Source organism: Drosophila nasuta, unplaced genomic scaffold (genome assembly GCF_023558535.2).
Source record: "Drosophila nasuta strain 15112-1781.00 unplaced genomic scaffold, ASM2355853v1 ctg72_pilon, whole genome shotgun sequence".
Classification (NCBI taxonomy): Eukaryota; Metazoa; Arthropoda; class Insecta; order Diptera; family Drosophilidae; genus Drosophila; species Drosophila nasuta.
This window is the reverse complement of record NW_026869613.1, coordinates 29,347-100,310: the sequence shown is the minus strand read 5'-3', so window position 1 is coordinate 100,310 and position 70,964 is coordinate 29,347. Positions and strand designations below refer to the sequence as shown.

At 42.6% G+C, this 70,964-nt stretch overlaps 7 long non-coding RNA genes across 14 annotated transcripts; all 7 read left to right on the top strand.

The window, feature by feature from the left end:
• Nucleotides 1–37,389: 37,389 nt before the first annotated feature.
• Nucleotides 37,390–38,727, top strand: LOC132798045 (uncharacterized). 2 transcript variants are annotated; one of them, XR_009633879.1, is made up of 5 exons: nucleotides 37,390–37,659; nucleotides 37,725–37,841; nucleotides 37,904–37,983; nucleotides 38,041–38,117; nucleotides 38,192–38,727. It is a non-coding gene; the product is annotated as an uncharacterized LOC132798045 (long non-coding RNA). The 2 variants fall into 2 exon arrangements; XR_009633880.1 differs by having other exon boundaries at nucleotides 37,390–37,663.
• Nucleotides 38,728–45,493: 6,766 nt separating this feature from the next.
• LOC132798048 (uncharacterized) lies at nucleotides 45,494–46,790 on the top strand. Of its 2 annotated transcripts, none has more exons than XR_009633885.1 (5): nucleotides 45,494–45,722; nucleotides 45,788–45,904; nucleotides 45,967–46,046; nucleotides 46,104–46,180; nucleotides 46,255–46,790. It is a non-coding gene; the product is annotated as an uncharacterized LOC132798048 (long non-coding RNA). The 2 variants fall into 2 exon arrangements; XR_009633886.1 differs by having other exon boundaries at nucleotides 45,494–45,726.
• Nucleotides 46,791–46,991: 201 nt separating this feature from the next.
• On the top strand, nucleotides 46,992–48,092 carry LOC132798040 (uncharacterized). Of its 2 annotated transcripts, none has more exons than XR_009633870.1 (6): nucleotides 46,992–47,127; nucleotides 47,223–47,329; nucleotides 47,394–47,676; nucleotides 47,738–47,854; nucleotides 47,917–47,996; nucleotides 48,054–48,092. It is a non-coding gene; the product is annotated as an uncharacterized LOC132798040 (long non-coding RNA). The 2 variants fall into 2 exon arrangements; XR_009633869.1 differs by having other exon boundaries at nucleotides 46,999–47,127; nucleotides 47,394–47,672.
• A 5,398-nt stretch (nucleotides 48,093–53,490) lies between these two features.
• Nucleotides 53,491–54,181, top strand: LOC132798046 (uncharacterized). Of its 2 annotated transcripts, none has more exons than XR_009633881.1 (4): nucleotides 53,491–53,761; nucleotides 53,827–53,943; nucleotides 54,006–54,085; nucleotides 54,143–54,181. It is a non-coding gene; the product is annotated as an uncharacterized LOC132798046 (long non-coding RNA). The 2 variants fall into 2 exon arrangements; XR_009633882.1 differs by having other exon boundaries at nucleotides 53,491–53,765.
• A 3,852-nt stretch (nucleotides 54,182–58,033) lies between these two features.
• LOC132798044 (uncharacterized) lies at nucleotides 58,034–58,724 on the top strand. Of its 2 annotated transcripts, none has more exons than XR_009633877.1 (4): nucleotides 58,034–58,304; nucleotides 58,370–58,486; nucleotides 58,549–58,628; nucleotides 58,686–58,724. It is a non-coding gene; the product is annotated as an uncharacterized LOC132798044 (long non-coding RNA). The 2 variants fall into 2 exon arrangements; XR_009633878.1 differs by having other exon boundaries at nucleotides 58,034–58,308.
• A 3,790-nt stretch (nucleotides 58,725–62,514) lies between these two features.
• Nucleotides 62,515–64,079, top strand: LOC132798039 (uncharacterized). 2 transcript variants are annotated; one of them, XR_009633867.1, is made up of 6 exons: nucleotides 62,515–62,783; nucleotides 62,849–62,965; nucleotides 63,028–63,107; nucleotides 63,165–63,241; nucleotides 63,315–63,861; nucleotides 63,958–64,079. It is a non-coding gene; the product is annotated as an uncharacterized LOC132798039 (long non-coding RNA). The 2 variants fall into 2 exon arrangements; XR_009633868.1 differs by having other exon boundaries at nucleotides 62,515–62,787.
• A 53-nt stretch (nucleotides 64,080–64,132) lies between these two features.
• On the top strand, nucleotides 64,133–65,135 carry LOC132798038 (uncharacterized). 2 transcript variants are annotated; one of them, XR_009633866.1, is made up of 5 exons: nucleotides 64,133–64,366; nucleotides 64,470–64,586; nucleotides 64,649–64,728; nucleotides 64,786–64,861; nucleotides 64,936–65,135. It is a non-coding gene; the product is annotated as an uncharacterized LOC132798038 (long non-coding RNA). The 2 variants fall into 2 exon arrangements; XR_009633865.1 differs by having other exon boundaries at nucleotides 64,133–64,403.
• Nucleotides 65,136–70,964: the final 5,829 nt, after the last annotated feature.

The following is a 70,964-nucleotide window of genomic DNA, read 5'->3' as shown; positions in this document are numbered from 1 at the left end:
GTCAGGCTGCAATAAGATCAATATACTCTGATGTGGTCAAGTCCAAAGTTGTCCTGGACAGCAGAAGAGCAATAGAGTCGCTGAACGCATCTGCGGTCGTGCATATCTATTGGATCCCAAGCCACCAGGGCATCGATGGCAACGAGATCGCAGAGACTCTCGCCAAAGAGGGAGTGGGGCTCGATGTCGGTAACATGTGCAATGTTCCGATATCCCTGCGAACTCTAGGCAGGAAATTGAAGTGAGCTCTAGACTTCAGTGAGACACGAGCTGGCGCAATTTCAACTCGTGCAAAACTGCAAGGCTGATATGTGCCTCTACTAACAAAAACTTAACTATTTCGTCATGCAGCTTTCAAGGAAAGACTGCAGACAAATGCTAGGCATTTTAACTGGTCACTGTCCATGCTGTAAAGCTGGGTATCACGAACAGTGATCAGTGCAGGAAATGCAACGAGCCCGAGTTAAGGAAACACTCGAGCATCTTCTCTGTAGATGCCCAGCGTTATCCCGACTCCGGTTGAAATACCTTAATTCGCGGTGCCACAACGATCTTCGGGACGTTTCACGGCTACCTCCTAGGATGCTACTGGCTTTTGCTAAGAAGGCGTCCATACTGCGCGACTTCTGAGACGTAGATAAGCTACCGGTACAGCTACGGACCTCTACTGGTCTATGCTTTGCCCCGTACAGGGGCAGCCGGTCCCACCTAACCAAACCTAACCTTTTGGACCAAATCCTTAACATAGAAAATGAGGAACACTTTTACAGACTCATCAACTTAGAAACAACTAATGAAGATAATAAAATCATTTTAAAAATATAAGTACCAATATTTGAAAAAGAAGTCTCACTAGGGTCCTTAACCTTTAAATAATACACAATTTGTAATACCTTTTAAGTTTTATTGTTCAACCAGAAACTTAAATTTAACTACTTATAATCTATGGACTCACTTCTCATAGTCAGCTGTTGTGCTCTAAGTCCAGTGTCGCACCCCACAAAACTATATCGGTTCCCAAGCTGGAATTATGTGGTGCTTATCTTCTGGTCAAGCTGCTTCATGAAGTTAGAAAAATGGGTTTTCTTGATGCTACTGCTAGTGCAAATGGTGCATTTGTTAAATTTATGGAGTGATGTGACGGAGATTCACTCGAAAGGCTTCGTCGAGTTCAATCGCTTCCTTGTTGCCTTTCATCGACCAATTTGGACTTCTGCGTGTTGGCGGTAATTCAACTCTTCCTGCGATGCCCATCATCCTATTATATTGCCTCGACGGCATCCCATTACGCTGGCACTCATCGCTCGCCATTGTGATGAACACGTTAAGTGGGCAGCGAACTGGAAGCATACTCTGCCTACATTGTCGACTACAGCTCAGGGAAAGTGGGTGGGTCTTTTGCCACCTAGGAAGCCACAGTGCCACACAGGTAAAAGAAGGTAGACAGAGTTAAGACTGGAACAGACAAGATGGGCTATCAACCGATAGACCTGCTAAGAAGATTATGCATTCAATATATAATTACGAAGACCGAAGATGGTTATGTTCTTCTTCTTTACCCACCTAACCTGTAAAAGCTTCTGGCGATATGTCTTTACCTAAATTAAGCAACAATAAGTAATATCAGGTGCCCATTACTTTACAATTTATTTCAAATTCATGATTATTCGACAATAGTAAGTCCTAAAGACTTCAAAAATAATTTAATGCATGTACAAAACTTCATGTTATGCATTATTGGCCTACTATACTAATTGGCCTAGTATTTTCTATTAGAATGGGTATGAATATAACACTTTATAGCTGTCATATATAATTTACAAACGAATTTTCGGTGCGGCTATGCCGTACTTACACATACCCTTTTACGCTGTTTTCTCTTACTGAATCGATATCGACAGGCCTGTGATGATTGATGAGCTGGGTGAACTTCAAAAGGAATTAGAATATATAACAGCTCTTGTTGGCGCATTTGATTTAGAATATTAAGAGCATGAAGTATCAAATGAAGTCACATGAAGTTGTTAGAATTAGGGCGAAGCGAGAGAGCAATAAAGCTTTCGTTTGTTTCTCTCTGAGCGAATTCGCCTCGCTTCGCCACTCTAGTTGTTAGACTTAATGTAACTTACCATAGAATTATAAAGACAGTTGAAAACAAGAACTCATCAGCGCGTCATGATTCTCTCCGTTTTCGTTTTCGTCGTCCAACAACAACAATTAGGTCCAGTCTTTGTGTTCGCGAATAAAGCGGAATTAACAATCATAAAAACTCTTGTGATTTTTCATGGCGCCCCGGGTGGACACTAATTGGTGTTAAACGCGAGTGATTGATTGAAAATAGAAAACAAAAACAAAACAAATTCGCGCCGGTCGTTTATAAAAATATAATAAAATATAAACAAACTATTGACTGTGCCAGTGCTGTGATTCTACTTGTATTGTGTTGTTATCGCTGGATTCTTCGCATCATCGCTGGAGGATACCCTGCAACTGCAGAAAACACACAGAGGAAAGTGGCTGGGATCATTAAAGATCGCCAATTCCAGGTACTGTGCGAAAAATTGGAAGCGAACAATTGAATTGGTTGCCAAGTTGCAAAATTCTAGTGACGCTTTCAATTCTTGGCACATACGTAATAGTAGAGCATTTGTTTTAAATTTTATATTTTTAATTTGAAAAAGTGAACCGCTTAGGCAGAACATTGTTTTTGTTTTCTAAGTGAAAGTGACTAGGAAAAAGTATTCCGAATTTAAGAATTTCATAAGTTTGTTTGAGACTCTTGTTGACAATGACCATTCAATTCCGCGCATTGAGAAATTCAATCATCTCATTTCTTGTCTCTCTGGTGAGGCTCTTGGAACGGTGAGAGCGTTTCAAGTCACCGAGGACAACTATGAGAAAGCAATGGCGAGTTTGAAAAGAGTATATGACAATGATTGTCTGATATTCAATGAAAATATCACTGCTCTTTTCAATTTGCCAAAGATTTCGCAGCCCTCCGCTTCAGCGTTGCGAAACTTGATTGACACTGTCTCTACGGATCTTTGTTGTCGATAGGTGATGAAGAAGATTGCAAATGCAATCCTTATTCACCTGGTCATGCACAAATTGATGCAATGACAAAGAAGAAGTGGGATGAGCAGCTAGATTACACGAAAATTCCATTATGGAGTGAGTGTGAAACTGTGCTTAATCGTCGATATCAGCACTTGACAAAGTCCGATTCAAGCCGTTTCCGCTAAACAGCTTAATAAAAGCTCGTTTTCGTGTACGACGCTCAAAGATAAGTTTGATCAAAAGACCCAAATATGTGAATATTGCAATTCCGAAGATCATTCCATCGTGAGTTGCTCGACGTTTGCTGCCTTGGCAGTTAAACAGAGATTCGACTACGCGAAAACAACTGCATTATGCATAAATTGTCTTCGGAAGGGTCACACTGTCGCCAAATGTAAGGCAAAAAGTGTCGTGAGTGCAGCCGTTCACATCATACGTTGCTGCACATATATTCTGCGACTACAAACAGTAGAGCGTTACCACCCCGAGTCTCCGCTGTTGAGCCTGATCGTCCATCCACTTCACATGCGATGCATGCGACCGTGTCGGATAAAGTGATCCTGGCCACAGCAGTCATCAAAATAAAGACGAACTCAGGCGATTTCGTCTTAGCCCGAGCTTTGCTGGACTCTGGGTCACAAATTAATTTTGTGACTGAGGAACTAGCTCAGCGGCTGCATTTGCGTAGAGAAGACTCGTGCATCAGCTTGCTTGGCATTGGTGAATCCAATTCTCAAGTTAAGAAAAAGATACACACTGTGGTGAAGTCGCGAGTTGGCTGCAATGAATATGCGATCGATTTATGGATCCTCAAATCGATCTCAGGTTATCAGCCAGATCACACTGTAAATGTCAGTGGCTGGAAGATACCTGACAATATTCAGCTAGCGGATCCCTATTTCTTCAAACCGCAGAAAATTGATCTTCTTATCGACGCTGAATCATTCTTTGACCTATTGTCCGTTGGCCAAATCAAGCAAGGTCCAGAGTGTCCAATCCTCCAAAAGACAAGCCTTGGGTGGATTGTCTCGGGCGGTACACTCCTGGTGAAAAATCTCACCAGAAGATGACTGTCAATCTGAAGAAAGTTGGAGTTCGATTGACAAGACCTTTCTGAATTTTTGACTGTCGAAGATGTGCGCTCTCCCTCCAAAGTCCTTTCCGCTGAACAACAAAGTTGTGAAGATCATTTTACAAATAATGTGAGAAGATTGCCGCTAGATTCGCACCAGCTTGGGTGCTCATTTGAGTTGCAAAACGGCGGTTTTGTCGCTTGAAAAACGCTTAACTTGAGATCCCGAGTTAAAGCGAATGTACTTGGAATTTATGGAAGAATATGTAGAAATGGGCCACATGTCCGAAGTGAGTCACATCCTTCCAAGTACACCACACTATTTTATTCCGCACCAATGTGTATTACGGCCCCAAAGCACTTCGACAAAGCTGAGGGTCGTATTTGATGTTTCGTGTCGCACTTCGATACATAAGGCGTTGAATGACATTCTTATGGTCGGGCCGAACATTCAAGAAGAGCTGTTTTCGACTCTACTTCGTTTTCGATTGCATAAATACGCATTAACGGCCGACATCAAAAAGATGTACCGCCAAGTTATGGTGTACGAGGCAGATCGAAACTATCAGCTCATAGTGTAGAGAAAAGATCCATCAGACTCGTTGAGATTATTCAGATTAAATACTGTAACATATGGCACTGCGCCAGCGCCATTCTTGGCCATACGGTGTTTGATCCAGCTGAGCGAGATTGCGAAATCCTCGCACCCCATGGCAGCTGAGGTTATCAGGCAAGACTTCTACGTTGACGATATGTTGACTGGTGCCGCATGCGTCGAGGACCTGAAGACAATTAAGTCTGAAGTGTCGCAGATACTGCTAGGAGCAGGTTTTGAACTTGCGAAGTGGTTCTCGAATGCTCCTGGGTTCTCCGCATCAGACAGTACACCAAAGCCGATAACGATCTCCGAGACTGACGCAACCAAGACTCTAGGTGTGATTTGGTTGCCAAATGAAGACGTGTTCCAATTCCGGATCGACGATTCATTCATGGGTCTTAAAGCCACAAAACGGAACATTCTCTCGGTGATATCGCGGTTATTCGATCCGCTTGGCCTATTGAGTCCCTTAATTATAAAAGCAAAGATACTGCTTCAAGAGCTCTGGCTTCAAAAGTTGGAGTGGGACGAATCCATACCATTGAGTTTGATACATCGTGGCAGCAATTGAAGTCAAATTTGACACAATTGCAAAACATAAAAGTGCCACGATATTTGTTCACAGAGCCTACGTCACCGATAGAGATTCATGGCTTCGCCGACGCCTCAATAAGAGCGTATGGGGCGTGTATTTACGTTCGTACGCATACTGCAGAAGGTTGTAAAGTATCATTACTAAACTCAAAGTCAAAGTAGCTCCCTCAAGACTAAGACTCTTCCTAGACTTGAGTTGTGTGCAGCTCACCTTCTTGCAGAACTCTGCCACCGCATCCGAAGGCTGATCCGATCACCAATTGAACGGACGGTTTTGGTCGGATTCGGAAGTCACTCTTCCACTCTCGCGACATTCGTGTCGAATCGAGTGGCCGAGATTCAAGAGTGGTCAGAGAGCGTGGAATGGCATCATGTTCCAACTAAGCAGAACCCCGCAGACATTGTATCGAGAGGTTGCGATGTGACTGAACTGTGCGCGTCAATGTGGTTTAGTGGTCCGTCATTCTTGATGGAACACGTCGCATGGCCAGTTAACCACCATTTCGTCTCCGAAGAGACGCGCAATTTGAAGTGCGCAAAACAGCTGTTGGACTGACAGCTATAGTGGTAAAGTCAGATCTAGGGGACTCGGTCGAAAGTTTTTCGTCACACACAAGTCTGTTGAGAGTGTTCGCTTATGTGTTCCGCTTCATTCGAAGATGCAAAGACAAAACAGTTCAATTTGAACTGGTTCCAACGGCATCAGAACTAAAAGAAGCATTCAGCAAAATAGTAGAAGTAATGCAGGATTTCGAATTCAGAGACGATATAGAAAGGGTTCGTAAGAGTACACGTGTGAGCTCGAGTCTACAACGACTCAATCCTTTCATACATGAGTATGAAGGATCTTGGTGTTCGTTTTCGTTGTTGCGAGTCGGGGGCGACTGGTAAATGCTCCTATTTCGTATGATGCCAAGTTTCCACTCCTCTTGTCGAAGCGTTCACTATTTGCTCGTAGCTATGTGAGGTACCTTCACATGACCAACTGTCACGCTGGCCCAAGAGCGCTCGTAAGCATTCTCAGAGAACGACTTTGGTTAGTCAATGCTCAAGAGCTTTGTCGTCAGACAGTACGATCATGCATCCGTTGCTTTAAATGCAAACCTCGGTTGCTTACGCAAATAATGGGAAATTTGCCTGCTGATCGACTCCGAGCGCTCCGCCCATTTTCAATTTGTGGCGTAGATTTTTGTGGCCCGGTTGAGACAACCTATAGGATTCGCGGAAAGCCGCCGTACAAGTCGTACATAGCTTTGTTCGTCTTTTGCGTCAAAAGCGGTTCATTTAGAAATTGTATCCGATCTGTCAACTAATGCATTTCTGATGGCTTTCCAAAGGTTTGTTGGTCGAAGAGGATGCCCGAGCCGAGTCCATTGCGACAACGCGACGAACTTCGTCGGAGCAAGTCGCCATCTGGAGGAGTCGAGGCCGAGGAGAACGCAGTTCGCGACTTCGCATGAAGAAGCGGATGAGAATTTGCGTTCATACCGCCGAGGGCTCCTCACTTCGGAGGACTATGGGAGGCAGGTGTGAAGTCTGCAAAGCACCTACTCCTACGGACGGTGGACAACGCCCTGCTCACGGCCGAGGAGCTGCAGACGGTGGTCGTGGCGGTGCTCAACTCCCGCCCGCTAGAGCCATAAGCCACGACCCAACGACGGCGAGGCGCTAACCCCAGGGCATCTACTGGTGGGCGGTCCACTGGTGGCACCAGCAGCATCGCGGACCCCGGACCAGGAGGGTCTGAGTTGCTTAAGGCGATGGCGAGCTGTCTCGTCGCTCAAGCGAGCGTTCTGGCAGCGATGGTCCTGGGAGTATGTGCTGGGCCTGCAGGCACGGGCCAATTGGGACCGGTTGCAGCCAAATCTGCGAATCGGAGAGCTCGTCGTCGTCGCAGAGGACAATCAGCCGCCGATGCAGTGGATGGTGGGTCGAGTTGAGGCGGTGTATCCAGGGCTATACAAACGGCCAGTACACAAATTGGCGCCTCTGCCAATCGTATGAAGGCACAGCCGTTTATCGGGGCCGGTGTTGGCGCATTTGATTTAGATAATTAAGAGCATGAAGTATCATATGAAGTCACATGAAGTTGTTAGAATTAGGGCGAAGCGAGAGCGCATAAAGCTTTCGTTTGTTGCTCTCTGAGCGAATTCGCCTCGCTTCGCCGCTCTAGTTAAGTTAGACTTAATGTAACTTACCATAGAATTATAAAGACAGTTGAAAACAAGAACTCATCAGCGCGTCATCATTCTCTCCGTTTTCGTCGTCCAACAACAACAATTAGGTCCAGTCTTTGTGTTCGCGAATAAAGCGGAATTAACAATCATAAAACTGTTGTTATTTTTAGCTTTTATATAATTTTATATACATACCATACGCATTGGAAATATGAGGACTTACTCTTCAATTATATCTAACTTAAAATACTAAATATAAAGCTCAAATTTAAATTTAAATAGAAATTACATTTCACTACTAATTTTGATTTGAATTTATGTTACATTATTGTTACATTATTTTTCATTACATAACTTAATGAAAAGTAATATAAGAAAAAGAAAACAACAGCAAAATTTCTACGATGAATAGTAGCAACGAGTCTGCGTCAAAACGCGCAGCCTCAGCGGCGCATGGCGCAGCGATTGGAAACGAAAAGTGGCAACGATTAGCGATTCGACAGCGACAGTGCTCTCTCAAAAGCGGGTTTATCCGACGCTAGTGTTCCTTCTTAGAACTGCCTTAGCAACGCATGGCGTAGCTTCTACAGCCTCCTGCTGTCTTTGGCGTCACTAAGCTGGTGACTAAATTGCTAATATCTGGGCGCTTGATGGCAACTTCCTTTGCAAAGTTATTGCCACGCCTTTTGGCGCGAGGCCCGTGCAGTTGCAGATCAGTTGATGTGTGCTGTACAGTGGTCGTCGCCACGTGATTACACACACAATACCCTACACCAGGAAAAAGGTACTAATGAAAATTATGAAGTTTGGTTTTCTCGCTACGTACCTTGTTAAACCAAAGAGAAGGCCAAAGAATATCAGAAAATGCAATTTGAATGGTGCGCACCCCGAGCAACCCCAAATTTTGATATGTTATATATAATAATATGACGGATGTCGTCAAATTTAATTTATTCTTTTGCTGCGGCTCAACTTTTCTCTTTCCAATTAAAACAGATGGTCTAGCCTAGACTAATCGTGGGTATCGATATTGTTTGAGTAATCTAAGTGTGGTATCGATATTGTTTAATACGTTATGAATGGCAAACTCATCGTGCCAACTCACCTCAAATATTCGATTACTAGATTAAATATTAACATCTGTTGGTGAGTGCATCTATCATCGAATGCAGATGTTATCGCGCGCAGATGTTAGCTTGCAAAACAGCCGCGTCGCAAATATTGATACCACCATGCAATTTAAATTCAAATTGCAAATTAACTGAAAATGCTCACCCCTACACTACAAGTTCAATATGAGTCTTTACGACGAAGATTGAAATTTAAAAAAGGGTGAACGAGAAATTACCAAAGGGGTTTTGTGAGGAATGTGCTATTTCTTTCCCTGTTAGATCTTCCAATAGGCACAAGGAATTGCCAATTTCCTTTTAATGTGAGTGTTGATTCTAACAGTAGCTAGCTTTGCATTAAAATTTGTGATTGCACTGCTTAAGGCGAAATTCCTTTTAACTACTTGCGTCCAACTTTAAAAGAACGTGGTCGCATCGCATCAACCTTAACGCTCGCATATCCAGTTCCCAATTTAAAATCAAAATCTTAACCCATAATTGTTTTCTGCTCCATATTATACATTATTTTAATAAACATTCTTCATTTTGTTTATAAATTTCTCTATTGAATAATAGTGCTTAGTTAATTGTATTTTCGTAATCGGTACGTAACGTTAATTTTCACAAATGTTTTTCTTCATGACTTTATAATAAAAAATATAACCAACACGGACCAACATGGAATCAAGCGCGACACAATCACAACCCCCAATCAGTTAGATTACATACACGGCTATGCCGTACTTACGCACTTTCCATCGATGTTAGCAGGCCTGATAACAGCTGAATCCGTCGTTTATGATTGCTGATGAAAGCTGTGAAAGATGATAAAGTGTTATGATTATCAGGCTATCGAATCCTCAAGTTAGCTGTATAAAAGTAAAAAAATTGAGTTAGTTGATTTGACAAGCACTTATTACAAATTCAATTTCATTTCTTTTCTTTATCAAACCATGTTGGCACTCTTGGTGCAATTAACAAACGAAAACAATCCACGGCAGATGGTGCTGGTGTTTCCAGAGGATCTACGCTCCGTAGAACGTCTCTATTATCGCCTTTGACGAGCCGCTATCGAATACCCTTTATCGGTGATCTGCAGCGAAGTTTCACTGCCTAGATTATTATATTTTCTTCGCTCTAGTTGGCTGTCCGCAACGAGATTCGCTTTCTGCACTAATACCCCATTAACGCCTGCAGGTTAGGTGAATATCCGCCTGTGATTGGCACGTGGCACCTGTTCAAAAAGGGGAGGCGGAGACCGCAATGGGCAACACCTATTCCACTGAATAAAGGGTCTAGCGTCTGCAATTGCCAGCAGTATGACCAATTAGCTGTATAAAATAACATTTTATAGAAAGGTCCATGCAGATCGACACAACTTACCAATCAGTGGCAAAATTATAAAGAAAAATTTAACACCTTAAATTTCTCTAATTGAGACGGCCCTCAAGGTTGGGGACAAAAGGGATCCTTGGATGCCAACAGTTTTTGAATTATTTTCTTATTTAAAGAACAATTTTCTCTTTCTTCTTTTTTCTCCTTTTTTCTGTCTGGTTCAATGCGTTGCGTTCTCAGCGAAAAAGTTGAAAAGTGAAGTTGGCTGCCCTTAATGGGTGCTCAAAGCATCTCTGTATGGATCGGTGAAATTCTCCTCGTTCGATAGAGTCAACAGAGGTCTAACAGTTGTGAGGGTGCAATTTAAATTTTAGATTTGCATTTGCAATATCTGGCCATTTCACGATATGTAAACATATCCAGCTGACTAATATCGATTAATCGCATATTACATATCACTTAGTCGAGTTAGCAGCCCTTGACAGTAATTTACCATTCACACAAATAAATTTCAGAGATTGGTCGAATAGTTGAGATCAACTCTGTGTAAGCTCAATATTCGAATATCGAAGACACATTACAAGAAGAAGAAGAAGAAACTTTCCTTTTCCGTTTCCCATACCAAGGCGCTTGGATCAATTGGCTGGGACAGTTTATAAATATATATATAGAAGTCAGCAATCCAGAGCTGAGCATTGTATTAAAGGAAAATATTTCTCCATCTGCGTGAACATAGCCACCAGAGTATTGTTTGATAATTATAAGGCATTTGCAAGTTAGCGCGGCGTGGATCTATAAACGTTTAGAAAGCGTTTAAACAGTTTGGCCACCGCCATATAGTATTTGTATCTGCGCATTATCGGCGCGCAAAGCTGCTGCTGGAGTTACAGTGGGCATATACATAAGCTGAAAAGCAAAGAAGATTGCCACTGTTCCTACCGGTGCTGCCCAATTGGGCCGCACTAAAATTGTTAGCATCGGCTAACTGGAATATAACTCAGCGAGCGAATTAGTGCCATAGCAGAGGATCGCCTCGACTCATACCCGTGCTGCCTCATTGGGCCGCGCTAAAATTGTTAGCACCGGCTAACTTGGACTAATTCGAAAAGGCAAAAGCAGTCGAGCAGAGAATCGACACGTCTCCTACCGGTGCTGCCCCATAGGGCCGCGCTAAAATTGTTAGCATAGTGCTGCTTCTATGTTCTGAACAGTGATGCCCCTATAGGAGCATCCCAAGTATTGTCGCCATCTATGAGGATTTTCCGCGGCTAATAGCCATAACCTGATTGCCGCTAATTAATTTGTATAATTTAAAAGTACTGGTATTTGCATTAATGTTAAATTAAAATGAATGAATTAACGTAGCTTTCTTATTCTTGTAATACACATATGTGAACAACGGACAAATTAGCCAGTGCTCATAAGTTATTAGTTATCGGTATCAATACTGCATGCAGTATTGGTATCGCGATATTTGCTAAAAATACTTAAATAAATATCGATAATCAATACGAGTAGTTGTAAGCACGCACTCGAGCAAGAAGCAAGTTACCGGAAAATATTATAATTTGAAAATGTTAAAACACATCAACTCAATTATCCAAATAAACCTACAAATACACTCGAAGGCCTATCAATTCCTCTCAACCCCTCTCACAGTTCAGAAGTGGGATTCTTGAGGTTGGATGTGGTGCTGAAAACTCACAAAAAGCAAGAAGAATTGTCGACGTGGAAAGTTTGTAATGGGATGTGTTCCCAAAGGTCTATGTGACGAATTCAAAATATAGAAATCAGGAATCTTAGTAAACCTGTGGAAGCAAGAGACGATTTCAAGAATCTGTGTGAACTTGAAGACATATGTATGTACATACAAAAGGTTTGTGTACGAAAAGTTGTGGTGAAATTCGCAAACAGACGCCAACGTTGTGAAATACTTAGCAGTTGTCTCGCTTGCACACATGCAACGGAATTGCGCAATAAGTAAAAGCAAAGACAGAGAGACGATCGAGTTTGGAAAATGACGAAAATAGATGGACTCAAAGTAGACGAGTTAAGGTACCTGCTACGAGCTAGAAATTTGTCATGCTCAGGCACCCGAGCTGAGTTAATTCTAAGATTAATAGAATTTGAGCAATCGGAAGAAGTAGAGATGCCAGTAACGGCTGGGCTTTCTACGCAGCAAGAAGAAGCGATGACGTCACAATCAACGGCAATTTCTCAATTGCAAAATGAAATGAAAGCATTGACGAATATGATGGGTCAGCTAGTCGCAATGCAAAGGCAAAATGCAGAAGCATCAAGGGCAAACAATCAAGAGCAGCAAATCATTGAAGTGGAACCCGAAAATATCAACAATGATAACAGACATATTGGACAGGTCATGAGACAAGCATCGGTGAAAGAAATTGCAAACACATTGCCGGAGTTTGATCCAAGTGATGAGAACGCCATTTCCGTAAACCAGTTCATTGATCGAGTCAACAAAGTGGTTGATGCTTATCAATGGGACGAGAAATTTGTATTACTCGCAATATACACACGAATAAAGGACCAGCCAAGATGTGGCTCGATTCCTCACCTATTCTCCACACGACATGGAACAGTTTTGCTGAAGCTATACAGGACGAGTTCGAGCAAACCCAGACGAAGCAGAAGTGCATTTTACTATGGCAAATGCAACCAGACGATCAAAGGAGACGGTCAAGGAGTACTGTTTCAGGATGTCCGCCCTTGGGGTGCGGTACCAGCTAAGCGAAGCCGCTATTATAAGATATGTAAGATCAGGACTACAGCACCGAGAACTTCAAAACAGTACTGCAGCGATTCACTTCTCGTCAATGAAGCCACTTCGTGATGCAGCTGAATCTTATTTTGTAAACAGAGGTGGACCGAGCACAACAAAAAGGAATTCTTACCAAAAGGCAGCAACTTCGAGCAAAAGCAGCAAGCGAATACAATGCGTTTAGGAGCCACCAATCCAAACTTTTCATCAGAAAAATCATGATAAATTCACACGAGTATAGCGCCTTCATTGATACAGGTAGCCAGGCTACACGCTGAACGCCACAAATGTTCTATGCAAATAAGAGGCATTTGCGGGGTTCATGTATCCTCACAGAAGCGATCATTGTGGACATGGACATCGAAGGAAAAGTGGTCACAGCCAAAGAATTTCCTATTGGGACAAGATGTTATCATTAGCGCTCATCTCACGCTAAGCTTTGAGCCACATGTAACAGAAGTTAAGCGAGCAGTTCATCAGCAGTTAATTCCAATCGGCAATGCTATAGACAAACTTTTGATCAATTTTCAGAATGATCAGGAAAGAGGCAAAATACGTAATTTGCTGGAAAGGTTCCCCAACGTTTTCTACAGGATTGCAAGACATCGGAAAAACAAATTTAGTCCAAGCCCATATAATTGTTGAGAGCGGTTAGACAGTTTCTCAAGCGCCTTATCGAGTTTCGAGCCAAAGAAGGAAGTTGTTCGCAAAATGGTCGACGAGTTGTTGGAGCAGGATATTATAACGTTATCCACATCAGAGTACGCCAGCCCGATAGTGCTCATCAAAAGCCGAATGGTAGTGATCGAATGTGTGTCGATTACAGACATCGGAACAATTTGATCAAGAAGGAAAATTTCCCAGTACCGAACATTGAAGAGTGCCTGCAGGAGGCAAAACGATATAAGTACTTTTATCCCTGGACCTTAACAGTGACTATTACCAGATAGAAATAGCCCCAGAGAGCAGGAAATTCACAGCATTTATCACCACTGATGGATTATATGAATTCAAACGACTTCCATTTGGATTGAAAAACGCACTTGCTGTTTTAATCGACTTATGGCAGAATTACAGAGGAGAGTGTACAAAGGCGATATGATACACTATATGGATGACATCCTTATTGGTAGCCATACTTTTAGCGAAATGTATGAGAAGCTAGAGCGAGTTCTTAAAGCTTTGCATGAGTGTGGATTGTCTTTAAACATGGATAAATGTGAACTATACAAGCAGTCAATCACATTCCTTGGTCACCAAATACATGCAAACGGCATTAGTCCTGGGGATATTAAGACGAATGCCATTAGAATGTTTCCGAAGCCCACCAATGTAACCGATGTGAGAAAGTTCCTGGTCTCACTGGTTATTTTCGCAAATTCGTAGCTGGATATGCTATCATCTCAGAGCCATTGCGTTTCCTATTGCGCAAGGAACTGAAATTCATGTGGAAGCCAGCACAACAAGATGCATTTGACGAGTTAAAGAGACGCCTGATATATATATATGGTAAAAGCTGAAAGTTGTTACAGATTGTAATGCACTGAAAACGTCAATGGAGAAACGAGAGCTTATACCCCGGATTGCTAGATGGTGGTTGCGCATTCAAGAATTTGACATAGACATTGTCCATCGCGCTGGAACACAGATGAGTCATGTGGATGCACTAAGTCGAGCACCATTCGAAGATCATCATGAGATGGATACAGCATGCTTAAAGATCTCAAAAGCCATAATTGACGAAGCTGATTGGTTATTTTCTATACAATTGCAGGACGAGAAAATCAGAGAAATCGTTGTCGATATGAAATCAGAGAAGAAATCGAAGACCGACGAATATCTTATAGAGCATGACCGCCTCTTCCGAAAGTATAAAAATAAGTTGTTGTGGGTTGTGCCAAAGCTGTTAAGATTTCATATTTTACACGAATGTCATGATAAGGCCGGACATATGAGCACAGACAAGACGATGGCTCGAATTCTGAATTTGTTTTGGTTCCCTCGAATGCGTAATTTTGTTGAGAGCTATATAAAAGCATGCGTAGGCTGCGCACTTTACAAAATACCAGGTGTAAGACAGAAAGGTCAGTACCACTACAATCCCATCAATCCAATTCCCTTTTCCACCATACACATGGATCACCTAGGACCTTTTCCTAAAAGTTCTAAACGGAATGAGCATATTCTTGTAATCGTCGATGCCTTCACAAAATTCACCATAGTACGAGCGGTGAAGAGTACCGTAACTAAACACGTCCTGATATCCTGCAAGATGTAACAAGCTATTTGGGTATGCCAGAGCGAATCGTAACAGATCGTGGAACAGCCTTTACATCGAAAGATTTTGAAAAGTACTGCAAGTCAAACAACGTAAAGCACATACTTAATGGTGTATGACACCACGAGCCAATGGTCATGCAGAGAGAGCAAACCGAATTATATTGTCTATGTTATTGCCTTCAAATGAAAATGAGAAGCGATGGGATGAGAACATGCGAACAATTCAGTGGAGCATTAATACAATGGTAAATAGTCCAACTAAATGTTCCCCATTTCAGCTCCTTTATGATTATGAGTCTCGAGATATTCTCAAAAATTGACGGACGTAATCCAAGGTCATGACCAAACGATGTTATCAGATGCAGAGTTAAACAAACTAAGAAGAGATGCTGCGACTACAGTCAACGATCATCGAGCTGCTGCGAAGAAACGTTACGATGCCAGACATTCCACACCAACAGTATACAAACTAGATGATCTTATTTTGGTCGAGAATGAGCCGTTTAGCACGGGCACCTCCCGCAAATTGGAGCCTTTATTATCACCAAGGTGCTACCTAACGACAGATATCTAGTCGAAGTCTGCCACATGCTCAACATTACAAATCTGTCTATTCGTCCGACAAGATGAAACGCTGGTGCGAGTTGCCACCGGATGAACCAGATGAAGATGAGGATTTGGAGTATGAACCACCCCCGAATCTTGCGAGGACGCGTCGATGTGTCAGGAGAGGCCGACTGTGAACAACGGACAAATTAGCCAGTGTTCATAAGTTATTAGTACTGCATGCAGTATTGGTATCGCGATATTTGCTAAAAATACTTAAATAAATATCGATAATCAATACGAGTAGTTGTAAGCACGCACTCGAGCAAGAAGCAAGTTACCGGAAAATATTATAATTTTAAAATGTTAAAACACATCAACTCAATTATCCAAATAAACCTACAAATACACTCGAAGGCCTATTAATTCCTCTCAACCCCTCTCACACATAGTTTTATAAAGACTTGGTATGGTATGTAGTCGTTATTCAATATTGTTAACATTATTCTAATTCTCTTTTGGAAGTTCACACAGCAAACAAACATCATCTCATCAACAAAATAAAACACCCTACACACATCATTCATCATCAGGCCTGATCATCAGTGAGTTGTGTACATCTATATAAAACTAAAAGTATGTGAGTACGGCTTGTCCGATAATTGAAAATATAATAATGTCAACAGTATAGGGTTTAACTCATGCCATATTTACTATTGTAGTATTGTATATATAGTTGTTTAGTACCATAAATATTAAGAAGAGTTACAGGGTATTGACCGCCCTTGAAAATGAGTCCAATTATAAAGACTTAACGTAATGACATTATTGAAAATGAATTAAATTAAGACTTTCGGGCACCTTAGTATAGTTGTGTGTGTCATAAATTAAACACGAAAAGGGTAAAGACCATAATGGGTAATGGGCTTTACAGGACGGTGGGTGTAGGAGAGGATCCCCGACATATGGGATCTTCGACTTTTAGGCTTGTTCGTATGCCAATTCAGATTTTTGATGTTAAGATATCGATAAACTCTGCTTACCTCTTTTAATAATGTAACCTTAGCTCCTATAGATAACACAAACCCACCCCATTTGCCCTGAGCAACAGTTGGCCCCCGTAAGCAGAGTACGTTATCATAGGCTGTGTATAATCGGTTTGTTACATAATTAAATGGCGCCCAACGTGGGGCGAATTAAGCTCGACATGCTAGAATGAAAATAACATGAAGTACAAGGATTTCCGTCTGAGGCATGTTAGCAGTTTGACCTGCACTGCAATAGTACCTGTTGCACTACTAAGCTTTTCTAGTAGCTTTATTTGCACGTCTATTGTTTGTATTGTTTATTATTGGTACCACCTCTTTAGACAATTTGGCTGTGACTTGAGTAGGTACAAGTTTCGCCACCGACACGATTACAAGCGTTTTACAATTGAATAGTCAAACCAAGATTGAAAGGCAATTAGCCGATCGAACTGCAAGCGATCGCTAACATAGAGCATACAACGCTGCCGGCAGATGCAGCGCTGCTGGCAGACGCTGTCACAGCATTACATTAACATGAGCTGTCTGCTGCTCCCGACATACTCCCGCCGTTGAAAGCCTATCTTTCAACATCATCCTTCAGGGGCAGTAGACATAGTTTATTTATGGCTCTCCGGGTGCTGCCACACGACGTCTTTAACTCGGCAACTCGACACTCGCCGTCCTTGCCAGGGATAAGTGACATGACACGGGCTAGCGGCCACCGAAGAGGAGGCAAATTTTCGTCCTTCATCAAGACCAAGTCGTTGACTTGGAGACGACGATCAGGAATGCGCCACCTGGATCTTTGCTGGAGAAGAGTCAGAGACTCCTCCCGCCATCTAGTCCAGAAGACCTGCTGCAGTTGAGTGACACGCTGTTAGTTAGGTCGGGCTCAAGAATCAAGGTTGGAGGACCACCAAACAGTAGATGAGCGGGAGCCAGCGCATCCAAATCGTCAGGATTCTCTGAAACTGATAGCAATGAACGATTATTAAGTATTGCCGCCATTTGGCAAATCAACGTGCGAAGCTCATCGTAATTGAGAACGAAGCGACCAACGGAGCGATACAGATGGTGCAGCAGAGTGACACGATTGCTCAATCTGCGCTGCTCGTCGTTCTGCAGCTCTGCGTTCTGCTTGACAGCGTCGGGATATCGGCCTGTTTCAGCTTCAGCACACAGCGCAAACTCACCATATCGTTGGTCAGACGGCACAGCTCACCGCTGCTATCGTTGAGACTGTTGCTGTGGTTGCCATTGCTATTGCCGTGGTTGCTGGGACTGCAACGCTGCGACGAAGTGCGCATCGCGCTGACCTCATCCTGGAACGACGCCAGACGATCGCGCAGATCACGCTTCTTCATCTCGGTGCTGGAGCGCAGCGATTGCAGCTCTTTGCCTAGCTCCTTTATCCGCTCCAGCGCTTCCTGATCGCGAATGCGTGTCTGCAGCTGCAGCACTTGCTGCTCGGCGGCATTCAGCTGATCCTGCTTGTGACGCAAATGATGCTCCAACTCCTGCTGACGTTGCGTCCATTCCACATCCCTGTCGTGCAACTGCTGTTGTAGCTCTTCGTAATTGCGCTGCATCTGCTGCAGCACGGCATTTGTCTCGGGAAGCGTTGGCTGTGACTTCTCCTGACAGCTCAACTTGTCCATATGCTTGGACATGCACTGCACAACACTGGTGTGTCCCATCCGTTGGCATTGCTGCTGTTCGTCACTATCATCAGAAACCTTTTCCACTGCCATCAATGCTGTCTGCCGCAACGATCCAACCAAGGCGGGTCTTCTGAAGGATAGGCAATCCATCTCCAAGGTCAATCTGTCCGTCACATAACAAGCCGTAGAATAGACTTGCACCAATCAGCAGGTCCACGCGCTGCGGACGATTGAAGGCTGGATCAGCTAACTGAATGTTAGATGGAATCGTCCAACCGTTGATGTCAATGGCAAAATTCGGATGGCTGTTAGTGATTGTTGACGTCACAACAGCTTGAAGACTGACAGAATAGTCGGATATGCAAGAACGCATACAAACATTGACTGTGCATCCTTCAACAGAAACGTCTGTGTCCCCGAGGCCAGAAACCATATCATTTGATCGTGTCCGTTTTAATTGCAACTGTTGGGCTAAATGGGACGTCATCATGTGGATTTGCGAACCAGAATCCAACAGAGCACGACAATGAATGAACGACCCAGAACGACTCTTAAGCCAAACAACAACAGTACCCAAGAGTGCAGCATCAGAACGAAGACATTGAGCAGCAAGAGAGGTGAACGCTTGAGGCTGTAAAGTGGCAGACGCATCAGCTGACCAGGCTCGTTGCGATGTCTCAAAATGTAAAACGAATGATGCCGCCCACCACAGTTACGGCAAGCGCCAAATGTGCAGGATCGGGTTTGGTGTCCTTTCTTCAAACAGTTAAAGCAGAGAGCGAGCTTCTTCACTTCTCTCTGTCTCAAGAAGGGAGACAAATTTGCGAAGACGGGGCAGGAATATATGCCGTGACCAGGCCCGTCACAAAACACACAAACATTTGCTCTGCTGGGGCTAGTTTGGGCCACAAACGCCTTCCTGCTGCCGTTATGGCTAAAGTTCCTTCCCAACTGTGAGCCTGCTGTGGGACTACCCATAGCGTATTGCAGAGTCTCCAGCTTCCGACATCTTTCGTCCAGAAACGCTGCTATCCTCCCACGCCGCCTGGGTTTCCACATCCAGCTTTTGCAGCAGCACGTAAATACGAATGCTGTTTGCAACATCCTCTGACGGCCCAGAGTCCTTAATGCCCCCATGTGAACATTTACCTTATCGCTAAACTCACGAAGTTTAGTGGCCACGGATGCTCCTGTCTTCACGTTCTTGGTACCCAAAAGATCCTTAATGTGCGACTGGAACACAAGTCGGTTGTTGTTAAACCGATTATCCAAGATATTCAGAGCCACACGATAATTGAGCCTCGATATCTCCAACGATCTAACTGCATCCAACGCTGGACCAGTTAAACACGATAGTAGATGCTGGAACTTCTCAACATCATCTAAGTCATTATCCTTGTCAATGACAGACTCGAACATTGACCAAAACTCGCGTATGCCGTGTAACCTCCACCGAACGTGGGAAGTTTGAGCTCGGGAAGACGACGTCTGTTAGCGCGGCACTGAGGCCATTAGCCGAAGGATCGATGGTCTCATCACGCCGCAATGTGGACGACCGAATCAATTGGCGTTCACGACTGTCAAATTGCGCTCGAACACGCGATTTCACTTCAAGGAAACGCTCATCGAAATTGTCCCGCGTTTCACTACCGATCTCATTATAATCGATCTACTCTAACGCATTCTGAGCCAAGTCAAATGAAGCTTGAGCACGTTCTTATAGCTCCAACCGTACTGCTAATTCAGATGAATTAAACGCAGCTAGCTTAACTTCAGAAAGCGACGGATCGAGTCTTACAAGGCTATCATAGAGCGATAAAACCTTCCGCTTGAAAAACCGCGCGCGATTTTCGACAGTAGTCACTTGCTCATTCATCGAGTTTTCCATTGTTAGGAGTTAACCGCACTTGTGCTAACTGGCAATTGCTCACTTTGTATATTAAACCGCGATTACAAACGCGCGCGGTTTGCTTAAGCATAGCAGTAGCTTAAAGTGAAGCGTACCATGGAAAATGCGTCAAAACCGCGATCACAAACGCGCGCGAGTTGCTTACGCACAGCAGCTGTTCAAAGTTAATCAGTTGATTAGCTGATTTAGATCACACAAACCGAGAGCATAAGAGAGAGCAGCAAGATTGAAGGGCAATGCACGCAGCTGCGACAGCGGAGAGCATAGACAAGCGACGGAGAGCGGAGAAGGTGCGCAAGCCACGGAGCAACGGTGAACATGCGCAATCAACGGAGAATGCAAGAATAGAAATGCTCCGCTTGTTAAATTTATATGCATATGCACATATGTATATACATATATATTTCTTCGCTCTCTCGAGCACATTGCACTTTGTGCGGTAGTTGTCTAAATTAAAGTTGCAAAAAAAAAAATAAACATCTGATTGTCACAAATCAAAAGCATCAGCTGATGCGCCAAAAGCCTTAATTAAGTTGGCAACTCCACTTAGCATAGCTCAACTGTTGAGTCTATCGAACGGGAGTAAGTATTGCATTGATCCACACAGAGATGCTTTGAGCACTCACTAAGGGCAGCCATCTTCACTTTTGCAACTTTTCACTGAGAACATACGTTTACATCAGACCAAAATTTGCAAAGAAAAATTGCAAAAATAAATATAAAATAACACTGCAACCAAGCCAACAATTCTGGCATATAAGGTTTTCTTTTGTCGATTTGTGGATTGGCCGGCTCTATTAGAGAATTTAGAAGTGCTAAATTTTCTCTTTGCCACTGATTGGTAAGTAGTGTCAATCTGATTAGATCTTGCGGTAAAAATGTTATTTTATGCAGCTTATTGGCCATACCACTGGCAATTGCACCCGCTAGACCCTCCATAGAGTGGAATAGGTGTTGCACATTGCGATCCTCGCCTTTGGATTGTTTTCGTTCGTAAAATGCACTAAGAGTGCCAACATGGTTTGGAAAAACTGAAAAATTAAATTTAATTTATATTTAGTTCTTGTCAAAATCGACTAACTCATTTTTTCGACTTTTATACAGCCAACATGGGGTACATAGGATTTGATAACCTGATAACCATAACCCTTTATCATCTTTAACAGCTAACATCAACAAGCATATATGCTACGACGGATTCATCAGTTATCAGGCCTGCTAACATCGATGGAAAGTGCGTAAGTACGGCATAGCCGTGTCTGTATACATAGTTGATTGGGGTTGTGATTGTGAGGTTCTCAATTCCGTGTGTTCCGTGTTGGTTCTCTATCTTTCGTATTATTAAGTCATGAATACAACCGTTTAAGTAAAACAAATTAACGTAACGATAAATAAAACCTCAATAAATCAAGCACTATTGTTAACTAGAGATAATTTTTATAAACAAAATGAAGTATGTTTATTAAATTACTGTATATCATGGAGAAGAAAACAATGATGTGTTAAACTTTTAATTCTAATTGGGCACTGAATATGCGAGCGTTTGAGATAATGCGAAATGAGTACTGAACCTCTCCCCTAGTATTACACTCTGTCTACACTTTAATTTATGATGACTTACTACCCAGTCGAAGCCAAAGACCCACCCCAGCCCTGAACTGAGCCGGCAAGTTAGCTAGACAGAGTAGCCTTAGACGAGTAGAACCTCGTGGTGTTCTTCACATAATTAAATGGCGCCCAACGTGGGGCCTATGGAAAATGTGCCCCAAAATGAAAATTCCCTCATCAAACTATTCATTCTTTTTATTGAAAACATAGATGTATGAATTTTCTGCCTTCTGGATTGGCTGTTTACTGATGAGAAAGTCGGAAGCAGACCAGGCGAAAAGAACATACATAGCGGATTTATTAATTGATATGATGCTCCAACTCCTGCTGACGTTGCGTCCATTCCACATCCCTGTCGTGCAACTGCTGTTGTAGTTTCGTAATTGCGCTGCATCTGCTGCAGCACGGCATTTGTCTCGGGAAGCGTTGGCTGTGACTTCTCCTGACAGCTCAACTTGTCCATATGCTTGGACATGCACTGCACAACACTGGTGTGTCCCATCCGTTGGCATTGCTGCTGTTCGTCACTATCATCAGAAACCTTTTCCACTGCCATCAATGCTGTCTGCCGCAACGATCCAACCAAGGCGGGTCTTCTGAAGGATAGGCAATCCATCTCCAAGGTCAATCTGTCCGTCACATAACAAGCCGTAGAATAGACTTGCACCAATCAGCAGGTCCACGCGCTGCGGACGATTGAAGGCTGGATCAGCTAACTGAATGTTAGATGGAATCGTCCAACCGTTGATGTCAATGGCAAAATTCGGATGGCTGTTAGTGATTGTTGACGTCACAACAGCTTGAAGACTGACAGAATAGTCGGATATGCAAGAACGCATACAAACATTGACTGTGCATCCTTCAACAGAAACGTCTGTGTCCCCGAGGCCAGAAACCATATCATTTGATCGTGTCCGTTTTAATTGCAACTGTTGGGCTAAATGGGACGTCATCATGTGGATTTGCGAACCAGAATCCAACAGAGCACGACAATGAATGAACGACCCAGAACGACTCTTAAGCCAAACAACAACAGTACCCAAGAGTGCAGCATCAGAACGAAGACATTGAGCAGCAAGAGAGGTGAACGCTTGAGGCTGTAAAGTGGCAGACGCATCAGCTGACCAGGCTCGTTGCGATGTCTCAAAATGTAAAACGAATGATGCCGCCCACCACAGTTACGGCAAGCGCCAAATGTGCAGGATCGGGTTTGGTGTCCTTTCTTCAAACAGTTAAAGCAGAGAGCGAGCTTCTTCACTTCTCTCTGTCTCAAGAAGGGAGACAAATTTGCGAAGACGGGGCAGGAATATATGCCGTGACCAGGCCCGTCACAAAACACACAAACATTTGCTCTGCTGGGGCTAGTTTGGGCCACAAACGCCTTCCTGCTGCCGTTATGGCTAAAGTTCCTTCCCAACTGTGAGCCTGCTGTGGACTACCCATAGCGTATTGCAGAGTCTCCAGCTTCCGACATCTTTCGTCCAGAAACGCTGCTATCCTCCCACGCCGCCTGGGTTTCCACATCCAGCTTTTGCAGCAGCACGTAAATACGAATGCTGTTTGCAACATCCTCTGACGGCCCAGAGTCCTTAATGCCCCCATGTGAACATTTACCTTATCGCTAAACTCACGAAGTTTAGTGGCCACGGATGCTCCTGTCTTCACGTTCTTGGTACCCAAAAGATCCTTAATGTGCGACTGGAACACAAGTCGGTTGTTGTTAAACCGATTATCCAAGATATTCAGAGCCACACGATAATTGAGCCTCGATATCTCCAACGATCTAACTGCATCCAACGCTGGACCAGTTAAACACGATAGTAGATGCTGGAACTTCTCAACATCATCTAAGTCATTATCCTTGTCAATGACAGACTCGAACATTGACCAAAAACTCGCGTATGCCGTGTAACCTCCACCGAACGTGGGAAGTTTGAGCTCGGGAAGACGACGTCTGTTAGCGCGGCACTGAGGCCATTAGCCGAAGGATCGATGGTCTCATCACGCCGCAATGTGGACGACCGAATCAATTGGCGTTCACGACTGTCAAATTGCGCTCGAACACGCGATTTCACTTCAAGGAAACGCTCATCGAAATTGTCCCGCGTTTCACTACCGATCTCATTATAATCGATCTACTCTAACGCATTCTGAGCCAAGTCAAATGAAGCTTGAGCACGTTCTTATAGCTCCAACCGTACTGCTAATTCAGATGAATTAAACGCAGCTAGCTTAACTTCAGAAAGCGACGGATCGAGTCTTACAAGGCTATCATAGAGCGATAAAACCTTCCGCTTGAAAAACCGCGCGCGATTTTCGACAGTAGTCACTTGCTCATTCATCGAGTTTTCCATTGTTAGGAGTTAACCGCACTTGTGCTAACTGGCAATTGCTCACTTTGTATATTAAACCGCGATTACAAACGCGCGCGGTTTGCTTAAGCATAGCAGTAGCTTAAAGTGAAGCGTACCATGGAAAATGCGTCAAAACCGCGATCACAAACGCGCGCGAGTTGCTTACGCACAGCAGCTGTTCAAAGTTAATCAGTTGATTAGCTGATTTAGATCACACAAACCGAGAGCATAAGAGAGAGCAGCAAGATTGAAGGGCAATGCACGCAGCTGCGACAGCGGAGAGCATAGACAAGCGACGGAGAGCGGAGAAGGTGCGCAAGCCACGGAGCAACGGTGAACATGCGCAATCAACGGAGAATGCAAGAATAGAAATGCTCCGCTTGTTAAATTTATATGCATATGCACATATGTATATACATATATATTTCTTCGCTCTCTCGAGCACATTGCACTTTGTGCGGTAGTTGTCTAAATTAAAGTTGCAAAAAAAAAAAAAAAAATAAACATCTGATTGTCACAAATCAAAGCATCAGCTGATGCGCCAAAGCCTTAATTAAGTTGGCAACTCCACTTAGCATAGCTCAACTGTTGAGTCTATCGAACGGGGAGTAAGTATTGCATTGATCCACACAGAGATGCTTTGAGCACTCACTAAGGGCAGCCATCTTCACTTTTGCAACTTTTTCACTGAGAACATACGTTTACATCAGACCAAAATTTGCAAAGAAAAATTGCAAAAATAAATATAAAATAACACTGCAACCAAGCCAACAATTCTGGCATATAAGGTTTTCTTTTGTCGATTTGTGGATTGGCCGGCTCTATTAGAGAATTTAGAAGTGCTAAATTTTCTCTTGCCACTGATTGGTAAGTAGTGTCAATCTGATTAGATCTTGCGGTAAAAATGTTATTTTATGCAGCTTATTGGCCATACCACTGGCAATTGCACCCGCTAGACCCTCCATAGAGTGGAATAGGTGTTGCACATTGCGATCCTCGCCTTTGGATTGTTTTCGTTCGTAAAATGCACTAAGAGTGCCAACATGGTTTGGAAAAACTGAAAAATTAAATTTAATTTATATTTAGTTCTTGTCAAAATCGACTAACTCATTTTTTCGACTTTTATACAGCCAACATGGGGTACATAGGATTTGATAACCTGATAACCATAACCCTTTATCATCTTTAACAGCTAACATCAACAAGCATATATGCTACGACGGATTCATCAGTTATCAGGCCTGCTAACATCGATGGAAAGTGCGTAAGTACGGCATAGCCGTGTCTGTATACATAGTTGATTGGGGTTGTGATTGTGAGGTTCTCAATTCCGTGTGTTCCGTGTTGGTTCTCTATCTTTCGTATTATTAAGTCATGAATACAACCGTTTAAGTAAAACAAATTAACGTAACGATAAATAAAACCTCAATAAATCAAGCACTATTGTTAACTAGAGATAATTTTATAAACAAAATGAAGTATGTTTATTAAATTACTGTATATCATGGAGAAGAAAACAATGATGTGTTAAACTTTTAATTCTAATTGGGCACTGAATATGCGAGCGTTTGAGATAATGCGAAATGAGTACTGAACCTCTCCCCTAGTATTACACTCTGTCTACACTTTAATTTATGATGACTTACTACCCAGTCGAAGCCAAAGACCCACCCCAGCCCTGAACTGAGCCGGCAAGTTAGCTAGACAGAGTAGCCTTAGACGAGTAGAACCTCGTGGTGTTCTTCACATAATTAAATGGCGCCCAACGTGGGGCCTATGGAAAATGTGCCCCAAAATGAAAATTCCCTCATCAAACTATTCATTCTTTTTATTGAAAACATAGATGTATGAATTTTCTGCCTTCTGGATTGGCTGTTTACTGATGAGAAAGTCGGAAGCAGACCAGGCGAAAAGAACATACATAGCGGATTTATTAATTGATAGTGTTATCAATGAATTAAACCTGCTAAATACAATTTTCTGGCCAATAATGTGATTAAGGAAATTTTTGTAGTATTGATGAATTTCGATTCTCTACCGAATCATTGTTAAGCCCAGTACACAATATTGTTGTGTGGTATTGAAATCGAGAATTGTTCAGTATTGGTTAATATCGATCTGTTCCTCTTTCAATCACAAACACTCATCAAATACGTTACTAATCAAAGTAGATTCAGCCTTTTAGTACTCACTTCGCATTATCTTAAAATCGCATTGAAGGGTAAGTCCCAAACTTAAAAACTTAAAACTTGAACACTATATTATCGCATATCGTAAACCTATTTTTGTCAATTACCTTGTCAATATCGAATACCGTACTAGTTCACATTCATACTTAAATTCATTATGCCGGTTACTCGCAGCCACGAAAACCTCGCATCAGCTAGTTCATTAATTCTTTGCAAAATTTGCAATGATTTAAAATCGTCTGAATTTGAATTAGTAAAACCCCTTGTAGTCATAACTTTCACTCCGAATGTATATCCAATTGGCTCAATACTAGCGAAACTTGTCCAACTTGCAAAAAGCCGTGCAGGATAGGAGATATTTTTGGCTCAGAACAATCTGAAGGGTTAAGCATGCTTCATACAGTTGCAGCACCCCCAATTTCACGCGATGCCTCGAGCCGCTGGCACTAAACCGCGAGATCGACCAAAAACAAGAGCTAATCAGAGAGAGAATCTCATGAGAAATGCCACACAATCTCCTTCTTGGCAACATAGGGCAAGAACAAAATGTACCTACTTCCAGGCAGCATCAAAATGCTGCGCGAGAAAGTCGCTTACCCCGAGCATCAACAGGAAGTACAACCACACCCGTTCCAGCTGTGTCTGAACAACGAGTTCAAGGACTTATCACTTCTTCACTCGATAACTTTCGAGCGGAACTAGTCGCTACTATCGCTGATCAGGTTGAATTTGCCTTTAGAAACTTAAATATTGCCGCCCAACCGCCAATAGTTCGTTCCGAGGAACCGCAATTGGAATGGGATAACGAAATTCCAGATCAGAATAACGAAGAATTGGGGCAATCAGGAAATATATCTGGTAGTCTCGATCGGCCTGACCGAATTTCTAGTACCATTGTTAATTGGCATCTTAAGTTCAGTGGTACACCAACTGATATACCAATCGATGACTTTATATATCAAATAAATTGCTTGACCTCTCGTTGTTTGAGCGGAAACTTTGATACGTTGTATCAGTTTGCTCACTTACTATTCTCAGGTCCAGCGTTAACCTTCTATTGGAGATTTCATCGTAGCTCTCATCATAGGAATTGGTATAATCTTTGTTCTCGTTTATGCGAAAGATACCAAAATCAAAGAACCGATGAAGACATAAAAGATAGCTTACGACGCAGGAAACAAAAGTTTAATAAACCTTTCGATGAATATCTGGATGCTATGTTGAACATAGCAGATACGCTTAATTCTCGTCTATCCGATACCGAATTGGTCTCTTATGTTAAACAGAATTTGAAACCAGATCTTCGACACGAACTATTACATGTCCCAATTTCAAATTTAGCTATCCTTCGTAGAGAATGTCACAAGCATGAAGAATTCTACTCACAACTGCCTAAACATCAAAATCGATCAAATAACCCCAACCGAGTTATTCATGAGATTGCCTTAGAAAAAGACCTGGAGTTAGGCTCGGAAGATGAAGACTCACAATCAGCAGATGTAAATGCTATGAAGTATTCTGATAATTTCAAATGCTGGAATTGCGATGAAATTGGTCATCGTTACCAGGATTGCCTGAAATCACGTCGTATATTTTGTTATGGCTGTGGAAAACTTGACACATATAAACCAAACTGTACAAAATGTAAAACCAAACAGGAAAACTCGCAGAAGGGTATTCGCTTACCACCAAAAGCGGATATCCGCAATTAAAAATAGAAACAAATTCCTAGAGTATTCTCAACCACCAGCTATATCGAATAACTTACCTGACTTACAAATTCATCGACATTTTATACCTTATCATTTGCGATTATGAAAAATACACCCATCTCCAAAATCGCGTGCTGCTCATCGTATGCATACATTTTGGTCGAAAAAGCGTGTACTAAATTCTTATAGGATATCAGCTATCGTAAATAAAGACAACGATATACGACCCTTTACTTACCTCAACATTCTCGATCAGCGTTGTTTGGCCTTGCTCGATAGCGGAGCAAATAAAAGCGTGATCGGAGGAAACTTAGCAAAGTTTATTCTTGAAAATAATATTAACTATCGTAAATCCAAAGGATTTGTTAAAACTGCTGATGGACAACCTCAAAAGGTCGCTGGTATCATTAATCTTCCGATCGAATATAATTCGACAAAGCAATCGTTTGAGTTCCTAATTGTTAGCGCCATCACGCAAGATGTTATTTGCGGAATTGACTTTTGGAATAAATTTGGAATTTCTGTTAGTTATGTTAGTGCAGTAACTGAATCTGAAATGGAAAATGAAACGATACCCAAATTGTCTCTTACAGTAATGCAAAACGCAGATTACAAGCAGTTGTTGATTTTTTCCGTCATGCGAAAGGGACGGCTTAGGAAAAACAACACTTCTTGAACATACTATAGACACAGGAGATAGAACTCCTATTAAACAAAGATACTATCCCATATCTCCAGCTAAAGAAAAGCGACTTTGTGCCGAGATTGACCGCATGTTAAATTTAGGAGTAATAGAAGAAGCTTCGAACTCTGCATGGTCCTCGCCTGTGGTTTTGATTGTTAAACCTGGCAAAGATCACCTATATCTTGATTCTCGAAAGCTAAGTGCAGTGACGAAGAAGGACGCATATCCCATGCCTAGCTTAGAAGGTCTTCTAAGTCGATTGCCATCTGTTAAGTGCATTTCCAAAATCGATTTAAAAGATGCCTTTTGGCAAATTCCTCTAGACAAAGAAGCGCGACCAAAAACTGCTTTTACGGTACCAAATAGACCCTTGTATCAGTTTACTCAGATGCCATTTGGCTTGTGTAACTCACCTCATACAATGTGTCGTCTTATGGATCAAGTAATTCCCTATGACATGAAGGAACACGTATTCGTATACCTAGATGATCTACTGGTCATGTCCTCTAACTTTGAAGACCACTTACTACATCTGACCGAAGTGGCAAATAGATTACTTTTTAAAGTAATACTGTCCCTTCAGCACGCAGACTGAAGGTTTATTTTATTTTTTTCCTTTATATATTACAATTTTTCTGCAACTTCTAGGAATTATTTGAATTTTGAAGATTGGCGGGCAAACTTAACAGTGAGCAATGTTAAAATGTAGTGGCAACGCTTAATATAAAATACTAAAGTTAACATATAATATTGAGTTACCAATTCTGGTTACATATATACAATACATAGGAAGAGGTAAAACAATGCAATCCTTATACAATTTTTATAAGTTACAAAAATTAAAATAAATGACAAAAATTAAAAGAAATGACAATTAAATATTTACGTTGGTTGAGTGGCAACGCTAGAATATACTAGATTGAAACATGGAATTATTTAGTCACAATTTCTGGTAAATGTAAACAATTACGTTTATACAAGTTTTTAATTGTAAAAGTTAAAGTAAATGTTATTTTTAGCGCTTAATCCCGTCATGGCGAACACGGCGCCCTCTCGCAGCTGCCGCGCTCGTCTCGTCCTGGGGGTGGAAACGGGTTGGAGCATCATCCGTGCTCGCATTGTTGTGTGAATAATGCGAGTACATTGCACTGGCGCCCGTTGGAGGTTGTGAGAAGCGGTGAGTCGTCTGCCTCCAGGGTTAGTTGCTGCGTATAGTGGCGTGTGTGGTGTCAGCGCGAACATGGCTCTGGCGTCCTGTGTGCAAGCTGTATTTATTAACATTGTCAATCTTTTTCTTCCAGGCCGCCGTCTATGAGAGTGGACTGTGCATCGCGCTACGTGTGCCTCGTGGGACAGTGCGAGTGTGTCGGTTTTGTATGTGGACTGTAATGGAGGCAACAGGGGTGAGTAGAAATGATGTATATTTACCAAGCTAGCAACACTAATCCATGTGCTCAATAGGAAAAGTGTTGCTGAAGCATTGTGCCTTGACTGGCAAGTACGTGCGCGACGCGCAAGGTGTGCGTCTGGGCGATCGTCCGTAGCCCCATCGTCCACCATGCGCTCCAGCATTAGGCGAGTTCGCTCCAGGCCGTGGCTTAGCGCAGCTTCGTCGTTTTCGCGTGCATGTGAGGTCTGCAAATCGTCTGCAGTTTGTGGCCGTCGTATGGGCGCAGGTGGCTGGAGTGGGCTGCGTGGCTGTGTGGCAGTACTCGTGACGTTTTCAAACGCTGGCGAAAGCAGTGGCTGGACAGAGTCAGCCGTGAAGTGGGACAATGCTGCGGCTCGTGCAGCCAGTCCTGTTGTGCGGCTTCGTGCGTCTTGCAGTGGCTGTCGTTCGACTGTTGGGGCGTAGTCGGGTATGATCATCTGCTGTATACCTGGGTGCTGGCCCTGGATGAGCTCAATTACGTATTCTCTGGTGAGTCTTCCATCTCTTAATCGATTCTTTAATGTGTTTATCAGCGTGATTCCGAATCTTTCAGGTGGCGGGCGTCTCGTTTGCTGCTGCTCTACTGTTGAGATGTCGGGAACAATAATCTGTTGGATGGCTGGCGGTTGGCCTTGGATGACATCAACAGCTCGATCCCTGGTAAGTTGACCGTCTCGGTAGCGCTTACGCAGAGTGTTGATAAGCATCTCTCCAAATCTTGCAGGCGGGCCTTCATTGAGCTGGCGCATATATCTTTGCGCCTCGTTCTCAGCGAGCCTTATGGATTCTCTGGCATCTAGTTCTTCCTCCTCTAGGCGCAATAGTGTTGGCAGGGATGCCAGGAAACTTTGTCGCTGGAGTTGCGCGGAGTCTCGACTGGTGCTCTGGACTGGCTCGTGGTTGTCGCGTGGTGGATGTCGCTGTAGAGGGTACATATGACGCGCCAATTGATCAACATACCTTGGTCTTATTAAGCGCCGTGGCTCATGTGGATTCATGAGAATGCTTCTCGCCTCCGGGTTGCTGTGACTGGCTAAAGAATTCGCAAAGCGCCCGCTTGCTGCATTGAAAGCTTCCTCTACCGTTTTGATTAGGTATGTTGCTCGAATATTTACATTTCTGGTGAGCCATGGTGCTTTCAGTGCCCTTCGTATTATTTTATTTTGCAGTCTCTGTATACGGAGGACCTGTGTGTTGGATACAAGAGCACCCCAGATCGCTAGGGCGTATTGCCAGATTGGCGTTATCAACTGTTTGATGAGCAGGACCTTGCAGCTTTTGGCCAGCCGGCTGTTACGACCGATTAGCCAGTCCAGTTTTGCCGCTCGTGCTCTAATTTTAACGCAGAGCCGGTTAGTGTGCGAGCAAAGTGTAAGCTTGCGATCTAACACAATTCCCAGGTAAGTATGTGATGTTTTTGAGGGAATAGGTTGGCCATTTAATAATGGTGTTCTGTGTCTTTCTCTACTCTCTAGGCTTTTCAGCGTGTACATGACATGTGCTGTTTTGCTGGTATTGATTGCGATGCCCCATTTGTTGGCCCATCTTTGGAAATGGCGGAGGTAGTTTTCGTTTTCCATAATGGCATATCCCGCATTTGTCGACGCACTCATAATGACTGTGTCGTCTGCATACGTCGAGAGCAATGTGCTTGTTTGATATGGGCTGTAATTACGTCGTATTTGCGCTGGCAAAGGCATGTCTGATGAATATATTGTATATAATATTGGCCCCAGTACGCTGCCCTGTGGCACTCCAGCCGATGCGCGTGCTATTCTGGATTTAACTCCGTCATTGCAGTTTACTACAAATGTACGATCGGTAAGATAGCTATTTATTATCTTAAAAAGATTTGATGGCAGTAACTTTATTAGTTTAAACAGGAGTCCGTCGTGCCATACTCGATCAAACGCCTCAGTGATATCAATATACACTGCAGAGCAGTACTGTCGGTTCTCGTACGCCTCCATTATGAATTGAGTGACTCTTGCTAATTGTTGTTCGGTGCCGTGCTCTTTTCTAAAACCGAACTGGTGGCTGGGTACAGCTTTGGCAAAGGATTCGATTTCGAACAGCCTCTTCATGAGAAGCTTCTCAAAGATTTTGGACAAGCCGGACAGCAGGCTAATGGGACGGTATGAGCGAGCTTCCGAGGGGCATTTTCCAGGCTTCAAAATCATAGAGATGCCAGCATGTTTCCATTTTTTTGGGAAATGGCCGATTCGCAGAATGGAGTTAAAGATAAGTATAATGTATAATAGCGCTTTTTGCGGCAACAATTTAATTAATTTGTTGTCTAATCTATCTTCTCCAGGCGATTTGCGCAGGTCAAGTTCGTCAATTTCCAGTTTCAGTTCATTCAGCGTAATTGGTCGTATAGGATGGTGTTCAGTGCTTGTGAGTTGGAGCTGTTGCTGTAGTAATTGCTTCCACCCGTCCCGTATGTTCGTTCTTTCGCTGTCCGATGTGTGCAGAATAGTCTGGAATCTATCTTCGAGATGTTTGGCAAAAACTTCCGCCTTCTCAAGAGTAGTTTTGGACCAAGAGACTCTACTGGCGCCGCTGTTAGGGACTGGACGATGTGTTTTAAGCGGGTAATTTGCCTGCGGCTGAATTTTGAGTTTGTTTGTAAATTTCCACAGTTTTTGCATCATGTATCGATCATGGGTGTCGATGCCTTCGAATTGCTTATTAATGTTGTTCTCTTTTAGTTTCAGAAGCGCTTTTTTAAGAGAGTTTTGTGCGGCTCTGTATTGTCGTTTTGCCTCCGGAGTGCGTGTTGTCATCAATACTCGTTTACATTGTTGTTTGTAAGCGAGTAGTCGTCTAGTGGGCTCATCCAGATCAATGTCGTGGTCTGAGTTGCTTCGCCTCCATGGATGTTGGCCGCTTGCGCGATTGCAGGCTGCAGTAGCCGCTTCTTTAATATTTCCCATGAGGATATCAAGAGCATCTTCAATGTCAAGACCTGTGTTTATTTCAGTGTTGAGGTGTATGTTTCGCTCGAGAGTCGATTTAAATACGGTCAAGTTGGCGTTTTTGGGAAGCAATCGAGGGTTGTTTTGTGTAGATAAGTAATTGTTTCCGCTGTCTGCAGAGAGGTCAATTCTGAGTGGTAAGTGATCCGAGTCTAAGTCGTTCGTTGAGTGAATTTTAATTTGTCTACTTTTTATTCCAGAGTAAATTGCGAAGTCGATAGCAGATGGCCTTTTTCTGCTGTCGAATGGAAAGTGTGTTGCTCCACCTGTGGCTAGGATGTTGTAATGGGGGCGCGAGTGGACAGCTTGCACTATCGATCTGCCTCTCAGACATGTGCGAGGGTTGCCCCACCAGGAATGTTTCGCATTCCAGTCCCCGCAGAGGAGAAAGTTGCAGATTGTTCTGTCAGTAATGCAGTCAAAATGCTTTAACAGTTTGGTGAAGTGATCGGGAGACCATTTAAATACGGGCGGACAATAAATAGGCGCTATTACAATGATGTCTTTTTTATTATTGTTCGCAGGTAACAGGGCAATCGGAGCTGACTGGAAGAACGTTTCATTGATTGGCTGGAGTGCTGCGTGTTTGATGTCCGCACGTACTAGAATGGCTACGCCACCTTTTCTGTGCGACTGAGGATTGGTTGCAGAGTACGTTATGAATCCTGGCACTTTCAAGGTATTTGCATTGGCTGGCATTCGAGTTTCGATTATCATCATAATCTGGATATTTTCTCTTCTCATATATAGCTCTATCTCAATCATTTTGTTACTTGCGCCGCAGGCATTCCAGAATGCGATTTTAAAAGAGTCGCCATTCTGGCTGCCAAAGCGGGGGGCAATTGTACGACTGATTGGGGCTGGATTTGGATATCTTGCTGGATTGTGCCTATTCATCATGTGCTTCATCATTGGCTGGTGGATTTAGCAGCTCCATGGAGATGTCTGCAATTTCGTTTGGAAGTTTGTGCTGTATGACTGGTGGCCATTGGATTTTTTGTGCAGTTTTATTGTCATTGAGCATTGAGATGAGATTTGACATAACATTAAATAGATTATCTATTCTTCTCTCCATGTTTTTGAACATTATTGCGTTTTGTTCGATGATTTTTGTGAGAGAGCTGTATGTAAAATCCATTTTCTTCACTTCTAGCCGGCTGGCGGCGGAGGCATGTGCTGTTGGCTGCGGTGTTTCAGAACTTAAAGGGACAACAATTGGAGATTGCTGTTGTTCCAGGAGCAGCTTTTGTTGGAACTTTTTCAGGTGCTTTTGTGCAGGATTCCGTGTTTTCCTTTGGCCAGGCATACGAGTTGCGCGCCCGTGCGCAATCTTGTAAGTGACTGATGATGTCTTTTTTGAGTTGCCATCTGTTGTGCTATGTTGTTTTTGTAGCGACATGCTGTGGCCAGATGGATGTGCTTGCTGCTGATGCTGTGATGAAAAAGGTTTCTGCTGCTGTTGGAGTTGTTGTTGTTTTTCCCTGTGTTGTTTGTGGGCGTTTTGTTGGTATATATCAGCTGGACTCTGACAATGGGGATTGCTGTTGCTGCCACGTACAACTTCACTGAAGGTTTTGTTGTTGTTCAGTGAGACTTTCCAGTGAGTATTTGCTTTGGCTGGTGTGCTGAGTTGGCGCCTTGGAGACAGTTTGTGCTGGATTTGTGGGCATGGTTGGGCATCCTGCAAAATTGGCAGCTGTTTCTGCTGTGTGTTGTCACGATTTGCCGTCAACTTCTGCCGTGCTTCCTTGAAAGCTGGGCATCCTTTGTAACTGCTGATGTGTGTTCCATCGCAGTTGATGCATTTGGGAGCTGTTTGCCTGAGTTTAGTGCAAGCAGTAGTGGCATGCAGGCCTGCGCATTTCATGCATTTAAAAGGCCGTCGGCAATAATTTTTGGTATGTCCATAGGCTTGACACCGGTGGCACTGTGCTGGATCGCGGGACTTGGCTTGCTTCTCGACGACTATTGATTGGTTACCCAATTCTTTCATGTCCAGAATTCGCTCGTGGCTGCCGTCGGCAGCGGTGTCAATCTCCGCTTCAAATATATTTAATGGGTTTTGCGTGATTCGATGTTTTAATACTCGTAAATAACGAGTATTGAAGCCAGCCTCAAGTAGCTTCGTTGTCAACCATTCACGCGGAGTGGAGTGGTGTAGTTGTCGAATAATTATTCGAAACCCCCTTTCGCTGCGGGGTTGGTGAGTATGATGTTGACTACCGTCTTCTTCAAGTACCTTCAATGCAGCCTTATATGTTGATAAGTCTTGGCATATGATACGGAGTCCGCTACCTGCAGTTGCCTTTGTTTTAAAATTACCAATTCGTCTTTGTTGGAGTTTTTCTAACAAAGGCATGATTTCTGGGACAAATGGTAGTATTATTGGAGGGATTTTGTGATTTGTTTGCTGTTGTTGATGTATCTTGTCGCATTGTATTTGTTGCATGTGTGGCTCACTGCAATGCTGGTCGACTTGCCGCATGGTTGCTTTAAGGAATCTTTTTGCGAAGTTGCTTTTGAAATCTGGTGTTGTAATTTGTGGGAAGTCTGTGCTGTCGTCCGAATCATGCTCAATCTCAGTGTTTTTCCTTTTGTACGGAGATTGTTGTCCATTGGGTGGGTTGTTTACAAATTTTATTGGGAATGGCAGTTCATGGGGGAGCAGAGGGGGGACGCTGGAGAGCCAATTTTTGACTATCTTCGTATTGCATGGGCTGCTTTTCGCAGGAGACGGAGTCATCTTAACAGTTGCAATCGAAGAGGGGGGGCGGGGCATAGCATTATTTTCCAGTGTAGTGGCAGACTCAGGAGAGCTGATAGTTATTACTTTGGTGTTGCTATCATGCTCATTTATGCGTTGCTGCTTGGCAGAATTGCGCTCGTCAGAGTCATCTGCGCATGTATTGGTGTGCACAGAGACTCTCTCTGCTATTGCCGCTTTCTCTCTGCGCGCTATAGTGAGAGACAGAGACAGCGAGCGCTTTCTGTCATTCGGCATTACAGTTTTTGCATTGGCTGTTTTGTTGTCGGCAGAAGGGGAAATTTTACTTTGTGTGTGTTCGTGAGTGTTTGCGATTGTCTGGTGCTGGTCTGTTTGCAAAAGTGTGAGTGTGTTCGTGTTCAGTTTGTCTGTGTTTGTTTTTGCTTTAATAGCAGCGGCAGCCTTGCTGCGAAGGAGTGGCGGGGAAATATGCACAGTTAAGTTTTCTTTTCTTGCATATTCCCTGATTTTTGGTGCCTTGTATTTTATAGAGGTTGATGATGCTGTTGTTGTGCCAGAAAAGTGCGCCCTTTTTGTGCTGGCGATCCTTTTTTGGGCATGCGCTGCGGAGAGCAGCATAGTATGCTTGTCTCCTTTTGGAGCAGTTGTCTTAATAGGTATATATGGTTTTACCTTATTGGCCGTCGTCCGTGTCTTAGCGGATTTGGAGTCTGCATAGAGGGGGGTGTCCCTTGCGGCGATCGATGACCTTGGAGTTTCGTCATCCCTCGACCTGGCAGTGTCCCCCAGCAGTGGAGTCATCCTGTTGCTGTTGTTGGTGTTGGCGGCGCCCGGCTCAGGTGGCAGAAGCTGGTTCTTGGCTTCGCTGTCTGTGATGTTTAACTCGCCGTCGCCTGGCGAGGTGCAGCACTGGTCATGACCGTAATCAAGTCCGGTTGTAGGAGGAGATCCATTGAAGGAATCTTCGCGTCCAGTAGACATATTATTTTACTTGCACTGACACTGATTTTATTTGTGGCTTTGGTTTTAGTAAGAACACTTTTTTTTTTTTAATGGTAATACTGACCCTTCAGCACGCAGACTGAAGGTTTATTTTTATTTTTCCTTTTTATATTACAATTTTTCTGCAACTTCTAGGAATTATTTGAATATTACAGATTGGCGGGCAAACTTAACAGTGAGCAATTTTAAAATGTAGTGGCAACGCTTATTATAAAATACTGGAGTTAACATAAATATTGAGTTACCAATTCTGGTTGCATACATACAATGCATTTGGAAGAGGTAAAAACAATGTAATCCTTATACAATTTTTAGTTACAAAAATTAGAATAAATATTTTTGTTTTAAAACTCGTTCACATATTGGTAACATAAGTAGAAATGACAATTACGTGGTGACATTATTTGAGTGGCAACGATAGAATATACTAGATTGAACATGGAATTATTTAGTAACAATTTCTGGTAACACTACGTTTGGAAAAGGTAAACAAACAACGCTTATGCAAAATTTTAATTATAAAAGTTAAAATAAATGTTGTTTTTACAGCTTTTTATCATCATGGCAAACATGTGGCCATCGCGCGGCTGCCCCGCTTGTCTCGTCTAGGATCTGCGCCGAATTGGAGCATCGTCTGTGCTTGCATTGTTGAATGAACAATGCAAGCGTATTGCACTTGCCCGTTGGTGATAGTGTGAGGCAGCAAGTCATCTGGCTGCTTGTAGTGGCCACCACTGCAGTGTGTGCAGTGGCATCGTGAAATGTGAGGCAGCGAGTCATCTGCCCCAGTTTGGTTGCTGCATGTGGTGGTGCGTGTAGTGATGTTGTGAGTATGTCGTTTGCGTCTGTGTGTAGGCTGTATTTGCTAACGTTGTCGTTCTTTTCTTCTAGGTCGCCATCTCTGAGAGTGAGCAAGCGTGCTGCACTTGCCCGTTGGTGGATTTGTGAGGCAGCAAGTCATCTGCCCCAGGTTAGTTGCTGCGTGGAGTGGTGCGTGCGGTGAGCATCGTAAGTATAATGTGTGTATCTTGGGAGTGGCTGCATTTTTGACGTTGTTGTTTATGTTCTAGGTCGCCGTCTGTGTGAGTGAGCTGGGCACTGTACCACAAGTGCTTCGTGGGACAGTGTAGATGCATCAGTTATGTTTGTGGTCTGTAATGGAGATTTAATTATTGAGCGAAATTTAATTTGTCTGTTTTTGTTTCAGAGTGAATCGCGGAAACAATTGCCGATGGCCTTTTTGTTGTCGAGCGAGAAGTGTGTTGCTCCATCTGTAGCCAAAATGTGAGAGCATCTAATTACGAGTGCGCATTAAATAGGCGCAATAAAACGATATCTTTTTTTTTTTTTATTTGCAGGTAACAGGACAATCGGAGATGACTGGAGAAATGCTTCTTTGGATGGCTGGAGTATTGGGTGCTAATAACCGCGCATACGAGAGTGGCAGTGCCACATTTTCTGTGCGATTATGGATTGATTGCAGCATACGTCTTGGATTCTGACACTTTTAAGGTAATTGGATTGGCTGTAGTTGTAGTATTGATTATCATCTTAATGTGGTTTTCTTTTCTTTTCATGCATGGATTCTTTTGTTTCATTTTGTTGCTGAGCGTCGCTGGCATTCCAGAATGCGATTTTAAAAGAGTCGCCATTCTGGTTGCCAGTACGAGATGCAATTGTGCAATTGGTTGGGGCTGGATTTGGATATCTTCTTTCTGGATTGCGCCTACTCATATTGTGTTTTGAAATCGTCTAGAAGATTTTGCAGCTCCATAGAGATGTCTGCACTTTCATCTGAGACCTGGTGCTGTACTGGTGATGTTTGTATTTGTTGAACGATTTTGTTTCCTTTGTGCATTGAAATAAAATCGGATATAATATTGAACAAATAATCGATTCTTTTTCCATCTTTCTGCACATCATTGTGTTTTGTTCAATGATTTTTGAAATAGAGCTATTTGCGAAGTCCATTTTTTCGTTTCTGGCGAGTTGGCAACGGTGGCAGGTGATGTTGGCTGTGGATTTGTTGCACATGGAGGATCAACAACTGGAAATTGCTTTTGCTCGAGGCGCAGCTTTTGTTGGAACTTTTAAGGTGCCTTTGTGCAGGATTTCGTGTTCTTTTATGGCCAGGCTTACGAGTTGCGCGCCCGTGCGCAATCTTGTAAGTGACTGTTGGAGCCTTTTTGAGTTGCCATTTGTTGTACTTTGTTGTTTTGTTGCATCATGCTGTGGCCTGTTGGGTGTGCTTGCTGCTGGTGATGTATTGGAACTGTTTTATGTTGCTGTTGGAGTGGTTGTTGCTTTTACTGTTTTGTTTATTGGCTTTTGGTAAGTATTTGTCAGCTGGAATCTGAGTACGGACATTGCTGCTGCTGCCACGTACAACTTCACTGAAGGTTTTATTGTTTTCCAGTGAAGTTTTCCAGTGAGTGGTTGCTTGGGCTGATGTGTTGAATTGTCGCCTTGGAGGCGGTTCATGTGGGTTTTGTGGGCGTGGTTTGTCGTTCTGCAAAATTGGCTGTTGCTTCTGCTCTGTGTTGACTCGGTAGGCCGTCATCTTTTGCCGTGCTTCCTTGAAAGCTGGGCAACCTTTGTAACTGCTGATGTGTGTTCCATCGCAGTTGATGCATTTGGGAGCTGTTTGCCTCAGTTTGGTGCAGGCAGTGGTGGCATGCGCGCCTGCGCATTTCATACATTTGAAAGGGCGTCGGCAATAATTTTGGTGTGTCCATAGGATTGACAACGGTGGCACTGTGCTGGATCGCGGGACTTGGCTTGCTTCTCGATGACTATTGATTGGTTACCCAGTTCTTTCATGTCAAGAATTCGCTCGTGGCTGCCGTCGGCAGCGGTGTCAATCTCCACTTCAAAAATATTTAATGGGTTTTGCGTGATTCGGTGTTTTAATACTCGTAAATAACGAGTATTGAAGCCCGCCTCAAGTAACTTCATTGTCAACCAATCACACGGAGTGGAGTGGTGAAGTTGTCGAATTATTATTCGAAACCCCTTTCGCTGCGGGGTTGGTGAGTGTGATGTTGACTACCGTCTTCTTCAAGTACCTTTAATACAGCCTTATATGTTGATAAGTCTTGGCATGTGATACGGAGTCCGCTACCTGCAGTTGTCTTTGTTTTAAAATTACCAACTCGTCTTTGTTGGAGTTTTTCCATCAGGGGCATAATTTCTGGGACGAATGGTAGTATTATTGGAGGGATTTTATGATTTGTTTGCTGTTGCTGATGTATCTCATCGCATTGTATTTGTTGCATGTGTATTTGTTGTTGCTCACTGTAATGCTGGTCGACTTGTCGCATGCTTGCTTTAAGGAATCTTTTAGCGAAGTTGCTTTTAAAATCTGGTGTTGTGATTTGTGGAAAGTCTATGCTGTCATCAGTATCATGTTCCATGTCATTGTTTTTCCTTTTGTATGGAGATTGTTGTCCATTTGGTGGGTTGTTTATAGTTTTTATTGGGAATGGCAGCTCAAGGAGCAGAGGGGGAACGCTGGTGAGCCAATTTTGACAATCTTCGTATTGCATGGGCTGCTTTTCGCAGGAGACGGAGTCATCTTAATGGTTGCAATCGAAGAGGGGGCGGGGCATAGCATTATTTTCCAGCGTAGTGGCAGACTCAGGAGAGCTGATAGTTATTGCTTTGGTATTGCTGTCATGCTCATTTATGCGTTGCTGCTTGGCAGAATTGCGTTCGTCAGATTCAGCTGCGCATGTATTGGTGTGCACAGAGACTCTCTCTGCTATTGTAATTTCTCTCTGCGCGCTATAGTGAGAGACAGAGACAGCGAGCGCTTTCTGTCCTTGCAGTCGTTCGGCATTACAGTATTTGCATTGGCTGTTTTGTTGTCGGCAGAAGGGGAAATTTTACTTTGTGTGTGTTCGTGAGTGGCAACGTTAGTCTGCTGCTGGTCTGTTTGCAAAATGTGAGTGTGTTCGTGTTCAATTTGTCTGTGTTTGTTTTGCATTAATAGCAGCGGCAGCCTTGCTGCGAAGGAGTGGCGGGGAAATATGCGCAGTTAAGTTTTCTTTTTGCATATTCTCTGATTTTTGGTGCCTTGTATTTTAGAGAAGTTGATGATGCTGTTGCTATGCCAGAAAAGTGCGCCCTTTTGGTGCTGGCGATCCTTTTTGGGCATGCGCTGCGGAGAGCGGCATCGTATGTTTGTCTCCTCTTTGGAGCAGATGTCTTAATAGGTATATATGGTTTTACCTTATTGGCCGTCGTCCGTGGCTTGGCGGATTTGGAGTCTGCATGGAGGGAGTCATTTGCGGCAATCCATGATTTAGGAGCTTCGTCATCCGTCGACTTGGTAGTGTCTCCTTGCGTCTTGGTGTCTTGTTGTTGTTGTTGTTGTTGGCGGGGCGTGGCTCAGGCGGCAGAAGCTGATTTTGGCTTCGTTGTCTGTGGTGTCGCTTGGCGAGATGTAGCACTGGTCATGATAGTAATCAGAGCCGGATGGAGGACGAGATCCATTGAAGGAATCTTCGCGTCCAGTAGACATTTTATTAACTTGCACTGACACTGATTTAATTTTTGTTGCTTTTGCTTTTTGTAATAAGAACACTTTTTTTAAAGTAATACTGTACCTTCAGCACGCAGACTGAAGGTTTATTTTATGTTTGTGGTTTTTATATTACAATTTTTCTGCAACTTCTAGGAATTATTTGAATTCAGAGTGATTGGCGGGCAAACTTAACAGTGAGCAATTTTAAAATGTAGTGGCAACGCTTAATATAAAATACTCCAGTTAACATAAATATTGAGTTACCAATTCTGGTTACATATGCGCAATAAATAGGAAGAGGTAAAACAATGCAATCCTTATACAATTTTTATTTACAAAAATTAGGACAATCGGAAATGACTGGAGAAATGACAATTAAATGGATGGCTGGAGTAGTGGCAACGCTAGAATATACTAGATTGAAACATGGAATTATTTAGCCACATTTTCTGTGCGATTATGGATTGATTGCAGCATACGTCTTGGATTCTGACACTTTTAAGGTAATTGGATTGGCTGTAGTTGTAGTATTGATTATCATCTTAATGTGGTTTTCGTTTCTTTTCATGCATGGATTCTTTTGTTTCATTTTGTTGCTGAGCGTCGCTGGCATTCCAGAATGCGATTTTAAAAGAGTCGCCATTCTGGTTGCCAGTACGAGATCAATTGCCAATTGGTTGGGGCTGGATTTGGATATCTTCTTTCTGGATTGCGCCTACTCATATTGTGTTTTGAAATCGTCTAGAAGATTTTGCAGCTCCATAGAGATGTCTGCACTTTCATCTGAGACCTGGTGCTGTACTGGTGATGTTTGTATTTGTTGAACGATTTTGTTTCCTTTGTGCATTGAAATAAAATCGGATATAATATTGAACAAATAATCGATTCTTTTTCCATCTTTCTGCACATCATTGTGTTTTGTTCAATGATTTTTGAAATAGAGCTATTTGCGAAGTCCATTTTTTCGTTTCTGGCGAGTTGGCAACGGTGGCAGGTGATGTTGGCTGTGGATTTGTTGCACATGGAGGATCAACAACTGGAAATTGCTTTTGCTCGAGGCGCAGCTTTTGTTGGAACTTTTAAGGTGCCTTTGTGCAGGATTTCGTGTTCTTTTATGGCCAGGCTTACGAGTTGCGCGCCCGTGCGCAATCTTGTAAGTGACTGTTGGAGCCTTTTTGAGTTGCCATTTGTTGTACTTTGTTGTTTTGTTGCATCATGCTGTGGCCTGTTGGGTGTGCTTGCTGCTGGTGATGTATTGGAACTGTTTTATGTTGCTGTTGGAGTGGTTGTTGCTTTTACTGTTTTGTTTATTGGCTTTTGGTAAGTATTTGTCAGCTGGAATCTGAGTACGGACATTGCTGCTGCTGCCACGTACAACTTCACTGAAGGTTTTATTGTTTTCCAGTGAAGTTTTCCAGTGAGTGGTTGCTTGGGCTGATGTGTTGAATTGTCGCCTTGGAGGCGGTTCATGTGGGTTTTGTGGGCGTGGTTTGTCGTTCTGCAAAATTGGCTGTTGCTTCTGCTCTGTGTTGACTCGGTAGGCCGTCATCTTTTGCCGTGCTTCCTTGAAAGCTGGGCAACCTTTGTAACTGCTGATGTGTGTTCCATCGCAGTTGATGCATTTGGGAGCTGTTTGCCTCAGTTTGGTGCAGGCAGTGGTGGCATGCGCGCCTGCGCATTTCATACATTTGAAAGGGCGTCGGCAATAATTTTTGGTGTGTCCATAGGATTGACAACGGTGGCACTGTGCTGGATCGCGGGACTTGGCTTGCTTCTCGATGACTATTGATTGGTTACCCAGTTCTTTCATGTCAAGAATTCGCTCGTGGCTGCCGTCGGCAGCGGTGTCAATCTCCACTTCAAAAATATTTAATGGGTTTTGCGTGATTCGGTGTTTTAATACTCGTAAATAACGAGTATTGAAGCCCGCCTCAAGTAACTTCATTGTCAACCAATCACACGGAGTGGAGTGGTGAAGTTGTCGAATTATTATTCGAAACCCCTTTCGCTGCGGGGTTGGTGAGTGTGATGTTGACTACCGTCTTCTTCAAGTACCTTTAATACAGCCTTATATGTTGATAAGTCTTGGCATGTGATACGGAGTCCGCTACCTGCAGTTGTCTTTGTTTTAAAATTACCAACTCGTCTTTGTTGGAGTTTTTCCATCAGGGGCATAATTTCTGGGACGAATGGTAGTATTATTGGAGGGATTTTATGATTTGTTTGCTGTTGCTGATGTATCTCATCGCATTGTATTTGTTGCATGTGTATTTGTTGTTGCTCACTGTAATGCTGGTCGACTTGTCGCATGCTTGCTTTAAGGAATCTTTTAGCGAAGTTGCTTTTAAAATCTGGTGTTGTGATTTGTGGAAAGTCTATGCTGTCATCAGTATCATGTTCCATGTCATTGTTTTTCCTTTTGTATGGAGATTGTTGTCCATTTGGTGGGTTGTTTATAGTTTTTATTGGGAATGGCAGCTCAAGGAGCAGAGGGGGAACGCTGGTGAGCCAATTTTTGACAATCTTCGTATTGCATGGGCTGCTTTTCGCAGGAGACGGAGTCATCTTAATGGTTGCAATCGAAGAGGGGGCGGGGCATAGCATTATTTTCCAGCGTAGTGGCAGACTCAGGAGAGCTGATAGTTATTGCTTTGGTATTGCTGTCATGCTCATTTATGCGTTGCTGCTTGGCAGAATTGCGTTCGTCAGATTCAGCTGCGCATGTATTGGTGTGCACAGAGACTCTCTCTGCTATTGTCGCTTTCTCTCTGCGCGCTATAGTGAGAGACAGAGACAGCGAGCGCTTTCTGTCCTTGCAGTCGTTCGGCATTACAGTATTTGCATTGGCTGTTTTGTTGTCGGCAGAAGGGGAAATTTTACTTTGTGTGTGTTCGTGAGTGATTGCGTTTGTCTGCTGCTGGTCTGTTTGCAAAAGTGTGAGTGTGTTCGTGTTCAATTTGTCTGTGTTTGTTTTGCATTAATAGCAGCGGCAGCCTTGCTGCGAAGGAGTGGCGGGGAAATATGCGCAGTTAAGTTTTCTTTTTGCATATTCTCTGATTTTTGGTGCCTTGTATTTTAGAGAAGTTGATGATGCTGTTGCTATGCCAGAAAAGTGCGCCCTTTTGTGCTGGCGATCCTTTTTGGGCATGCGCTGCGGAGAGCGGCATCGTATGTTTGTCTCCTTTTGGAGCAGATGTCTTAATAGGTATATATGGTTTTACCTTATTGGCCGTCGTCCGTGGCTTGGCGGATTTGGAGTCTGCATGGAGGGGGTGTCATTTGCGGCAATCCATGATTTAGGAGCTTCGTCATCCGTCGACTTGGTAGTGTCTCCTTGCAGTCTTGGTGTCTTGTTGTTGTTGTTGTTGTTGGCGGGGCGTGGCTCAGGCGGCAGAAGCTGATTTTGGCTTCGTTGTCTGTGGTGTCGCTTGGCGAGATGTAGCACTGGTCATGATAGTAATCAGAGCCGGATGGAGGACGAGATCCATTGAAGGAATCTTCGCGTCCAGTAGACATTTTATTAACTTGCACTGACACTGATTTAATTTTTGTTGCTTTTGCTTTTTATAATAAGAACACTTTTTTTTTTTTTGGTAATACTGACCCTTCAGCACGCAGACTGAAGGTTTATTTTTATTTTTCCTTTTTATATTACAATTTTTCTGCAACTTCTAGGAATTATTTGAATATTACAGATTGGCGGGCAAACTTAACAGTGAGCAATTTTAAAATGTAGTGGCAACGCTTATTATAAAATACTGGAGTTAACATAAATATTGAGTTACCAATTCTGGTTGCATACATACAATGCATTTGGAAGAGGTAAAAACAATGTAATCCTTATACAATTTTTAGTTACAAAAATTAGAATAAATATTTTTGTTTTAAAACTCGTTCACATATTGGTAACATAAGTAGAAATGACAATTACGTGGTGACATTATTTGAGTGGCAACGATAGAATATACTAGATTGAACATGGAATTATTTAGTAACAATTTCTGGTAACACTACGTTTGGAAAAGGTAAACAAACAACGCTTATGCAAAATTTTAATTATAAAAGTTAAAATAAATGTTGTTTTACAGCTTTTTATCATCATGGCAAACATGTGGCCATCGCGCGGCTGCCCGCTTGTCTCGTCTAGGATCTGCGCCGAATTGGAGCATCGTCTGTGCTTGCATTGTTGAATGAACAATGCAAGCGTATTGCACTTGCCCGTTGGTGATAGTGTGAGGCAGCAAGTCATCTGGCTGCTTGTAGTGGCCACCACTGCAGTGTGTGCAGTGGCATCGTGAAATGTGAGGCAGCGAGTCATCTGCCCCAGTTTGGTTGCTGCATGTGGTGGTGCGTGTAGTGATGTTGTGAGTATGTCGTTTGCGTCTGTGTGTAGGCTGTATTTGCTAACGTTGTCGTTCTTTTCTTCTAGGTCGCCATCTCTGAGAGTGAGCAAGCGTGCTGCACTTGCCCGTTGGTGGATTTGTGAGGCAGCAAGTCATCTGCCCCAGGTTAGTTGCTGCGTGGAGTGGTGCGTGCGGTGAGCATCGTAAGTATAATGTGTGTATCTTGGGAGTGGCTGCATTTTTGACGTTGTTGTTTATGTTCTAGGTCGCCGTCTGTGTGAGTGAGCTGGGCACTGTACCACAAGTGCTTCGTGGGACAGTGTAGATGCATCAGTTATGTTTGTGGTCTGTAATGGAGATTTAATTATTGAGCGAAATTTAATTTGTCTGTTTTTGTTTCAGAGTGAATCGCGGAAACAATTGCCGATGGCCTTTTTGTTGTCGAGCGAGAAGTGTGTTGCTCCATCTGTAGCCAAAATGTGAGAGCATCTAATTACGAGTGCGCATTAAATAGGCGCAATAAAACGATATCTTTTTTTCTTTTTATTTGCAGGTAACAGGACAATCGGAGATGACTGGAGAAATGCTTCTTTGGATGGCTGGAGTATTGGGTGCTAATAACCGCGCATACGAGAGTGGCAGTGCCACATTTTCTGTGCGATTATGGATTGATTGCAGCATACGTCTTGGATTCTGACACTTTTAAGGTAATTGGATTGGCTGTAGTTGTAGTATTGATTATCATCTTAATGTGGTTTTCTTTTCTTTTCATGCATGGATTCTTTTGTTTCATTTTGTTGCTGAGCGTCGCTGGCATTCCAGAATGCGATTTTAAAAGAGTCGCCATTCTGGTTGCCAGTACGAGATGCAATTGTGCAATTGGTTGGGGCTGGATTTGGATATCTTCTTTCTGGATTGCGCCTACTCATATTGTGTTTTGAAATCGTCTAGAAGATTTTGCAGCTCCATAGAGATGTCTGCACTTTCATCTGAGACCTGGTGCTGTACTGGTGATGTTTGTATTTGTTGAACGATTTTGTTTCCTTTGTGCATTGAAATAAAATCGGATATAATATTGAACAAATAATCGATTCTTTTTCCATCTTTCTGCACATCATTGTGTTTTGTTCAATGATTTTTGAAATAGAGCTATTTGCGAAGTCCATTTTTTCGTTTCTGGCGAGTTTTTAATGGTAATACTGACCCTTCAGCACGCAGACTGAAGGTTTATTTTTATTTTTTGCCTTTTTGTATATTACAATTTTTCTGCAACTTCTAGGAATTATTTGAATATTACAGATTGGCGGGCAAACTTAACAGTGAGCAATTTTAAAATGTAGTGGCAACGCTTATTATAAAATACTGGAGTTAACATAAATATTGAGTTACCAATTCTGGTTGCATACATACAATGCATTTGGAAGAGGTAAAACAATGTAATCCTTATACAATTTTTAGTTACAAAAATTAGAATAAATATTTTTGTTTTAAAACTCGTTCACATATTGGTAACATAAGTAGAAATGACAATTACGTGGTGACATTATTTGAGTGGCAACGATAGAATATACTAGATTGAACATGGAATTATTTAGTAACAATTTCTGGTAACACTACGTTTGGAAAAGGTAAACAAACAACGCTTATGCAAAATTTTAATTATAAAAGTTAAAATAAATGTTGTTTTTACAGCTTTTTTATCATCATGGCAAACATGTGGCCATCGCGCGGCTGCCCCGCTTGTCTCGTCTAGGATCTGCGCCGAATTGAGAGCATCGTCTGTGCTTGCATTGTTGAATGAACAATGCAAGCGTATTGCACTTGCCCGTTGGTGATAGTGTGAGGCAGCAAGTCATCTGGCTGCTTGTAGTGGCCACCACTGCAGTGTGTGCAGTGGCATCGTGAAATGTGAGGCAGCGAGTCATCTGCCCCAGTTTGGTTGCTGCATGTGGTGGTGCGTGTAGTGATGTTGTGAGTATGTCGTTTGCGTCTGTGTGTAGGCTGTATTTGCTAACGTTGTCGTTCTTTTCTTCTAGGTCGCCATCTCTGAGAGTGAGCAAGCGTGCTGCACTTGCCCGTTGGTGGATTTGTGAGGCAGCAAGTCATCTGCCCCAGGTTAGTTGCTGCGTGGAGTGGTGCGTGCGGTGAGCATCGTAAGTATAATGTGTGTATCTTGGGAGTGGCTGCATTTTTGACGTTGTTGTTTATGTTCTAGGTCGCCGTCTGTGTGAGTGAGCTGGGCACTGTACCACAAGTGCTTCGTGGGACAGTGTAGATGCATCAGTTATGTTTGTGGTCTGTAATGGAGATTTAATTATTGAGCGAAATTTAATTTGTCTGTTTTTGTTTCAGAGTGAATCGCGGAAACAATTGCCGATGGCCTTTTGTTGTCGAGCGAGAAGTGTGTTGCTCCATCTGTAGCCAAAATGTGAGAGCATCTAATTACGAGTGCGCATTAAATAGGCGCAATAAAACGATATCTTTTTTCTTTTTATTTGCAGGTAACAGGACAATCGGAGATGACTGGAGAAATGCTTCTTTGGATGGCTGGAGTATTGGGTGCTAATAACCGCGCATACGAGAGTGGCAGTGCCACATTTTCTGTGCGATTATGGATTGATTGCAGCATACGTCTTGGATTCTGACACTTTTAAGGTAATTGGATTGGCTGTAGTTGTAGTATTGATTATCATCTTAATGTGGTTTTCTTTTCTTTTCATGCATGGATTCTTTTGTTTCATTTTGTTGCTGAGCGTCGCTGGCATTCCAGAATGCGATTTTAAAAGAGTCGCCATTCTGGTTTGTCGTTCTGCAAAATTGGCTGTTGCTTCTGCTCTGTGTTGACTCGGTAGGCCGTCATCTTTTGCCGTGCTTCCTTGAAAGCTGGGCAACCTTTGTAACTGCTGATGTGTGTTCCATCGCAGTTGATGCATTTGGGAGCTGTTTGCCTTCAGTTTGGTGCAGGCAGTGGTGGCGTGCGCGCCTGCGCATTTCATACATTTGAAAGGGCGTCGGCAATAATTTTTGGTGTGTCCATAGGCGGGACACTTAACGGTGAGCAATGTTAAAATGGAGTGGCAACGCTTGGCTTAAAATCTGGACGAACATATTGATTGAGTTACCCAATTCTTTGCATACATACAATAATTCGCTCGTGGCTGCCAATGGCATCCTTGTACAATCTTTAGTTACAAAAATTAGAATAATGGGTTTTGTTTGAAAACTCGTTCACATATTGGTAAATAAGTAGTATTGAAATTACGTGGTGACAGTATTTGAGTTGTCAACCATAGAATATACTAGATTGAACATGTCGAATTATTTAGTAACAATTTCTGGTAACGCTGCGGGGTTGGTGAGTATAATGCAAACAACCGTCTTATTCAAATACCTTTAATTATAGCCTTATATGTTGATAAGTCTTGGCATCATGATACGGAGTCCGCTGCCTGCAGTTGTCTTTGTTTTAAAATTACCAACTCGTCTTTGTTGGAGTTTTTCCATCAGGGGCATGTATTTCTGGGACGAATGGTAGTATTATTGAGGGATTTTATGATTTGTTTGCTGTTGCTGATGTATCTCATCGTGTTGTATTTGTTGCATGTGTGTTTGTTGTTGCTCACTGTAATGCTGGTCGACTTGTCGCATGCTTGCTTTAAGGAATCTTTTAGCGAAGTTGCTTTTAAAATCTGGTGTTGTGATTTGTGGAAAGTCTATGCTGTCGTCAGTATCATGTTCCATGTCATTGTTTTTCCTTTTGTATGGAGATTGTTGTCCATTTGGTGGGTTGTTTATAGTTTTTATTGGGAATGGCAGCTCAAGGAGCAGAGGGGCGTGCGCTGGTGAGCCAATTTTGACAATCTTCGTATTGCATGGGCTGCTTTTCGCAGGAGACGGAGTCATCTTAATGGTTGCAATCGAAGAGGGGGCGGGGCATAGCATTATTTTCCAGCGTAGTGGCAGACTCAGGAGAGCTGATAGTTATTGCTTTGGTATTGCTGTCATGCTCATTTATGCGTTGCTGCTTGGCAGAATTGCGTTCGTCAGATTCAGCTGCGCATGTATTGGTGTGCACAGAGACTCTCTCTGCTATTGCCGCTTTCTCTGCGCGCTATAGTGAGAATCAGAGACAGCGAGCGCTTTCTGTCCTTGCAGTCGTTCGGCATTACAGTATTTGCATTGGCTGTTTTGTTGTCGGCAGAAGGGCCAATTTTACTTTGTGTGTGTTCGTGAGTTATTGCGTTACGTCTGGATGCTGGTCTGTTTGCAAATGTGTGAGTGTGTTCGTGTTCAATTTGTCTGTGTTTGTTTTGCATTAATAGCAGCGGCAGCCTTGCTGCGAAGGAGTGGCGGGGAAATATGCGCAGTTAAGTTTGCGATTTTAATATTCCCTGATTTTTGGTGCCTTGTATTTTAGAGAAGTTGATGATGCTGTTGCTATGCCAGAAAAGTGCGCCCTTTTGTGCTGGCGATCCTTTTTGGGCATGCGCTGCGGAGAGCGGCATCGTATGTTTGGATCCTCTTGGAGCAGATGTCTTAATAGGTATATATGGTTTTACCTTATTGGCCGTCGTCCGTGGCTTGGCGGATTTGGAGTCTGCATGGAGGGGTTTGTATTTGCGGCAATCCATGATTTAGTGCTTCGTCATCCCTCGACTTGGTAGTGTCTCCTTGCGATCTTGGTGTCTTGTTGTTGTTGTTGTTGTTGGCGGGGCGTGGCTCAGGCGGCAGAAGCTGATTTTGGCTTCGTTGTCTGTGGTGTCGCTTGGCGAGATGTAGCACTGGTCATGATAGTAATCAGAGCCGGATGGAGGACGAGATCCATTGAAGGAATCTTCGCGTCCAGTAGACATTTTATTAACTTGCACTGACACTGATTTAATTTTGTTGCTTTTGCTTTTTATAATAAGAACACTTTTTTAATGGTAATACTGACCCTTCAGCACGCAGACTGAAGGTTTATTTTTATTTTTCCTTTTTATATTACAATTTTTCTGCAACTTCTAGGAATTATTTGAATATTACAGATTGGCGGGCAAACTTAACAGTGAGCAATTTTAAAATGTAGTGGCAACGCTTATTATAAAATACTGGAGTTAACATAAATATTGAGTTACCAATTCTGGTTGCATACATACAATGCATTTGGAAGAGGTAAAAACAATGTAATCCTTATACAATTTTTGTTACAAAAATTAGAATAAATATTTTTGTTTTAAAACTCGTTCACATATTGGTAACATAAGTAGAAATGACAATTACGTGGTGACATTATTTGAGTGGCAACGATAGAATATACTAGATTGAACATGGAATTATTTAGTAACAATTTCTGGTAACACTACGTTTGGAAAAGGTAAACAAACAACGCTTATGCAAAATTTTAATTATAAAAGTTAAAATAAATGTTGTTTTACAGCTTTTTATCATCATGGCAAACATGTGGCCATCGCGCGGCTGCCCCGCTTGTCTCGTCTAGGATCTGCGCCGAATTGGAGCATCGTCTGTGCTTGCATTGTTGAATGAACAATGCAAGCGTATTGCACTCTCCCCTTTGGTGATAGTGTGAGGCAGCAAGTCATCTGGCTGCTTTAATAGTGGCCACCACTGCAGTGTTGCAGTGGCATCGTGAAATGTGAGGCAGCGAGTCATCTGCCCCAGTTTGGTTGGTGCATGTGGTGGTGCGTGTAGTGATGTTGTGAGTATGTCGTTTGCGTCTGTGTGTAGGCTGTATTTGCTAACGTTGTCGTTCTTTTACCTTCTAGGTCGCCATCTCTGAGAAGTGAGCAAGCGTGCTGCACTTGCCCGTTGGTGGATTTGTGAGGCAGCAAGTCATCTGCCCCAGGTTAGTTGCTGCGTGGAGTGGTGCGTGCGGTGAGCATCGTAAGTATAATGTGTGTATCTTGGGAGTGGCTGCATTTTTGACGTTGTTGTTTATGTTCTAGGTCGCCGTCTGTGTTGCATGTGTGCTTGGCACTTGCTCACTGTAATGCTTCGTCGACTTGTCGCATCAGCTTGCTTTAAGGAATCTTTTAGCGAAGTTGCTTTTAAAATCTGGTGTTGTGATTTGTTCTATGCACGCAGTACTGTTCCATGTCATTATTTTTTTTGTATGGAGATTGTTGTCCATTTGGTGGGTTGTTTTACAATTTTTCAGCTCAAGCAAGGGGGAACGCTGGTGAGCCATTTTTTTCCTTTGAATTATTTGAATATTACGGAGTCATCTTAATGGTTGCAAACTTAGACAGTGCAGCAATTTTTTCCAGCGTAGTGGCAACGCTTATTATAAAATACTGGAGTTAACATAAATATTGAGTTACCAATTCTGGTTGCATACATACAATGCATTTGGAAGAGGTAAAACAATGTAATCCTTATACAATTTTTAGTTACAAAAATTAGAATAAATATTTTTGTTTTAAAACTCGTTCACATATTGGTAACATAAGTAGAAATGACAATTACGTGGTGACATTATTTGAGTGGCAACGATAGAATATACTAGATTGAACATGGAATTATTTAGTAACAATTTCTGGTAACACTACGTTTGTGTGTTCGTAAACAAACAACGCTTATGCAAAATTTTAATTATAAAAGTTAAAATAAATGTTGTTTTCAGCTTTTTCTCATCATGGCAAACATGTGGCCATCGCGCGGCTGCCTTGCGCTTGTCTCGTCTAGGATCTGCGCCGAATTGGAGCATCGTCTGTGCTTGCATTGTTGAATGAACAATGCAAGCGTATTTTAGAGAAGTTGTTGGTGATAGTGTGAGGCAGCAAGTCATCTGGCTGCTTGTGCTGGCCACCACTGCAGTGTGTGCAGTGGCATCGTGAAATGTGAGGCAGCGAGTCATCTGCCCCAGTTTGGTTGCTGCATGTGGTGGTGCGTGTAGTGATGTTGTGAGTATGTCGTTTGCGTCTGTGTGTAGGCTGTATTTGCTAACGTTGTCGTTCTTTTCTTCTAGGTCGCCATCGGCAATCCATGATTTAGAGCAAGTCATCCTGACTTGGTAGTGTCTCCTTGCGTGGGTGTCTTGTTGTTGTTGTTGTTGTTGGCGGGCGTGGTCAGGCTGCAGAAGCTGATTTTGGCTCGCGTGGAGTGGTGTCGTGCGAGTGAGCATCGTCATGTATAATGTGTGTATCTTAGAGCCGGATGGCTGACGATTTCCATTGTTGTTTATGTTCTAGCGTCGCCGTCTGTGACATTTTATTAGCTGGGCACTGTACACAAGATTTAATTTTTGTTGGACAGTTAGATGCATCAGAACATGTTTGTGGTTTTAATGGTAATACTGACCCTTCAGCACGCAGACTGAAGGTTTATTTTTATTTTTCCTTTTTATATTACAATTTTTCTGCAACTTCTAGGAATTATTTGAATATTACAGATTGGCGGGCAAACTTAACAGTGAGCAATTTTAAAATGTAGTGGCAACGCTTATTATAAAATACTGGAGTTAACATAAATATTGAGTTACCAATTCTGGTTGCATACATACAATGCATTTGGAAGAGGTAAAAACAATGTAATCCTTATACAATTTTTAGTTACAAAAATTAGAATAAATATTTTTGTTTTAAAACTCGTTCACATATTGGTAACATAAGTAGAAATGACAATTACGTGGTGACATTATTTGAGTGGCAACGATAGAATATACTAGATTGAACATGGAATTATTTAGTAACAATTTCTGGTAACACTACGTTTGGAAAAGGTAAACAAACAACGCTTATGCAAAATTTTAATTATAAAAGTTAAAATAAATGTTGTTTTACAGCTTTTTATCATCATGGCAAACATGTGGCCATCGCGCGGCTGCCCCGCTTGTCTCGTCTAGGATCTGCGCCGAATTGGAGCATCGTCTGTGCTTGCATTGTTGAATGAACAATGCAAGCGTATTGCACTTGCCCGTTGGTGATAGTGTGAGGCAGCAAGTCATCTGGCTGCTTGTAGTGGCCACCACTGCAGTGTGTGCAGTGGCATCGTGAAATGTGAGGCAGCGAGTCATCTGCCCCAGTTTGGTTGCTGCATGTGGTGGTGCGTGTAGTGATGTTGTGAGTATGTCGTTTGCGTCTGTGTGTAGGCTGTATTTGCTAACGTTGTCGTTCTTTTCTTCTAGGTCGCCATCTCTGAGAGTGAGCAAGCGTGCTGCACTTGCCCGTTGGTGGATTTGTGAGGCAGCAAGTCATCTGCCCCAGGTTAGTTGCTGCGTGGAGTGGTGCGTGCGGTGAGCATCGTAAGTATAATGTGTGTATCTTGGGAGTGGCTGCATTTTTGACGTTGTTGTTTATGTTCTAGGTCGCCGTCTGTGTGAGTGAGCTGGGCACTGTACCACAAGTGCTTCGTGGGACAGTGTAGATGCATCAGTTATGTTTGTGGTCTGTAATGGAGATTTAATTATTGAGCGAAATTTAATTTGTCTGTTTTTGTTTCAGAGTGAATCGCGGAAACAATTGCCGATGGCCTTTTGTTGTCGAGCGAGAAGTGTGTTGCTCCATCTGTAGCCAAAATGTGAGAGCATCTAATTACGAGTGCGCATTAAATAGGCGCAATAAAACGATATCTTTTTTCTTTTTATTTGCAGGTAACAGGACAATCGGAGATGACTGGAGAAATGCTTCTTTGGATGGCTGGAGTATTGGGTGCTAATAACCGCGCATACGAGAGTGGCAGTGCCACATTTTCTGTGCGATTATGGATTGATTGCAGCATACGTCTTGGATTCTGACACTTTTAAGGTAATTGGATTGGCTGTAGTTGTAGTATTGATTATCATCTTAATGTGGTTTTCTTTTCTTTTCATGCATGGATTCTTTTGTTTCATTTTGTTGCTGAGCGTCGCTGGCATTCCAGAATGCGATTTTAAAAGAGTCGCCATTCTGGTTGCCAGTACGAGATGCAATTGTGCAATTGGTTGGGGCTGGATTTGGATATCTTCTTTCTGGATTGCGCCTACTCATATTGTGTTTTGAAATCGTCTAGAAGATTTTGCAGCTCCATAGAGATGTCTGCACTTTCATCTGAGACCTGGTGCTGTACTGGTGATGTTTGTATTTGTTGAACGATTTTGTTTCCTTTGTGCATTGAAATAAAATCGGATATAATATTGAACAAATAATCGATTCTTTTTCCATCTTTCTGCACATCATTGTGTTTTGTTCAATGATTTTTGAAATAGAGCTATTTGCGAAGTCCATTTTTTCGTTTCTGGCGAGTTGGCAACGGTGGCAGGTGATGTTGGCTGTGGATTTGTTGCACATGGAGGATCAACAACTGGAAATTGCTTTTGCTCGAGGCGCAGCTTTTGTTGGAACTTTTAAGGTGCCTTTGTGCAGGATTTCGTGTTCTTTTATGGCCAGGCTTACGAGTTGCGCGCCCGTGCGCAATCTTGTAAGTGACTGTTGGAGCCTTTTTGAGTTGCCATTTGTTGTACTTTGTTGTTTTGTTGCATCATGCTGTGGCCTGTTGGGTGTGCTTGCTGCTGGTGATGTATTGGAACTGTTTTATGTTGCTGTTGGAGTGGTTGTTGCTTTTACTGTTTTGTTTATTGGCTTTTGGTAAGTATTTGTCAGCTGGAATCTGAGTACGGACATTGCTGCTGCTGCCACGTACAACTTCACTGAAGGTTTTATTGTTTTCCAGTGAAGTTTTCCAGTGAGTGGTTGCTTGGGCTGATGTGTTGAATTGTCGCCTTGGAGGCGGTTCATGTGGGTTTTGTGGGCGTGGTTTGTCGTTCTGCAAAATTGGCTGTTGCTTCTGCTCTGTGTTGACTCGGTAGGCCGTCATCTTTTGCCGTGCTTCCTTGAAAGCTGGGCAACCTTTGTAACTGCTGATGTGTGTTCCATCGCAGTTGATGCATTTGGGAGCTGTTTGCCTCAGTTTGGTGCAGGCAGTGGTGGCATGCGCGCCTGCGCATTTCATACATTTGAAAGGGCGTCGGCAATAATTTTGGTGTGTCCATAGGATTGACAACGGTGGCACTGTGCTGGATCGCGGGACTTGGCTTGCTTCTCGATGACTATTGATTGGTTACCCAGTTCTTTCATGTCAAGAATTCGCTCGTGGCTGCCGTCGGCAGCGGTGTCAATCTCCACTTCAAAAATATTTAATGGGTTTTGCGTGATTCGGTGTTTTAATACTCGTAAATAACGAGTATTGAAGCCCGCCTCAAGTAGCTTCATTGTCAACCAATCACACGGAGTGGAGTGGTGAAGTTGTCGAATTATTATTCGAAACCCCTTTCGCTGCGGGGTTGGTGAGTGTGATGTTGACTACCGTCTTCTTCAAGTACCTTTAATACAGCCTTATATGTTGATAAGTCTTGGCATGTGATACGGAGTCCGCTACCTGCAGTTGTCTTTGTTTTAAAATTACCAACTCGTCTTTGTTGGAGTTTTTCCATCAGGGGCATAATTTCTGGGACGAATGGTAGTATTATTGGAGGGATTTTATGATTTGTTTGCTGTTGCTGATGTATCTCATCGCATTGTATTTGTTGCATGTGTATTTGTTGTTGCTCACTGTAATGCTGGTCGACTTGTCGCATGCTTGCTTTAAGGAATCTTTTAGCGAAGTTGCTTTTAAAATCTGGTGTTGTGATTTGTGGAAAGTCTATGCTGTCATCAGTATCATGTTCCATGTCATTGTTTTTCCTTTTGTATGGAGATTGTTGTCCATTTGGTGGGTTGTTTATAGTTTTTATTGGGAATGGCAGCTCAAGGAGCAGAGGGGGAACGCTGGTGAGCCAATTTTTGACAATCTTCGTATTGCATGGGCTGCTTTTCGCAGGAGACGGAGTCATCTTAATGGTTGCAATCGAAGAGGGGGCGGGGCATAGCATTATTTTCCAGCGTAGTGGCAGACTCAGGAGAGCTGATAGTTATTGCTTTGGTATTGCTGTCATGCTCATTTATGCGTTGCTGCTTGGCAGAATTGCGTTCGTCAGATTCAGCTGCGCATGTATTGGTGTGCACAGAGACTCTCTCTGCTATTGTCGCTTTCTCTCTGCGCGCTATAGTGAGAGACAGAGACAGCGAGCGCTTTCTGTCCTTGCAGTCGTTCGGCATTACAGTATTTGCATTGGCTGTTTTGTTGTCGGCAGAAGGGGAAATTTTACTTTGTGTGTGTTCGTGAGTGATTGCGTTTGTCTGCTGCTGGTCTGTTTGCAAAAGTGTGAGTGTGTTCGTGTTCAATTTGTCTGTGTTTGTTTTGCATTAATAGCAGCGGCAGCCTTGCTGCGAAGGAGTGGCGGGGAAATATGCGCAGTTAAGTTTTCTTTTTTGCATATTCTCTGATTTTTGGTGCCTTGTATTTTAGAGAAGTTGATGATGCTGTTGCTATGCCAGAAAAGTGCGCCCTTTTGTGCTGGCGATCCTTTTTGGGCATGCGCTGCGGAGAGCGGCATCGTATGTTTGTCTCCTTTTGGAGCAGATGTCTTAATAGGTATATATGGTTTTACCTTATTGGCCGTCGTCCGTGGCTTGGCGGATTTGGAGTCTGCATGGAGGGGGTGTCATTTGCGGCAATCCATGATTTAGAGCTTCGTCATCCGTCGACTTGGTAGTGTCTCCTTGCAGTCTTGGTGTCTTGTTGTTGTTGTTGTTGTTGGCGGGCGTGGCTCAGGCGGCAGAAGCTGATTTTGGCTTCGTTGTCTGTGGTGTCGCTTGGCGAGATGTAGCACTGGTCATGATAGTAATCAGAGCCGGATGGAGGACGAGATCCATTGAAGGAATCTTCGCGTCCAGTAGACATTTTATTAACTTGCACTGACACTGATTTAATTTTTGTTGCTTTTGCTTTTATAATAAGAACACTTTTTTTAATGGTAATACTGACCCTTCAGCACGCAGACTGAAGGTTTATTTTTATTTTTCCTTTTTATATTACAATTTTTCTGCAACTTCTAGGAATTATTTGAATATTACAGATTGGCGGGCAAACTTAACAGTGAGCAATTTTAAAATGTAGTGGCAACGCTTATTATAAAATACTGGAGTTAACATAAATATTGAGTTACCAATTCTGGTTGCATACATACAATGCATTTGGAAGAGGTAAAAACAATGTAATCCTTATACAATTTTTAGTTACAAAAATTAGAATAAATATTTTTGTTTTAAAACTCGTTCACATATTGGTAACATAAGTAGAAATGACAATTACGTGGTGACATTATTTGAGTGGCAACGATAGAATATACTAGATTGAACATGGAATTATTTAGTAACAATTTCTGGTAACACTACGTTTGGAAAAGGTAAACAAACAACGCTTATGCAAAATTTTAATTATAAAAGTTAAAATAAATGTTGTTTTTACAGCTTTTTATCATCATGGCAAACATGTGGCCATCGCGCGGCTGCCCCGCTTGTCTCGTCTAGGATCTGCGCCGAATTGGAGCATCGTCTGTGCTTGCATTGTTGAATGAACAATGCAAGCGTATTGCACTTGCCCGTTGGTGATAGTGTGAGGCAGCAAGTCATCTGGCTGCTTGTAGTGGCCACCACTGCAGTGTGTGCAGTGGCATCGTGAAATGTGAGGCAGCGAGTCATCTGCCCCAGTTTGGTTGCTGCATGTGGTGGTGCGTGTAGTGATGTTGTGAGTATGTCGTTTGCGTCTGTGTGTAGGCTGTATTTGCTAACGTTGTCGTTCTTTTCTTCTAGGTCGCCATCTCTGAGAGTGAGCAAGCGTGCTGCACTTGCCCGTTGGTGGATTTGTGAGGCAGCAAGTCATCTGCCCCAGGTTAGTTGCTGCGTGGAGTGGTGCGTGCGGTGAGCATCGTAAGTATAATGTGTGTATCTTGGGAGTGGCTGCATTTTTGACGTTGTTGTTTATGTTCTAGGTCGCCGTCTGTGTGAGTGAGCTGGGCACTGTACCACAAGTGCTTCGTGGGACAGTGTAGATGCATCAGTTATGTTTGTGGTCTGTAATGGAGATTTAATTATTGAGCGAAATTTAATTTGTCTGTTTTTGTTTCAGAGTGAATCGCGGAAACAATTGCCGATGGCCTTTTGTTGTCGAGCGAGAAGTGTGTTGCTCCATCTGTAGCCAAAATGTGAGAGCATCTAATTACGAGTGCGCATTAAATAGGCGCAATAAAACGATATCTTTTTTCTTTTTATTTGCAGGTAACAGGACAATCGGAGATGACTGGAGAAATGCTTCTTTGGATGGCTGGAGTATTGGGTGCTAATAACCGCGCATACGAGAGTGGCAGTGCCACATTTTCTGTGCGATTATGGATTGATTGCAGCATACGTCTTGGATTCTGACACTTTTAAGGTAATTGGATTGGCTGTAGTTGTAGTATTGATTATCATCTTAATGTGGTTTTCTTTTCTTTTCATGCATGGATTCTTTTGTTTCATTTTGTTGCTGAGCGTCGCTGGCATTCCAGAATGCGATTTTAAAAGAGTCGCCATTCTGGTTGCCAGTACGAGATGCAATTGTGCAATTGGTTGGGGCTGGATTTGGATATCTTCTTTCTGGATTGCGCCTACTCATATTGTGTTTTGAAATCGTCTAGAAGATTTTGCAGCTCCATAGAGATGTCTGCACTTTCATCTGAGACCTGGTGCTGTACTGGTGATGTTTGTATTTGTTGAACGATTTTGTTTCCTTTGTGCATTGAAATAAAATCGGATATAATATTGAACAAATAATCGATTCTTTTTCCATCTTTCTGCACATCATTGTGTTTTGTTCAATGATTTTTGAAATAGAGCTATTTGCGAAGTCCATTTTTTCGTTTCTGGCGAGTTGGCAACGGTGGCAGGTGATGTTGGCTGTGGATTTGTTGCACATGGAGGATCAACAACTGGAAATTGCTTTTGCTCGAGGCGCAGCTTTTGTTGGAACTTTTAAGGTGCCTTTGTGCAGGATTTCGTGTTCTTTTATGGCCAGGCTTACGAGTTGCGCGCCCGTGCGCAATCTTGTAAGTGACTGTTGGAGCCTTTTTGAGTTGCCATTTGTTGTACTTTGTTGTTTTGTTGCATCATGCTGTGGCCTGTTGGGTGTGCTTGCTGCTGGTGATGTATTGGAACTGTTTTATGTTGCTGTTGGAGTGGTTGTTGCTTTTACTGTTTTGTTTATTGGCTTTTGGTAAGTATTTGTCAGCTGGAATCTGAGTACGGACATTGCTGCTGCTGCCACGTACAACTTCACTGAAGGTTTTATTGTTTTCCAGTGAAGTTTTCCAGTGAGTGGTTGCTTGGGCTGATGTGTTGAATTGTCGCCTTGGAGGCGGTTCATGTGGGTTTTGTGGGCGTGGTTTGTCGTTCTGCAAAATTGGCTGTTGCTTCTGCTCTGTGTTGACTCGGTAGGCCGTCATCTTTTGCCGTGCTTCCTTGAAAGCTGGGCAACCTTTGTAACTGCTGATGTGTGTTCCATCGCAGTTGATGCATTTGGGAGCTGTTTGCCTCAGTTTGGTGCAGGCAGTGGTGGCATGCGCGCCTGCGCATTTCATACATTTGAAAGGGCGTCGGCAATAATTTTTGGTGTGTCCATAGGATTGACAACGGTGGCACTGTGCTGGATCGCGGGACTTGGCTTGCTTCTCGATGACTATTGATTGGTTACCCAGTTCTTTCATGTCAAGAATTCGCTCGTGGCTGCCGTCGGCAGCGGTGTCAATCTCCACTTCAAAAATATTTAATGGGTTTTGCGTGATTCGGTGTTTTAATACTCGTAAATAACGAGTATTGAAGCCCGCCTCAAGTAGCTTCATTGTCAACCAATCACACGGAGTGGAGTGGTGAAGTTGTCGAATTATTATTCGAAACCCCTTTCGCTGCGGGGTTGGTGAGTGTGATGTTGACTACCGTCTTCTTCAAGTACCTTTAATACAGCCTTATATGTTGATAAGTCTTGGCATGTGATACGGAGTCCGCTACCTGCAGTTGTCTTTGTTTTAAAATTACCAACTCGTCTTTGTTGGAGTTTTTCCATCAGGGGCATAATTTCTGGGACGAATGGTAGTATTATTGGAGGGATTTTATGATTTGTTTGCTGTTGCTGATGTATCTCATCGCATTGTATTTGTTGCATGTGTATTTGTTGTTGCTCACTGTAATGCTGGTCGACTTGTCGCATGCTTGCTTTAAGGAATCTTTTAGCGAAGTTGCTTTTAAAATCTGGTGTTGTGATTTGTGGAAAGTCTATGCTGTCATCAGTATCATGTTCCATGTCATTGTTTTTCCTTTTGTATGGAGATTGTTGTCCATTTGGTGGGTTGTTTATAGTTTTTATTGGGAATGGCAGCTCAAGGAGCAGAGGGGAACGCTGGTGAGCCAATTTTTGACAATCTTCGTATTGCATGGGCTGCTTTTCGCAGGAGACGGAGTCATCTTAATGGTTGCAATCGAAGAGGGGGCGGGGCATAGCATTATTTTCCAGCGTAGTGGCAGACTCAGGAGAGCTGATAGTTATTGCTTTGGTATTGCTGTCATGCTCATTTATGCGTTGCTGCTTGGCAGAATTGCGTTCGTCAGATTCAGCTGCGCATGTATTGGTGTGCACAGAGACTCTCTCTGCTATTGTCGCTTTCTCTCTGCGCGCTATAGTGAGAGACAGAGACAGCGAGCGCTTTCTGTCCTTGCAGTCGTTCGGCATTACAGTATTTGCATTGGCTGTTTTGTTGTCGGCAGAAGGGGAAATTTTACTTTGTGTGTGTTCGTGAGTGATTGCGTTTGTCTGCTGCTGGTCTGTTTGCAAAAGTGTGAGTGTGTTCGTGTTCAATTTGTCTGTGTTTGTTTTGCATTAATAGCAGCGGCAGCCTTGCTGCGAAGGAGTGGCGGGGAAATATGCGCAGTTAAGTTTTCTTTTTGCATATTCTCTGATTTTTGGTGCCTTGTATTTTAGAGAAGTTGATGATGCTGTTGCTATGCCAGAAAAGTGCGCCCTTTTGTGCTGGCGATCCTTTTTGGGCATGCGCTGCGGAGAGCGGCATCGTATGTTTGTCTCCTTTTGGAGCAGATGTCTTAATAGGTATATATGGTTTTACCTTATTGGCCGTCGTCCGTGGCTTGGCGGATTTGGAGTCTGCATGGAGGGGGTGTCATTTGCGGCAATCCATGATTTAGAGCTTCGTCATCCGTCGACTTGGTAGTGTCTCCTTGCAGTCTTGGTGTCTTGTTGTTGTTGTTGTTGTTGGCGGGGCGTGGCTCAGGCGGCAGAAGCTGATTTTTGGCTTCGTTGTCTGTGGTGTCGCTTGGCGAGATGTAGCACTGGTCATGATAGTAATCAGAGCCGGATGGAGGACGAGATCCATTGAAGGAATCTTTAATTTTTAATTTTGCTATAATACTGGTAATACTGACCCTTCAGCACGCAGACTGAAGGTTTATTTTTATTTTTCCTTTTTATATTACAATTTTTCTGCAACTTCTAGGAATTATTTGAATATTACAGATTGGCGGGCAAACTTAACAGTGAGCAATTTTAAAATGTAGTGGCAACGCTTATTATAAAATACTGGAGTTAACATAAATATTGAGTTACCAATTCTGGTTGCATACATACAATGCATTTGGAAGAGGTAAAACAATGTAATCCTTATACAATTTTTAGTTACAAAAATTAGAATAAATATTTTTGTTTTAAAACTCGTTCACATATTGGTAACATAAGTAGAAATGACAATTACGTGGTGACATTATTTGAGTGGCAACGATAGAATATACTAGATTGAACATGGAATTATTTAGTAACAATTTCTGGTAACACTACGTTTGGAAAAGGTAAACAAACAACGCTTATGCAAAATTTTAATTATAAAAGTTAAAATAAATGTTGTTTTTACAGCTTTTTATCATCATGGCAAACATGTGGCCATCGCGCGGCTGCCCCGCTTGTCTCGTCTAGGATCTGCGCCGAATTGGAGCATCGTCTGTGCTTGCATTGTTGAATGAACAATGCAAGCGTATTGCACTGCCCGTTGGTGATAGTGTGAGGCAGCAAGTCATCTGGCTGCTTGTAGTGGCCACCACTGCAGTGTGTGCAGTGGCATCGTGAAATGTGAGGCAGCGAGTCATCTGCCCCAGTTTGGTTGCTGCATGTGGTGGTGCGTGTAGTGATGTTGTGAGTATGTCGTTTGCGTCTGTGTGTAGGCTGTATTTGCTAACGTTGTCGTTCTTTTCTTCTAGGTCGCCATCTCTGAGAGTGAGCAAGCGTGCTGCACTTGCCCGTTGGTGGATTTGTGAGGCAGCAAGTCATCTGCCCCAGGTTAGTTGCTGCGTGGAGTGGTGCGTGCGGTGAGCATCGTAAGTATAATGTGTGTATCTTGGGAGTGGCTGCATTTTTGACGTTGTTGTTTATGTTCTAGGTCGCCGTCTGTGTGAGTGAGCTGGGCACTGTACCACAAGTGCTTCGTGGGACAGTGTAGATGCATCAGTTATGTTTGTGGTCTGTAATGGAGATTTAATTATTGAGCGAAATTTAATTTGTCTGTTTTTGTTTCAGAGTGAATCGCGGAAACAATTGCCGATGGCCTTTTTGTTGTCGAGCGAGAAGTGTGTTGCTCCATCTGTAGCCAAAATGTGAGAGCATCTAATTACGAGTGCGCATTAAATAGGCGCAATAAAACGATATCTTTTTTTTTTTTATTTGCAGGTAACAGGACAATCGGAGATGACTGGAGAAATGCTTCTTTGGATGGCTGGAGTATTGGGTGCTAATAACCGCGCATACGAGAGTGGCAGTGCCACATTTTCTGTGCGATTATGGATTGATTGCAGCATACGTCTTGGATTCTGACACTTTTAAGGTAATTGGATTGGCTGTAGTTGTAGTATTGATTATCATCTTAATGTGGTTTTCTTTTCTTTTCATGCATGGATTCTTTTGTTTCATTTTGTTGCTGAGCGTCGCTGGCATTCCAGAATGCGATTTTAAAAGAGTCGCCATTCTGGTTGCCAGTACGTTTTAATGGTAATACTGTCCCTTCAGCACGTAGACTGAAGGTTTATTTTTATTTTTCCTTTTTATATTACAATTTTTCTGCAACTTCTAGGAATTATTTGAATATTGAAGATTGGCGGGCAAACTTAACAGTGAGCAATGTTAAAATGTAGTGGCAACGCTTATTATAAAATACTGGGGTTAACATAAATATTGAGTTACCAATTCTGGTTGCATACATACAATACATTTGGAAGAGGTAAAAACAATGCAATCCTTATACAATTTTTAGTTACAAAAATTAGAATAAATATTTTTGTTTTAAAACTCGTTCACATATTGGTAACATAAGTAGAAATGACAATTACGTGGTGACAATATTTGAGTGGCAACGATAGAATATACTAGATTGAACATGGAATTATTTAGTAACAATTTCTGGTAACACTACGTTTGGAAAAGGTAAACAAACAACACTTATACAAATTTTTAATTATAAAAGTTAAAATAAATGTTGTTTTACAGCTTTTTCTCATCATGGCTAACATGTAGCCATCGCGCGGCTGCCCCGCTTGTCTCGTCTGGGATCTGCGCCGAATTGGAGCGTCGTCTGTGTTCGCATTGTTGGATGAACAATGCGAGTGTATTGCACTTTCCGTTGGTGGTAATGTGAGGCAGCAAGTCATCTGGCTGCGTGTAGTGGCCACCACTACAGTGTGTGCAGTGATACCGTGGGATGTGAGGCAGCGAATCATCTGCCCCAGGTTGGTTGCTGCATATGGTGATGCGTGTAGTGATGTTGTGAGTGTGTCATTTGCATCTTGTGTGTAGGCTGTATTTGCTAACGTTGTCGTTCTTTTCTTCTAGGTCGCCGTCTCTGAGAGTGAGCAAGCGAGCTGCACTTGCCCGTTGGTGGATTTGTGATGCAGCAAGTCGTCTTCCCCAGGTTGGTTGCTGCGTGAAGTGGTGCGTGCGGTGTACATCGTAAGTGTGGTATTTGCATCTTGGGAGTGGCTGCGTTTTTGACGTTGTCGTTCTTGTTTTAGGCCGCCATCTATGTGAGTGGGCTGGGCACTGCGCCACAAGTGCTTCGTGGGACAGTGTACGTGCATCAGTTTTATATGTGGTCTGTAATGGAGATTTAATTATTGAGCGAAATTTTAATTTGTCTGTTTTGTTTCAGAGTGGATTGCGGGGTCAGTTGCCGATGGCCTTTTGTTGCCAAGCGAGAAGTCTGTTGCTCCATCTGTAGCCAAAATGTGAGACCATCTAATTTCGAACGCGCAAAAGTAGGCGCAATAAAATGATATCTTTTTTTTTTTTTTATTTGCAGGTAACAGGACAATCGGTGGTGACTGGAGAAATGCTTCCTTGAATGGCTGGAGTGTTAGGTGCTTAACTTCCGCGCGTACGAGAGTGGCAGTGCCACATTTTCTGTGCGAATGTGGATAGATTGCAGCATACGTTTTGGATTCTGACTCATTTAAGGTATATGGATTGGCTGTAGTACTAGTTTCGATTGTCATCTTAATATGGTTTTTCTTTTCATGTATGGCTTCGTTTGTTCCATTTGTTGCTGAGCGTCGCTGGCATTCCAGAATGCGATTTTAAAAGAGTCGTCATTCTGGTTGCCAGTACGAGAGGCAATTGTGCGATTGGTTGGGGCTGAATTTGGATATCTTCTTTCTGGATTGCGCCTACTCATATTGTGTTTTGAAATCGTCTAGAAGATTTTGCAGCTCCATAGAGATGTCTGCACTTTCATCTGTGACCTGGTGCTGTACTGGTGTTGTTTGTATTTGTTGAACGATTTTATTTCCTTTGTGCATTGAAATAAAATCGGATATAATATTGAACAAATAATCGATTCTTTTTCCATCTTTCTGCACATCATTGTGTTTTGTTCAATGATTTTTGAAATAGAGCTGTTTGCGAAGTCCATTTTCTTCGTTTCTGGCGAGTTGGCAACGGAGGCAGGTGATGTTGGCTGTGGTGTTGCTGCACTTGGGTGATCAACAACTGGAAATTGCTTTTGCTCGAGGCGCAGTTTTTGTTGGAACTTTTAAGGTGCCTTTGTGCAGGATTTCGTGTTTTTATGGCCAGGCTTACGAGTTGCGCGCCCGTGCGCAATCTTGTAAGTGACTGTTGGAGCCTTTTTGAGTTGCCATTTGTTGTACTTTGTTGTTTTGTTGCTGCTGATGCTGTGATGAGAAGGATTTCTGCTGCTGTTGGAGATGTTGTTGTTTTCCTCTGTGTTGTTTATGGGCGTTTTGTAAGCATAGATTAGCTGGGCTCTGAGAGTGGGAGTCGCTGTTGCTGCCACGTACAACTTCACTAAAGGTTTTGTTGTTGTTTAGTGAGATTTGGGCTGATGTGTTGAGTTGGCGCCTTGGGGGTTTTGTGGGCGTGGTTTGTCGTTCTGCAAAATTGGCTGTTGCTTCTGCTCTGTGTTGACTCGGTAGGCCGTCATCTTTGCCGTGCTTCCTTGAAAGCTGGGCAACCTTTGTAACTGCTGATGTGTGTTCCATCGCAGTTGATGCATTTGGGAGCTGTTTGCCTCAGTTTGGTGCAGGCAGTGGTGGCGTGCGCGCCTGCGCATTTCATACATTTGAAAGGGCGTCGGCAATAATTTTTGGTGTGTCCATAGGCTTGACACCGGTGGCACTGTGCTGGATCGCGGGACTTGGCTTGCTTCTCGACGACTATTGATTGGTTACCCAATTCTTTCATGTCCAGAATTCGCTCGTGGCTGCCGTCGGCAGCCGTGTCAATCTCCACTTCAAATATATTTAATGGGTTTTGCGTGACTCGGTGTTTTAATACTCGTAAATAACGAGTATTGAAGCCCGCATCAAGTAGCTTCGTTGTCAACCAATCACACGGAGTGGAGTGGTGAAGTTGTCGAATTATTATTCGAAACCCCTTTCGCTGCGGGGTTGGTGAGTATGATGCTGACTACCGTCTTCTTCAAGTACCTTCAATGCAGCCTTATATGTTGATAAGTCTTGGCATATGATACGGAGTCCACTGCCTGCAGTTGTCTTTGTTTTAAAATTACCAACTCGTCTTTTTGATGATAATTAACCCGCCAGTCGGAAGCAACTGAAGGTAAGATTTATTGTAATATTACTCTTATAGCAACTTAAACAATTATATGGTCTTAGGGATAATGTTTACAGGAAAATGTTGCCTGTTGGAATTGACATTACGTTAACATTCAGTACAAGTTAGATAAATGTTGTCCGTTACGTTGCTAGGGTTAAGTTAAATGAACATAGTTTTAGAGTAGTTGACGCTTCTTATAAGCTAGGTTTAGGTACAATTGTATCTTATAAAGCTATAGTTTTAATTATTGGACATGAGTATCAGATTAGTTTAGGAGTTAAGATGGTTTAGATTAGACTTAACAATATTTTATTATTCTAAATTTAGTGTTACAATTTTTGTATTATTATTAATGTCTCTTGTTTATTTTTATATTAGCTGAACTCGGCCGCTATCATAAGTTGGTAACACTAGAATTGATGTTTGTCGGTGTGTATATTTCAGTGACATGGTTGGTAAGTAAGTTAATATTAGTGAGGATTGGTAAAATGGCGGTTAGAAATGGAGACTGATGAGAATATCAATTTAGTGGCTGAATAATTTCCCCTATTCTTTTATTTTTGGTTTAGTGCAGTAGTCCGTTCCACTATAGTGGAAGTGGAAATAGGCTAAAGGTGTTATCGGAGTTATCGATACATGTGAATTGGTTTCGCATTATGTAAAATGATGTCGGTATTAAAATAACAAAGAAGGCGGAGGGAATTAAATAATTTTAATTTGTTTAATTAATGGTTGGTTATGAAGCCTGAGGTAAGTATAAATTAGTGGCTGATTAATTTAGTAGAATTCGTGGAACAATCGATAGGCAATATGTGTTGACAGTATATTTTTTAATGAGAGGAGGCTGACGAGAAAAATAGTGTGTTTTTCTTTTAAGTCAGTGCGGCAACATTGCTTTTAATGGCATGTGGCTTTCGTTGTTTCTTTATTATTTATTGTTTTGTTTAATTTATTGGTTATTTCGTTTTATTTTGCAGATTGCAGGTTGGAACAGTGGGACCAGCTGGGTAAGTATAAGTGTATTATTGTTGTGTGGCAGGCTAGTTATTGTATTTATTTATTTATTTATTTTTTTGTTTTGTTTTGCAGATTATATGACATGGACGAGACAGCAAACGACTGTACAGCGCACTGCTACAGGCGCAGGTGAGTAGTGGCAATTTTATTAAAACTTAAACTAGTTTTAATTGCATTTATCTAATTTTCAGGTAGTATGGAAATGGTATTGTGTGAAAAAGGAAGTGTGCAGGATCCAGCCAAGCACACTGCCTCCGACCGCACCGCCCCTCACCATAGGACATCCATAGTTTGAGGGGGGAGCAGGCGAAGAGCAGCAAGCCCAGCAAAACCGAGCACTGTGGTCAATGAATTAGCAGGTCATAGATCGGTGGAGCATGCAAAGAGTGCGGGGACAGGGTAAGTTGCAGTGATTTGAATTTGTATTGATTATTTTAAAGTGTTCTTTATATTTAGTGATTTTGTTCTAATATTTGCAGTTGGTGTGTATAACAGTCGACCGGAAGGCAATTTGGGTAAGTAAGAGAGCATTGTTGTTATGACAAAGGTAGTTAAATTTATTATTTATTCTTTTTGCAGGTAACTTGATGTTCATTGTTGTGTGAAAAACCGATTGAAAAGTTGTTGAATATTAGAGGAGAATAAAATTACGATAAATCGACAAAATTTTGGCTGTTTTTAATTGAGGGAGCGTACAGTAGGTGCAGGCACAGGGTAAGTGAAAGATAATTGAGTTTACAATATTTTTGGTTATTAATTTAGATTCGATTGGCATTAATAAAAGTTCTTTTATTTTATAGGTGTGTTGGAACAGCGGTTCCGAAAAGGTGTGGGGTATTTGCTTTTACAGGGGTGAGTGCAGTGTGCAGTAGCAATTTCGTGCAGGGTCCAATCAAGGCACACCGAAGCCCATCGCCACGACCGAGCACTGGAGGATATTCAGTACATAGGCAGGGCAGGCGAGAAACAGTGCTTTCAATTATGCCCACACAGCGCCGTTAAAATTGGCGAATGGCGATTGGCAGGTGAGTTTATTTTTTTTTTATTAATAATTCTATTTTGTGAGAAATTAATAATTGGCAGGTATGTGAAGCATAAGTAGAGCAGTTAGCTTATGCTTTAATCATCGTCTAGCAGTTGTGTTAGTTGCAACTCAATTTTTTTAAGGCCATCATATATGAGGCTATTGTCTATTGTCTCATTGTTTAGGATGTGTTTTGTAGCTTCACTGACTTTGGTCTTCGTATTGTAAGTGTGATCAGTGAGTTTAGTGTCTCTGCCACTAGGGCTAAAGTGCGGTGTTAAATTACTAGGTTGTGTTAAGTTGTTGGGTGCGTTCCATGTGATAATGTTATGGTTGGTAGTGTAAGTTGTTTTCTGTGTGGTAGTTTGCTTATTGGTTGGTTGCTTAGTGATAGAAGAGTTTGCCGTTCCGGTTTGAATTAACAAACAATCATTTAAGTTTGTCAGTGTTGGTTGAGTAGTAGTGAGGAATTGGGTGTCGCGAGATTTATTATCAGCTGATGGTAGAGTGTTTCGGCTCTCGATGGGCCAGGTAGTTAATCTTTCTGCATGTGAGTTATTTGTGTTTGGAGTGACTGGTGACGGTGTGCAGTTAACTTTGTTTAGTGGTGTGATAATATTATTAGTTGGGTTTTTAATTGTGTGAAGGTAAGGCGTCTTTTCTTGGCGAGTTTGAAGAGGTTGCCTGGTATCATATGGTTTGTTAGTGATTTTTTTAACAGCAGTCGTTAGTGTGAGATCTATTATTTCGTCGTTGTTAAGCTTGGAGTTGTGTGAGTATTCTGGGGATTGACATGCATTTTTAGTGAGTGGTGCGATAGTTGAGCAGTTAAGACTTGGGTTTTGTAGTAGGTTGTGAGTATCATGAATTGAGTTGGTAGCATTTGTTGCATTGTGTGCTATTTTTTGTTCTCTTGGTATTTGGTTATGGATGGTTTCAGTTGTGATGTTTGGCTCAGATGTGTGAGTTTGTTCTGGCGTAGTCGTAAGAGATTCATGTGGCATGTAATCAGGTATAATTATCTGTTGAATGGCTAGGGGTTGACCTTGAACAATATCAACGGCTGCTTCTCGGCTAAGTTCTCCTCTGATGTATTTACGCTTAAAGTGATTTATTAGCATCTCGCACATTCTACTAGGCGGCTCATTAATTTTTTCTTTTGCTTTTTTTGCAGTGACAGCTAGCTCGGATTCCCTTTTTTCAGATGCTTCTTGCTCCAGGCGGAGCAGAGTGGGCAGTATAAGAGTGATGGAGCCGGAATGGCCTGAGCTCGGGGCGGCTTGTTGGGGCTGTTTAGGAATACAGCAGGAAAGCAGCTGCTTGAATACCTGGTCTTGCCAGACGGCAAGGAATATAAGGATCTGAGAGAAGCAGTCTGCAGTATGGATTCGGATGGAAAGCCAGAGAGGAGAAGAACCGGTGGCTTGAGTCATAGAATGATTGGTCAACTGTTTTGAGGTTAAATTTGTCATAAAGGGTAACATTTTTTGTGTATATACCGGCTTTGAGAGATTTTCTAATAATTCTGTTTTGCAGGGATTGGATTCTTTTGAGCTGGATGTCAGATACTAGTGAGCCCCATACCGGTAAGGCGTATTGCCACTGAGGATAAATTAATTGTTTAATAACGACTGCCTTGCAGTTGTTTTTAAGTCTGCTTTGAGGGCCTATTAGCCAGGCTAATTTTTTGTTTATTGATTTTAGTTTGGAGGTTAAGTTAGTGATATGATGGATGAGCGTTAATCTTTTGTCCAGTTGTACACCTAGGTATTTATGTCTGCTTTTATTGGTTATTGTTTGACCATTGATTGTAAGAGGGTTTGGTCTTAAATTGGGTGCATCTTTCTTTAGTGTGAATAGAACATGGGCTGTTTTATTAACGTTTAGATTAATACACCATTTTTGCCCAAGTTCCCAAATGTCTTAGATATATTTGATTGCTACCTTCTGCTGTGGATGGGTGGTTAGAGGCGCAGAGGGTTACCGTGTCGTCAGCGTAGGTGGATAACATAGTCTTCTTTGTCTTCGTTTGTTGTATATTTGTTTTTTGTATTTTATTGAGCGCGCGGCTTGGTGGCTGTTGGTTGCCGCAGGGCCGGCGGGCTGTATTCGGGCGGGCGGAGGGTTTACAATTTGTTAGTTTAATATTAATTAACTTCCGCTCGGGGCGGCAAGCACTGGAAGTTATTAAATGCTATACAATTTTGTGTAGTGGC